The following is a 72,089-nucleotide window of genomic DNA, read 5'->3' on the forward strand; positions in this document are numbered from 1 at the left end:
AGCCGGCTCCTGCTGCCTGCACATTTAGTTGTTGCTGTCTCGCTGTCACACACAGCGATGTGCGCTTCACAGCGGGACAGCAACAACTAAAAAATGGCCCAGGACATTCAGCAACGACCTCACAGCAGGGGCCAGGTTGTTGCTGGATGTCACACACAGCAACATCGCTAGCAACGTCACAAAAGTTGTTCGTTAGCAGCGATGTTGCTAGCGATGTTGCTTAGTGTGACGGGGCCTTAACGCTATGTGCGCACGTTGCGTAATTACATGCAGTTACGCTGCGCTTTGTAGCGCAGCGTAACTGCATGCGTCCTGCGTCCCCTGCATAATCTATGGAGATTGGGCAGGGGCCGTGCGCACGTGGCGTCTTAGAGCGCAGCGCTTCGGCTGCTGCCCGAAGCGCACGTTCTAAGAAGTGACATGTCACTTCTTCCGTGCGCTTTCCCGGCAGCCCCTGCTCTGTCTATGGCAGGAGCTGCATGCAGAGCGCACGTTCTCTGTCGGCACCAAGCGCTTCAGAACGGAGCTTTTCAGCTGCGCACCTTTTAGGTGCGGTGCAGAGCGCACACGTGCGCACATAGCTTAATAATAAATGGTTACTGCTCTGTTATCCAGTGATCCTACTCAGATGTGCTTTTCCCTAGTACCATAATATAAAGGATAACTGAAAAGACAAAAGATGCTAATAGGGTAATAGCGTAAGAACGATGGCAAGTAATGTCATATGTGCTCACCTGATGTAGTTGTGAAAATAGTCACAACTGCTATAGAAAGCGTGTAGGTAACGGCTGCAGCAGACACCACGAGGAGATCAGCGTCAAAAGTTCAAATAGAAGTGGACTCCCGCGCTGTCGTAAGAAGATGGTCAGCAGTAATGGTTAAATCATGATTATTACTACGCGTTTTGGAGAACACATCTCCGAAGCGTGTAATAATAAAATCATAATTTAACTATTTCTTGCGTTTCTGTCAACATTTGTCACCCATTGAACTCAATGATCAGTTGAAAAATGCATGGCAAAACACATTGTTACAAATTGTGTTTTGCATACGTTTTACCCGCAGTTTTGGCAACAAAAATGCAGCTCACCAACTTAGTTCCAGAATGACAAAATCAATGCTGGAGTGATTTTGGCATGACAGTGTCTCTCTGTCTCTTTCTCTCTCTCTCTCCAAGCACTACATACTCACCGATCCTCGGCGCACGTGGCTGTCACACTTCTCTCGCGGCCTCTTATTCTTCTTCCTGACCCGCTTCATTACATATTCACTGCACCCATTCTTCCCCCTGTCTGTGATTGGTTGCAGTCAGACATGCCCCCATGCTGAGTGACAGCTGTCTGACTGCAACCAATCACAGCCGCCGGTGGGCGTGACCACATCGTACAGTACAATAAATAATTTAAAAAACGGCTTGCAGTTCCCACAATTTTGTTACCCAGCCAAGATAAAGCCTTATAGCTGAGAGCTGGCATTTTTAGGCTGAGGGAACCCACGTGATTAGGAGACCCCAAGTCTAAAAATATCAGCCAGCAGTCACCTGTAATTGCCGCATTCATTAGATGCGACAGGCCCAGGACTTTACTGGCTATTCCCGATTACCTTGGTGCGGTGGCAATCGAGGTAATAAGGAGTTAATGGCAACCCATAGCTGCCACTAAGTCCTAGATTACTCATGGCAGGTGTATATGAGACACCCCCCATTACTAATCTGTAAGTGAAAGTAAATAAACACAAACATCCAAAAAATCCTTTATTTGAAATAAAAGACAAAAAGCACCCTTTTTCACCACTTTATTAACCCCCCAAACACCCCTCCAGGTCCGACGTAATCAACACAAGGTCCCATGACGCTTCCAGCACCGATCCATCTGACGCTTACAGCGAGTGCCATAGAAGAAGATTGCTTACTGTGAGCTCTACGCAGTAACTGAAGTGAGTCGCACTATTAGTGGTGACATCACTCAGGTTACCCGCGGCCACAGCTGGAGTCCTCCACCTATGACAGCAAGTTACTCGAGTGACTGAAGTGAGCAATGTGATCAGCGGTGCCGTTACTCAGGTGATTTGCTGTCACAGCTGGAGTTTTCCACCTGTGAGCGCATATCAGGCCACGAATGAAGTTAGCCGCAGCTGGAGGACTCAAGTGAGTGACTGCACCACTGATGGCAGGACTCACTTCAGTAGCGGCCTGAACCTCACAGTGGTGAACCCGTGATGTCACGGCTGCGACACGCCGTACTGCGGGACCCGTAGCTGTGACATGAGGGGTTCACCCCAGTTCATTCTAATTGCTGCGGCTCTCTCTACACTCACAGCTGGCAGTCATGTTCTATGATGCTCTCTTTGACGTAGCAGATCTGAATCGCCGTTGGACCTCGTGTTATTACGTTGGATCTGGAGGGGTGTTTGGGGGTTAATAAAGTGGTGAAAGAGGGGGCATTTTATTTCAAATAAAGGATTTTTTGGCTGTTTGTGGTTATTTACTTTCACTTACAGATTAGTGATACGGGGTGTCTAATAGATGCCTGACATCACAAACCTAGGGCTTAGTGGCAGCTATGGGCTGCTATTAACTCCTTATTACCCCGATTGCCACTGCACCAGGGCAATCGGGAAGAGCTGGGTGCAGTGCCAGAATTGGCGTATCTTATGGATGCGCTACCTCTGGGTTGGCTGTGGGATGCTAATGTTAGGCTGGAAAGGGCCAAATAACAATGGTCCTTCCCACTCTAATATCATCAGCCCCTATTTGTCTGCTGTTCCTTGGCTGGTATTAGAATAATGGGGGGACCACATGTCATATATTTTTTTATTTATTTATTTTTTAAATAAATCAATTAAAAAAAAAAAATCGTGGGATCCCCTCTATTTTTCATAACAAGCCAAGGTACAGCAGACAGCTGAGGGTTGCAACCTGCAGCTGCTGCTTTTCTTGTGCTGGATATGAAAAATGGGGGTGACCCCACATCCTTTTTTTTTGCCCCCAAAAACAGCTGTCTGTCGCTCTACCAAGCTATTCTGTAATTTCTTTATGTATTCTATCTGTTCTTTCTTATTATCTATTCTATATGTTCTATCGATCCATCTATTCTAGCTATCTATCCTTTATCCTATCCTATTTTGTTTCTCCTTTAAAAAACTCATTAACAAAACCACATCAAAAATGCACCAAAAAAGCAGAAAAAACGCACCTAGATTACAAGTGTTTTTTTTTACATTTCAAGGCTCTCTGTGACAAGGTGCAGTTTTGGTTGCAGTTTGTGTGGCCTAAAAACTGCAGCGTGTGCATGTAGCCTTATGCACCTGACACTGAGCCACTTTAGTGATTTTAGAACTCCACTGGTTGGACTGGGTTCTGTGATTCCACACTTAGTGAGTTTCCAACTCACAGACCACCTTCTAAACACCATGTCGCCCAGAACAGCCACATTACAAGCATCTAATAATGTGGTTTCTTACTCTGGTACATAAAGTAGCCAGGGTATATGACAAATATATGAGCAGTGATTGTTTTGATGGCATTGACCCTTTTAATTAAATCTTCTATAGAGGCGGAGATCAAACATATTTGGTCTACTTTCCAGAAACCACATCACTGGTGTCCTTGATCTGGCAATACATTGAATTAAAGGCTTTTCCATCTTCAACTTTTATTTTTTTATGTCGATCATCCCTGCTACTCCTAACTTCTCTGCTAGAACCAGCTTGTACCCAAGCTTAATTTGTCTTATTCACCAGTCTACAACGACCACTTAGCAAGCAAGTTTCCAACTTCTCACAACCGTTGTCAGTGCTGTTCACATCAAGGTAACACATCTCTTCAAGGGAGTCTCCAGATTGCCTATGCTTCACCTTCTGTCCTGTGGCTAACCATTTCCTCTCTACACATCCCAGTTTGCATGGATCACTCATATTAACTATTGGCCTTCTGAAATATAGACTGCATTTACTAATTGACATTCCTGTGATTAACTGCATCCCTGCTGGAATGTTCTAGTTTCCCATACTGTTACTGTTCTCATGTGTGTCTGCACATCTGACTCTGCTTCATCTGGTGATACCTGCTGCTCCGCATACCCTGCTGTCCTTGTCTATGCGGATCAGCATGCCATTGGGCAAGACGCACTCTTGCTGGACTATAGACTGCATTTACTAATTTATCATTCCTGTGATTAACAGTATCACTGCTGGAAAATCCCAGTTTCCCATAATGTTACTGTTCTCATGTATGTCTGCACATCTGGCTCCACTTCATCTGGTGATATCTGCTGCTCAGCATACCCTGTTGTCCTTGTCCTTTCTGATCAATGTGTCATTGGACAAGGCACACTCTTTGGGGCGGGTGAATAAAGCTGAATTGGTTTGTTAAAAACGAACTGTACCTGTGGAACAGGAGTATTTCCAAAGCTGGAAAACCCATATAATGAAACAACAAATAATCTTTTTTTTTTCTGCACAGCACCCCTTAGTGCAAAGTACAAAGGATATAACCCTCCCAGCTTTGTGTGCCAGTAGTGAGGGCAAAACCTATACTCTAGGAGTAAGATACTTTTTTGGAAGTTGTTGACAAATTGCTGTGATTCTGACTGTAATAATGATAAAGGAATATTAGTATAGCACTTCTTTCTGTCTGATATATTTTTTAGCCATTAATACTGTATGAATGAATTACTTATACCTCTAGTAAAGAGTAAATACTGCAGCTTCTTACAGCTTTGGCAATTGTGCAGCCGCTTTTACACCTTTCTTTAGGCTATATTGCAGGAATGAACACTCCTTTCCCTATTTTTTGATGGCGTTGGGTCATGTTAGTGCTAAATTCCTTAATGATGTGTCTTTTTTTTTTTCTTTCAGCGCTTTTTTCACTGTTCTTCTCAATACTGACATTGTTTTAGTTTTCAACGGTTGCAGATTCCAGACTTTATAGTCATTTCATCTTCACGTCCTGTGACTCCGTGTTTCCATTTTCAAATGTGCTATTACAAACATAGTTGGAAAAGAAGCAGAACGGCAGGATTTCACATTCCAGTGCCCATAAGATAACTAGATACTGTATTATACTGTGGAGATGTTACATATGGCTAACTACGAATAGCCAGGTAGGAGACCAATGGTTATAATGTAGAAGAGACTTTTCTTAAAATTAGTTGTGCCCTTTGGTGCATCAGGTTTAATTTATTGCCTTCTGGCTGTATAATCTGCCAACTGACATTTGCATAGTGAGAATTAGGCTGTTTTCACACAACCTTGCTTCACGGTACAATTACAGACCATAATGTATGGACTGGGCAGGGGTCGCCTATCCCGAACTCAACTTTCTCATCATCAAATATGAAACTGTTGCGTTTGGGTAAGGAGACCCATGCCCAGTCCGTACATTTAAAATAAGCTCTGGCGGCAGAGTTTCAAGATCAGTGTTTGGCCCATTGATCTTCACAGTTTGTTTGCATAGAAGAAAAACATCTATTTCTCAGGAATAAGATATCAGATCACAAATATAAAGGTATCATTTTATTCAGCTTCCTATGTTCTGCATGCCCTTATAGACGGCTTAGAAGTGTTATACCTACTGACAGATTCCCTTTAATAACATATAGTTTGTATTTTGAAATTTGGTGACAAATCCATTTTATGCCTAGGAATTGAAAAAACCCAGCATAAATAATTTGTATGAAAATGTTAAAAGTAGAAAACTGTGTTGGTTACACAAAAAGTAAGCCAGAAATATGCCAATAGTCCAACAAATAAAGTTATAGCGTTAAAAAGGCAAAATTGTGTTTGGTCATCAAGTTCAAAAATACTCTGAACCTGAACTGTTAAAATATATGTTAACACTAGAAGTCCCAGAGAGGGGTCATTTAACATTTCTACCATTGGAACCCTATGGAGCTTGAAATTCCTCGGACTTCTACTTAAAGGGGTTTTCCCATGAATAAAGTTATCTAATTTTAAAGTTGATTTTAGTCAATGTATCTTGGAATAATAAGATCCACAATTGGATGTTATATAACATGTTCCTGTGCTGAGATAATCTTATATACAAGTGCATCTCAATAAATTATAATATCATCAAAAAGTTAATTCATTTCAGTAAGTCAATACAAAAAGGGAGCTACATATATTATATAGAGTCATTACACACAGAGGGAACTATTTCAGGTGTTTATTTCTCTTAATGTTGATGATTATGGCTTACAGCCAATGAAAAACCAAAAGTTATCTCAGAAACTTAGAATACTTACCACAAAACACCTGCAAAGGCTTCCTAAGCATATGAAATGGTCCCTTAGTCTGGTTCAGTAGGCTACACAATCACAGGGAAGACTGCTGACTTGACAGATGTCCAGAATACAGTCATTGACAAACTCTACAAGGAAGGTAAGAAACAAAAGGTCATTGCTAAAGAAGCTGGCTGTTCACAGAGTGGTGTGTACAAGCATATTAATGGAAAGTTGAGTGGAAGGAAAAAGTATGGCCGGAAAAGGTGCACAAGCAACCGGGATAACCGCAGCCTTGATAGGATTGTTAAAAGGCCATTCAAAAATTTGTGCGAGATTCACAAGGAGTGGACTGCTGCTGGAGTCAGTGCTGCAAGAGCCACCACACATAGACGTATTCAGGACATGGGCTATAACTGTCGCTTTCCTTGTGTCAAGCCAATCATGACCAATAAACAACACTAGAAACAACTTACCTGGGCCAAGGAGAAAAAGAGCTGGACTGTTGCTCAGTGGTCCAAGGTGTTGTTTTGAGATGAAAGTATATTTTGCAATTCATTTGGAAATCGCGGTCCCAGAGTCTGGAGGAATAGTGGATAGGCCACAATCCAAGCTGCTTGAGGTCTAGTGTGACGTTTCCACAATCAGTGATGGTTTGGGGAGACATGTCATCTGCTGGTGTAGGTGCACTGTGTTTTATCAAGACCAAAGTCAGCGCAGCCGTCTACCAGGAAATTTTACAGCACTTCATGATTCCCTCTGCCAACAAGCTTCTTGGACATGGAAATTTCATTTTCCGGCAGGCCTTGGCACCTTTCCACACTGTCAAAAGTACCAATACCTGGATTAATAACCACAGTATCACTGTGCTTGATTGGTCAGCAAACTCGCCTGACCTAAATCTCAAAGAGAATCTATGGGGTATTGTCAAGAGGAAGATGAGAGACACCAGATCCAACAATGCAGATGAGCTGAAGACTGCTGTCAAAGCAACCTGGGCTTCCATAACACCTCAGCAGTGCCACAGGCTGATCGCCTTTATTCCACGCTGCATTGATGCAGTAATTCATGCAAAAGGAGCCCCGACCAAGTAATGAGGGCCTTTACTGTACATAACTTTCAGTAGGTGCTAACATTTCTGAGTGTAACATCATTTCTTCAGTTGGTCTTATATAATATTCTAATTTTCTGAGATAATGAATTTTGGGTTTTCATTGGCTGTAAGCCATAATCATCAACATTAACAGAAATAAAGACTTGAAATAGATCCCTCTGTGTGTAATGACTCTATATAATATATGTGTTTCCCTTTTTGTATTGAATTTCTGAAATAAATTAACTTTTTGATGATATTTTAATTTATTGAGATGTATGTGCCCCTACTATGCACTGTGTAATGGCCGAGTCTGACCATGAGGTAACATGGTTTGATCATACCACACCTCGTAGGCCAGGGAGGAAGCAAAAGAGAATAAAAATATTACAGCACTTGATCACAGCTGATTGGTTTTAAACAAATTCAGTTGTGGAACTTAATATTCCAAAATCTATTGATTAAAATTAAGTTTGTTCATGGGAAAACCCCTTTAAGTATTAAAAGCTACATACTTTTTGTTGCTTATTTATTTATTTTTTGCTCATTTGATTTCAAAATACAAATTAAGCTACTTTCTAAATAGTATTGAATCAATATTTCCCACTATGTTGCTGCATGATTGTCTTCGTCAATTCTTTAAGTTTTAAATGGGGCAGCAGTGTGCATTACCAAAGATCCATTTATATGAAAGTCACAGACCCCAGTTCTCATAATAAGTATGGCTCTTAACGATAAGTGATAACTTTTGATTTTGGCATCAGCCCGTAAACTATGCCTGTCATGGCTAATAAATAAAATGTGCTTATGCTGCAAGCTACAAAGGCTTTCATGCGTTCCCTTTTAGCTACTGATTTATTTTTATGACCTTTATTATATTGTGCTTCGGCACATGTGGCTGACTGCTGCAAAGCTCCTGAGCTTTTGTTGTGTATAGACAACACCATAGTGTTAGCACAAGTTGACCATAGAAGTCCTAGAAGGGAAAAAAAACAAGTTGATTTAAGGCCCCTTTAGACACTGAGACTTTCTAGCGATCCCACCAGCGATCTCGACCTGGCCAGGATTGCTGGAAAGTCTCTTACAGTCGCTGGTGAGCTGTCAAACAGGCAAATCTGGCCAACGACGCAGCAGCGATACGGACCTGCAGAACGACCTCGCTGGAAAGGGAACGCTAGCACGCCTACGGGCTGGGTCACTAACGATGTCGTTGTAACTGTGTCAAACACACCGACACATGCTGCGCAGCGGGAAACAAAGGACCAAAGAATGGTCCTGAACGACTTGTAGTAATCAGCAACCTCACAGCGGGGGCCAGGTCGCTGATGCGTGTCACACACTGCAATGTCGCTGGGGAGGTCACTATTACGTCACAAAACCAGTGACGTTACAGAGATATCGCTAGCGATGTTGCAATGTGTAAAGGGGCCTTTAGACTCTGCTTACATTGGATCCATTGAGACCTTTGAACCACTAACGCACATGTGTACGGAGCAAAAGGATCAAGTAGTAGTGAAGTCTTAAGTTGATGTGTTGTAAGCATTAAAAATGGGCAAGTGTAAACATCTGAGCAACTTCAACAAGGGCCAACTTGTGTGGGCTAGATTAGTAAATCAGAACATCTCCAAAATGGCAAGTCTTGTGCAGTGTTTCTGGCACCAGGATTCATTATAGGAAAAAAGCAAATTTGTTGCGGTAGTATTGTGCTCACAACAGTGGTCTGCTGGGATAACGTGAGTCCTGGTCTGTTTATAGCTATTACTATGACATACACTGCCTACTTAAATATTGTTTCACACCCCCTGGCAATGATATTTATTAATATGATAAAATGGACCCCATGATGTATTTTAAACTGCAGCCTATCCTAGTCGTGTCAGGACGGGTTGTAGTCTAAGGCTATGTGCGCACAGTGCGTTTTTCGCTGCGTTTTTGCGCGTTTTTCGGGTGCGTTTTTGGCCTCAAAACTGCATGACTTTGCTTCCCCAGCAAAGTCTATGAGTTTTCATTTTTGATGTCCGCACACAACTGTTTTTTTAAGCTGCGTTTTTGAGCTTGAAAAAAAAAATGGTCATGTCAATTCTTTCCTGCGTTTTTCTGCGTTTTCCGCCCATGCAATGCATTGGAAAAACGCAGCAAAACGCAGAGATCAAAAACGCAGCCAAAAACGCACCAAATCTCGGTAAAAACGCATGCGTTTTGACGCGTTTTTTCGACGCAGGTGCGTTTTTGTGCGCTTTTAGCGGCCAAAAACGCACAAAAACGCAGCGTCAAAAAGACGCAGTGTGCGAACCTAGCCTAAAGAAACATCTCGCTACCTTTGTCTCTACTGACAGAAGAGCAGTATTGTAGACACATACCTGAAGGGAGCAGGGCTATGACATGAGAAGAAATAAATCTCACTGACTGAGCACAAAGCATCTTGTTTTCCGGTCTCAGTCCTTCATGCTTAGTCATTCAGTGAGTTTTATTTCTTCTATCACACACTTTTTGCCATTACATTATTATGTGTGTTTATGATGCAGCTCCTCTGTCAGTTGAGACACAGGTCTCTGGAGCTGTGTTTCTTCAGACTGCAACCCTTCCTGATTTATGACTAGGGCAGTTTGAAATACATCACAGGGACCATTTTATCACATTCTTTAATGTCAGGATAATATGCCCTACCACACTACAAAAAATTATCTATAAGGGTGTGAAGAAGATTATAGGGTTCAAGTGTTGACTTGGTCTCCACATTCATTAAAACTTAAATCGACTGTGGAATATGCTGAAAAATATGTCTTATATTTGTAGATTTGGAAAGCCAATGTATACTGTCCCAGAGAATTAGAGAGCCTTGCCCCCATGTAGACTATTAAATGGCTGTGTGGACATGGCACGTTATTGCGTTTTTGAGGCAGTTTTGTCACAAAGCTGCAAGCAAAGCCGTATGCCAGCAAAGTCAATGAGAATCCTGAAGTGCAGTGCATACATTAAGTATTTTCTTCTTTTAGATTTATTGCAGAAAATAGTCTGCATGTCAGTTATTTCAGCGTTTTTGTCTGCGTTTTTCACCCATTTAATTAAATTAAAAAACTATAAACACATAAAAAGCGTGCATTTTTGTGCTGCGTCTTTTCTGCCAAGAGATGCAGAAATTATGCAGAAATTTCTGCTCCAAATACTCAACATGTGCACATACCGTTAATGTGTTCCTATGCTTTTTTGTGTTCTCATTTATGTCTGTATGAATAAACTCAAATTTTAACACCTCTGTTTGGATATACAGTATTGCACTATGGGGACTCATGAGTTGGCAGTTGAACAAACTAATAGTTGTCTAAAAATTGGAGGCTCATAGGACACTATTCTGGACATCCACCTTGACTACAATTTATAGTTTTGATTCGAAAAGGTTCACATTTTCTAAATATACACCGAAATACTGGTAGAGCACTCTTACTATTTTATTTGAGATACTAGTTACATCTATAGTTCCTGGACTACAAAATAATTGCAATTTGCCTTACAGGGTGAGACAAGCCAAACATTGCACAGGGCAGTTGGGTGAATTAAAGTTTCTATTAGTCCCTGTACAGACTATCACAGGTTATAGGATGATTTATAAACTATAGAGCCGATGATTATAGTAACTTTATAGTAACATTACCTTAGCAATATCGTATCACACAATAATACAATACCACAATCCAAATAATATATATTTATTTTTACTGTGAGACTTAACTTTGCTTTAAGGCATTTATGTCAAATCACAAATAAAACTCTTTAATACAAAGTTTACAAAAACTGTAAAGCAATAAAAAGAAATATCAAGCTCAGCATGTTCATTGTGCATTTTATTAAATTGCTGGCAAAATATAGAACTTGCACTGTGTCCTGCTCTCTTCCCGATCCCTGATTGTTGATTTAACCAATCAGCATTCCCAGATCTTCATCTGTTAGATCATTCACCTGCATAATTTTCTCCAGATATTCCATGTATCGACCTCTGTCTTGGAGGAACTGAGGAACTCTGGCATTTTGTAAAACAGCAAGGTCTTTGAAGCGCTCTATATCTTCATAGGAAACCTTAAAAGGAATTGAGAATGTGAAAAAAGTACCCAATACATTATACGTAATGCACTATATGGTCTTAATCACCTTAATTTTAGACTCTTACATGCTTCTACATTATCTCAAAGGTTAGAGGAAAGATTGATTTTAGTTTCAGTTCAACTGACTTCTTTTGGATACAGTCAACAAGTAGTAAGTATAATGCTTATAATAATGTACCTTTCCCATAGCTGTGAGGAGGCGGAAATCTATGGTCTCTCTATGCCTAAGGATTCGTAAAATTCCATCAAGATATACTTGGTCTTTATTGAAACAACCTGGGAATTAGGAGAAAAATCGCAATAAACATTCATAACATGATTCTGCTTTCAATAACTATTATTCACAGTATAAATGAATATCTATGATATCTGTGAAAGAGGAATGATAAGTCTCTTCAGCAATTCCTATTTTATTTGGTTTTGTATGAAAGGTAAAATGTCAGCTTTATAACAGAAAACTTTACATATTGCGCATACAGCTGAAATTGTTTCCACCCTTCAAATTGTTCCAGAAAATGAAGTGTTTCTCCCAGAAAATTATTTTAATTACATATGTTTTATTATACACATGTCTATTTACTTTGTGTGTTTTGGATCAACACAAATAAAAAAAAGGCACCTTTTAAAATAAATAATTGCAATCAATCACTTTCTTCAACCATCAGCAACCTTCTAACTCCTCTCAACTGTAATTTTGGACTCTTCTTTTGCAAACTGCTCCAGGTCTCTCATATATGAAGGTGCCTTCTCTCAACAGCAATTTTAAGATCTCTCCACAGGTGTTTATTAGGATTTAGATCCGGACTCATTGCTGCCACTTCAGAAATCTCCAGCGCTTTGTTTCCATCCTGTCAGTGTTCCGGGATTTCCAGTTTGCTTCTGAAGGATCTTGCCCTTTGTTAACATGGAGGTTTCTGTTCTGTTGCCCTACTTCCTGTTCATCTGTTTAAAAGCCCGCCCTTAAGCTTAGTCTAGTTGCTTGAGTATACTGCTTCCTGTGTACTCCTGCCCTGCTGCTCTCATCTCCTGGTTGCTGTTTTGGTTCCTGGTGAATCACCTGATACCGGTCCTGGACTTCACCTGGTCTTATCGAGCTGTGCCCTCGCTGGTCCCGGACTCTATCTGCTGTCTCTGGTATGTGTTTGTGCCCGGTCACTTCCGGTACATCTCTACCATAGGACCCGTGTTCCACATCCAGTACGAATATTTCTTGGACTAATCTGTTGCCCTTTCGTGTCCCAGCTGCTGCGCATTTAGGCCTTCTGGGGTGATTGCCAGACAGCCCCTGTATAGGGGTTCGCTCCTGGTGGTCTCCCTGGGGGAGTCCGGTGCGCGACCCCGGGAATTCCCCTTTGCTCCGAACCTGGCAGGTATTTACTGTGTTTATGTTCTACTGTGTATATGTTCTGTTCCTTGTACATATTGTGGTTACATATTATAAAACGTCTTTGCACCAAGAACCCGTCTCTGGTTGTCATTGCCCTAACGCAATCGAAATCCTCAGTTCATACAATAGTATTACACATTCATTTTGGGGTGGTTCTTGAAGTATGTTTTGGGTCACTGTCCTACTGGAAAGACCCATAATGTAGGACGCAAACCCAGCTTTCTACTGTAACACTGGGCACTACATTGCAACAAAAACTCCATTAGTAATCTGTCTTGCACACAGTCAAGGCAGCCAGTGCCAGAGGCAGTAAAACCCTAAAACATCTCTGAACCTTCACCATAGATACCACCTTCACTGCAGATACTGTGTTTTTTTCTTTGTAGGCCTTATTCTATTTTCGATAAACAATAGAATATTGTGGTTTAGACCCCCTTCACACATCCATTGTGTATCTACAAATTTGTATACTTACCTGTCTTCGGCACTGCTGTTGCTTCTGGGTCAGTACAGTGAATATTCATGAGCATAATGAGCAGGACCCAGAAGCAACAGCAGCACCGTAGAAAAGTAAGAATATTTTCTTTTTTTCTTTTTAAAAGTGACGTGTTTTCTCCGGTATGTGTCACACGGATCACATCAGTGTGTGGTCTGTGTGACACCCATGGTGCCGACAGAAAATGGAAATGTTGCCGTGTGGAGCACATGGCCACACATATGCTCCACATGGTCCGTGTGAAAACACAGATGTGTGCGCAAGCCCATTGAATTTAATGGATCTACATGTGTCCACGTCTCCGATACATGTGGACACCAGAGGTACAGGCTAAACGGAGGTGTGAAGGAGGCTTTACCAAAAAGCTCTATCTTGATCTCATCTGTCCACAATACGCTTTCCCAGAAGGACTTTGGCTTACTTGTATACATTTTGGCAAACTGCAGTCTATATTTTTATGTCTCCTTGTCAGAAGTGGGGTCCTCCTGAGTCTCCTGCCATAGCATTTCATTTAATTCAAATGAAGTATAGTTCACGTTTACACTGATGCACCTTGAGCCTGCTTGAATTTCTTTGGAAGTTGATTTGGGTGGCTTATCCACCATGGGGATTATGCTGTGTTGCAACCTTTCATCATTTTTTCTCAGCAGTCCACGTCCAGCAAGATTAGCTATAGTGCCATGGGTTGTAAGCTTCTTGATTTTTTTGGGCACCATGGACAAAGGAATATCAAGATCTCTGGAGATAGACTTGAAACCTTGAGATTGTTTATACACTGACGAACAAAAGGGTAAAAATGTTTTGAACTTTTGACTTTTAGGCTCTATATCTCACCATCCACTACAGCTTTGAACATAAGACTACGTTCAAAGACAATCATCTTGGCTATTGTATACATAAATTTGACTTGCAACTATTTAGCATATGATTAGTTATGCAGATTCTTGTCATGTCACTGCATTTCTGTTACTGGTAGTGGTTACATCTTTATCTTCCTCTATACTTCAAGCTACATCCTGTTCTCCCATTCCCTAATTGCTCAGTGTGTTATTAGGTTGATTCCCAAGTGAAAGGTCACTAGTTCGAATTGAGGAGCAGTCATGAAGCAGCTGAAATTCATAGGAGATCCTGATTTTAACTATACATAACAGTGCTGATGTACTCCCATGTGTAGTACAAGCGATCACAGTTTTGAGTCCCATAGTAAAATAAAAAATGTTTTTAAAAATTTTAAACAAAAAACACAAGTTCAAATCACCCCCTTTTGCTTCCAAAAGAAAACAATTTAAAAAATAAACATATTTGGTATTAAAATCTAAAATAAATTTAATCTGATCAGTAATCAGTGTAGAGAAAAAAAAATCTAATTTTTTTGGACACCAAAACATTGCAATAAAGACAATCAGAACATTATATTTATCCCAAAATGGTATCATTAAAAACATTAGCTCAGGGTGGAAAAATTGAAAGCATCATGGATCGTGGCGACACAAGCAAATTTATTTTTATCTTTTTACAAATTTTCAATTTTTTTCACTACTTAATAAAAAAAACCTGCACATGTTCGGTATCTACGTAATCGCACTGACCTGAAGAATTATGTTAGGTTAGTTTTACAGTATAGTAAATATGGTATAGCAGTAATCATGTGCATCCCATGATAAAATGAATGGTATCGTTCAAAAGTACTACTCATCCCACAAAAAAAAGCCCTCACACAGTTATGTGGTCAGAAAAATAAAAAAGTTATAGCTCTGGGAAGAAGGGGAAGAGAAACGGAAAATCACCCAGGGGTGAAGGGGTTAAGTGACAGATTTATTGTGCATTGATTTTCTCACAGCATTTCATAATGTGGCTAGGTTTTTGTATGACCCCATGTGTGCACTTCCGACAATGTCTGGTTATGCTTCTGAAGAGATAGGTTCTGCTGGACCTGCATCAGGGCAACAATGAATAAGTTCATGGACAGTCTGTAGCACTACTTGGGGGCATTGGGTGCATGGATATATTTTGTCCTAGAGATAGTAATGCCAATTAAGCTGCATGGCGCTAGACTGTGACCACAGGTTCTACTCCTGGACTTCAGCCAATCATACCATCAAAATGTGGTAGTCCTTTGTAGGACTCTGGCGGTGCTGCTCTGGTTCCTCCTTACAAAAAGCATTAGACATCGGTCCTGCTGTTAGGTTTATGCTCGTCTATGGCCCTGTCCGTCTCTCCTCCTGTCCAAGCGTGCTTCTGCTTCATGTTTTTGGGACCATGCTGTGAGATATAGAAAACCTGTTTTACACTGCACATATGGATATGTCATCCTGGTGGGGACTATGGGTGCCGCCTCATGCTACCAAAAGGGACAAAGACCAAATTGGGAGGATATGGAGAGCGTAATTGTCTGTGGCCAAGACCTGCAAAGCCATTCCCTTCATACGGGGGTCTTGCTGTTGCATTTCTTTCCGTGCACCTGTTGTCACCTACATTCACATCAAAGCAGGTAATATTGATTCACAATCTCTTAAGATTCCTAACTGGACATTGTTGTACCTGATGTAAATTGACAGGATTATATTGTGATGCCTAAGGGTATGTGCCCACGATCAGGACTCACTGCGTCCTGGATGCAGCGGGTCCTGACCTACGGGGCCACGAGTTTCCTCCGCAGGAGACCGCAGCTGCTTGTACCCACGATCAGGGTTCTGTGTGGTGCGGTCTCTCGCTTGTGTTCTACCTACAGAGGACACATGCGAATCTGCATCAAACAATTGACATGCTGCGGCTTGGAAAGCCGCACCGCAAGTTATTGTTTGCTGCGGAAAAAACAAGCACAGTGGGCACGGGATATCTAGAAATATCTTCCACTGTGCTTGTACTGTACAGCACAGCGTTTTGGACCTAGTTGAAAACACACTACATCCAAAACGCTGCAAACCCTGATCGTCGGCACGCACCCTAAGTGTTCCTTTGATTTTTTTTGTTTGTAAGTTTTAACCTTATTATTAGCCGTGTCAAATCCTCCCATGATGAAGTCTTTTGTGGACTACTATTGTATTTGTATTTGTAAAATTTTGATTTTGTATTTACCTGGTTGGGATGTATCCGTACTTCCCCTCTTTGCTCGCACACAGTAATCCCATCTTGTATTTGGGTCCTTAACAAATTGGCCTACATCTTGGAACAGTTCGCTGAAGGACATATGGCTAGCTTGGTAAACCGTATAGTATAGGAGTGCAGCTCTCCACAAAAAGGGATCTTTGCGAAACAAGACACTGTGAATGCTCGCAAGACCTTCCTCTGTCGGATTAACTGGTTTAAGTCCATATTTTTTTCGTCCAGTGATGTTATTCCAGGGTTGTTGATTATTGTTCATTCCACGAAAATAATGAGTTCCTGCATTAAACAAAAAGTAAAAATTTGAAAAATTCAAAAATGCATCTACATGCTATAACTGTGTTTCCCCGAAAATAAGCCCTACCCTGACAATAAGCTCTAGAAGGAGTTTTCAGCATTTTCGGCGTAAGGCTTAACTATAAGTCCTTCCCTAAAAATAAGCACTTGCCCTTGTCAATAATGAAGTGTCCATGAGCAAAAAAAGTTAAACAATACTGCAGGACACTTCATTATAGAAAGCAGACACCCCCAAAAGAAAGAAGACAGAAGGCTCCGCAATCATACTTACCAGACGCCGAACTAGAGGCCCTGCAGTGGAACGCAAACCCACACACATCAGATCGGCCACACATATACATTAGATCGCACACCCACACACATCAGATCGCCCACACACATACATTAGATCGCACACCCACACACATCAGATCACCCACACACATACATTAGATTGCACACCCACACACATCAGATCGCACATACACATCAGATCGCACACCCACACACATCAGATCGCACACCCACACACATCAGATTGCACACCCACACACATCAGATCACACACCCACACATCAGATTGCACATCCACACACAGATTGCACACACACACACATAAGATCGCACACACACACACTCACCACATCCGGTGATACCGATTGCATCTGGCTGGCATAATCACCTGGGACGCAGTGCAGTGGAGTGCGAGGACCTGCGGGTGGAACGCATGGAAGACCCAGCGGTGCAAAGTATCGATGCGTTCCACCCGCAGGTCCTCTATGTATTCCACCCGCACAGGTCCTCATGCTCTGCTGCACTGCGTCCCAGGATTCTCTGCCGGACGGCTGCGATCAGCATCACTGGCTGTGGCAACTGTGTGTGTGCGATTGTGTGTTCAATCTGCTGTGTATGAGTGTGTGTGTGCACGATCTGATCTATGTGAGTGTCGGCTATTACTGTGTTTCCCCGAAAATAAGCCCTATCCTGAAAATAAGCTCTAGCAGGAGTTTTCAGCATTTTCGGCGTAAGGCTTAACTATAAGTCCTTACCTAAAAATAAGCCCTTGCCCTTGTCAATAATGAAGTGTCCATGAGCTAAAAAAAGTTAAACAATACTGCAGGACACTTCGTTATAGAAAGCAGACACCCCCAAAAGAAAGAAGACAGAAGGCTCCGCAATCATACCTGACGCCGAACGGGAGGCCCTGCAGTGGAACGCAAACCCACACACATCAGATCGGCCACACATATACATTAGATTGCACACCTACACACATCAAATCGCCCACACACATACATTAGATCGCACACCCACACACATCAGATCGCCCACACACATACATTAGATCGCACACCCACACACATCAGATCGCCCACACACATACATTAGATCGCACACCCACACACATCAGATCGCCCACACACATACATTAGATTGCACCCCCACACACATCAGATCACACATACACATCAGATCGCACACCCACACATCAGATTGCACACACACATAAGATCGCACACACACTCACCACATTCGGCGATACTGATTACATCTGGCTGGCATAAGCACCTGGGAAGCAATGCAGTGGAGTGCGAGGACCTGCGGGTGGAACGCATGGAAGACCCAGCGGTGCAAAGTATCGATGCATTCCACCCGCAGGTCCTCTATGTATTCCACCCGCACAGGTCCTCATGCTCCACTGCCCTGTGTCCCAGGATTCTCTGCCGGATGGATGTGATCAGTATCGCTGGATGTGGCGACTGTGTGTGTGCGATTGTGTGTGTGTGCACGATCTAATGTATCTGAGTGTTGGCCGGAAGCAGGGGAGGACGGCATGTAGCATACGTCCTGGGAGCTCCCACTGGAGATCACAGGGAGGACCTGGGAGTGACGCAGACGCGCGGGGTCTGGTAAGCATGACGATCCTGGGAAGGGTGATCTGCATTTTTTGAGGGGTTTCCTGTTTCCTGAAGTGGAGGTGTTATCAGCAGGGACCTATTCCGAGAATCCCGGCAAGGGTAAAGCCCCCAAGGACCACCCTAAAATGCCCCCCTTGGAGCCGGTCTGCTGGAGCCAGTCGAAGAGGAATCAGGAAGAAGTCCTCCCACCCACACAAGGGAGTCAGCCAGCTGTCCAGACCCCAACCCCACCCTGCAGTCCACTGGAGCCAAAGAAGCTGTGGTCTCCTGCCCCATCTTCGGTTTCTCCCTGAAAATGGCTGAGACATTACATGTGGTGGAGGAGAAGATGAGAGCAGATGCCTTAGCCCAGGAATGGCTGGCAGGGCCGAAGAGAGCTGACTTTGAAAATGGCTGTACCCAAGGCAAGGTCATTGACTTTAATCAGACCCGAGGCTTTGGGTTTATAGCCAAAGATAAGACCATGTACCATACATATGTGAATCAGGTCGTGGTTAAATGGGATACACTCCCTGCTTTCCTACAGACCCTGTATGTAGGGGCTAGGGTGTCGTTCATTTGCCTGTGGTGCCGCTAGGGGTAGTATGTGGTGGGAGTAACCCGGCCCACCACTGGAGAGGTGGAAGGAAGAACAGTGAAGCTTGTGATGCGGGAGCACCCCGTCTGTCATTCACAGGGAGACCCCTTGCCAAGAGGAGCCTGTTGTCCCATCCCCAAGGGGTGCCTCATGTCCCTATGTGGCCGACGAACAGGAGTACTAGAAACCTGCCACCCTTATCAACACAATGGCCAGTACTACCATACATGTTACCAGGAATTAGACGGCAGAACTATTTATACCGGCAGCAATATTCTCTGAGAAAACTGTGGCTGGAGAATATACCCAGACCAGCTGTGGAAATGGACCAGACCCTGTCCCCTAGGTCCTGGGAGGCCTGGAGAAAGAAGGCGGCCTCAACTAGACTGATGACTCCTGTCTGTTGGCAATGGTTAAATTGAAAAAGAGGCTAGTTCCAGAGCCCTTTTGTAAAAGAAGGAACTGGGGTCAGTTGGGCTGCCATCAAAACTCTCAGTTGGGCAGGATGCCAAGTTATCCGGAGGAGGCTCTAAGGTGAAAATTTTAAAGCACAGGAGATATTGCATTTGTGGCCGGATAGGCTTGTTGTTTTTTTTTGTGTGTGCTATTTCCCCCCCACTCCAAGTTTTGAGCTTGTTAACCCCCCCTCTGCTGGATTTGGAGAACTTTGAGCCCTCTGGGCTGTAGAAAAATACCCCCCTCAGACAAGAACTTGCCCCTTCCAGCTCTCAAGAACTGTGCTCCAAACTGACATTTGAAGTTTGCCCCAATGGACTTCGCCAATTTATACCCTGCCCCTTGGATTTTGCCCTAACCAACCCCTAAGAGACTGCACAGTCCCGTGAATCATGAGTGGAGGGAGGGTGGACAGATGACCTGATGTACTGACCGTGTCAGGACGTGTTTTATTCTTTATGGATGAATAGGTTTAACTACTGCACCATCACCATTGCGGGAGGTGGGAGACATGGACAAAACCACATGGTGGTCTTATTTACGGCCTCCAGGATGCATCATGTCCCAAACGTGTGCACATACACTGAAAGGGATAGTCACTGCCAGAGTGCGGGGCACAGCTGCAACCGGCACTTTGGCAGCACTTTTACTCTGAAGCCGCTGCCGGATTGTTGGAATGCCGGTCATCTCCAAGCAGAAAAATGCATTCGTTTGGCCAGGAGATGCAGATGTGGTGCTGACATTTTTACACCAAATTCCTGCACCAAATCTGGATCTTCTGCCAAAAATACCGGATCACTACCGCATCGCATTTTTGCCCTAAGATGCAGATTTGGTGCAGAAATTGGCAGTATAAATTTAAGCATCAAATCTGCAACTTCTGGCAAAAAAATAAGTTTTTGTGCGGTTTTCTGCCAAGAGATGCAGATTTGGTGAAGAAGTATCTTTCTTCAGATGTACCAGCAGCTTTGAACTCAATAATGTTAAAGGCTCTCTTAAAGGCTCCTTTAAGGTTTCCGGGCGTCACAGCTGCTGGAAGACCCTGTGGCTGTGAGCTCTGGTCATAGCCGCTGGGTCTCCAAGTTGTATCTTGTCAGGGTTCTCAGAGCAACAGGCCTACTCCTGTAACACATCCACTATTTTTTATGTTAATAGTGTTGGAAGTTAATGGCTGTGCCACAACAGTATGGCTTCACTGTAAAACTGTTTGAGCTGTTTTGGCAGATTTGGAGGCCCCATAAAGGTTTTGTCTATGCTTTTGTTTTTGCCTCCCATTGAATTCAATGGGTTAGGATATGTTCATCGAAACGTTCGATGAACTCAGGTAAGTCGGTGAACATGAACTGAATCAAACCTCGGGCAGTTCACTCATCTCTACCCCCAGTGAGAGCCATTCAGAGACTGCAAGCGACTACAATGGAGTCAAGAACTGAGAGTACCCAAGCACCCTGATGCTTGATTAAGTAGTTAGCATACGTGCAGCACCCAAACTCAGACACTGATTTTTTTTCAAAGTCCATGTTCTAGTTCACTCATCTCTAGTAGTGAGCGATCTAGTACTGATTACTCAGTGCACATTCTTTACTTTGGCCTGTTTGTATAAACCTGCTATGAAAGGGAATCTGTCTGCAGGTTTTTGCTACCTAATTTGACAGCAACATGTACGCAAGGAGATTCTGAATCCAACAGTGTATCATCACATAGTTTACTGTTGAAGGCATTTTCACATAATCTTAGGCTATGTGCACACAGTGCGTTTTTCTCGGCGTTTTTGCGCGTTTTTCGGGTGCGTTTTTGGCCTCAAAACAGCATGACTTTGCTTCCCCAGCAAAGTCTATGAGTTTTCATTTTTGCTGTCCCCACACAGCGTTTTTTTTCAGCTGCGTTTTTGTGGTGACCACAAAAGCGCAGCATGTCAATTATTCCCGCGTTTTTCACTGCGCTTTTCATCCATTGAGTTCAATGGGATGTTGAAAGACGCAATGAGAAACGCAAATAGCTGCGTTTTGGCGCGTTTCTAAGACCAAAAACGCAGCTATAAACGCAGGAGGTGGGTAGTAAAGTGACGTGTACAGGAAGAGGATTCCTTCTGTCAGTATATACAGAAGCGTGAATCCTCCCGGTACCGTCACCGTCGCTTCCATCTCCCGTCCTGTGCATGTATGCTGCCGTGCGGCGCCATGTCTGGGCGGGAGGTGGAAGCGGCTGCGAAAACAAAAGTTAACAGTAGAAAAAAAAAAAAGTTATACTCACCTGTCTGCAGGGTCCCGGTGCCATGCCCGCTCCCATCTCCTCTCACGGTATCGCCACCCCTGCTCCGGCTGTGTGCAGACGGCCGGGAAAGCAGGACCTGGCGATGGATCACCTGATGCAATCACCTGACGCATCAGGTGATCGTAAGTATCGCGGTGACGCGGGCGCCCGGCCGGTATCAGCGGATGCGTCAGGAGACTTCATCCCTGATTACCGGCAGCTGCTGCAGCGATCGGACAGGATCAGACTCCCGCCCCATCGCTCCAGGAGCTGCCGGTAATCAGCACATAAGTGAGTATTATTTTTTTTTTGCACCGATGCATCTGCTGATTGTATAAACGGCTTTTATACAATCAGCTGATGTGTGATGGGATTCAGGCACTTGATCCTGACACATCATCTGATCGCTTTGCCTTCCAGCAAACAGATCAGATGATATTGGATCCGGATTGGACGGCGCGGGACCCTGACCCAGGATTACTGCGGAGGGGGGGTTCTTTATTTCAATAAAGATGGAGTCACTAATTGTGTTGTGTTTTATTTCTAATAAAAATATTTTTCTGTGTGTTGTGTTTTTTTTTTATCTTTACTAGAAATTCATGGTGGCCATGTCTAATATTGGCGTGACACCATGAATTTCGGGCTTAGGGCCAGCTATACAGCTAGCCCTAACCCCATTATTACCCGGCGAGCCACCCGGCATCAGGGCAGCTGGAAGAGTTGGATACAGCGCCAGAAGATGGCGCTTCTATGAAAGCGCCATTTTCTGGGGTGGCTGCGGGACTGCAATTCACAGCGGGGCTGCCCAGAAAGCATGGGTACCCTGCACTGTGGATTCCAATCCCCAGCTGCCTAGTTGTACCCGGCTGGACTTAAAAATTGGGCGAAGCTCACGTCATTTTTTTTTTTAAATTATTTCATGAAATTCATGAAATAATTTTAAAAAAAGGGCTTCCCTATATTTTTGGTTCCCAGCCGGGTACAAATAGGCAGCTGGGGGTTGGGGGCAGCCCGTACCTGCCTGCTGTACCCGGCTAGCATACAAAAATATGGCGAAGCCCACGTCATTTTTTTTGTTTGGGGGGGCAAAGAAATCCTGCATACAGTCCTGGAAGGAGGATGCTGAGACTTGTAGTTCGACAGTTGCTGTCTGCTCTCCTGCATACACTATTGGATGGAGGATGCTGAGCCTTGTAGTCCTGCAGCTGTCTGCTCTTCTGCATACACTAGTGGAGAATGAAGAACACATTGAAGAAGGAAATGACATCAGACCTTTTTTTTTTGTTCACTGATAAAAAACGCATAAGGACGCAGTGAGCAAAAACGCAGCAAAACGCAGCAAAAAAACGCACCAAATCGCGGCAAAACGCGTGCGTTTTTTGCCGCGTTTTTTCGACGCAGGTGCGTTTTTGTGCGTTTTTAGCGGACAAAAACGCACAAAAACGCAGCGTCAAAAAAACGCAGTGTGTGCACGTACCCTTAGTGTTAGAAAAAAATAAACAAAAAACAACTGTGCTTCTCTTATCAGTGTGTGTGTGCAATTGTTTACGTAAGCTAAAGGGTTTATTACCCTGTGATTACCATTACAGGACTAAAGCTGGTGTCACACATAACGACAACGACAACGACGTCGCTGCTACGTCACCATTTTCTGTGACGTTGCAGCGACGTCCCGTCGCTGTCGCTGTGTGTGACATCCAGCAACGACCTGGCCCCTGCTGTGAGGTCGCCGGTCGTTGCTGAATGTCCAGCTTCATTTTTTGGTCGTCACTCTCCCGCTGTGACACACACATCGCTGTGTGTGACAGCGAGAGAGCGACGAAATGAAGCGATCAGGAGCCGGCACTGGCAGCTGCGGTAAGCTGTAACCAGCGTAAACATCGGGTAACCAAGGGAAGACCTTTCCCTGGTTACCCGATGTTTACGCTGGTTACCAGCCTCCGCTCTTGCTGCCAGTGCCGGCTCCTGCACTGTGACATGTGGCTGCAGTACGCATCGGGTAATTAACCCGATGTATACTGTAGCAAGGAGAGCAAGGAGCCAGCGCTAAGCAGTGCGCGCGGCTCCCTGCTCTCTGCACTGTGACATGTAGCTGCAGCACACATCGGGTTAATTAACCCGATGTGTGCTGCAGGAGAGCAAGGAGCCAGCGCTAAGCGCGGCTCCCTGCTCTCTGGACTGTGACATGTAGCTGCAGCACACATCGGGTTAATTAACCCGATGTGTGCTGCAGGAGAGCAAGGAGCCAGCGCTAAGCGCGGCTCCCTGCTCTCTGAACATGTAGCACAGCGACCTTATGATCGCTGCTTCTGCTGTGTTTGACAGCTAAGCAGCAATCATAACAGCGACTTACAAGGTCGCTGTTACGTCACCGAAAATGGTGACGTAACAGCGACGTCGTTGTCGCTGTCGTTTAGTGTGACACCAGCTTTAGGGTACCTTCACACTTAGCGATGCAGCAGCGATCCGACCAGCGATCTGACCTGGTCAGGATCGCTGCTGCATCGCTACATGGTCGCTGGTGAGCTGTCAAACAGGCAGATCTCACCAGCGACCAGTGACCAGCCCCCAGCCAGCAGCGACGTGCAAGCGACGCTGCTCTTGCACGGAGCCGCCGTCTGGAAGCTGCGGAGACTGGTAACTAAGGTAAACATCGGGTATGGTTACCCGATGTTTACATTAGTTACCAGAACACACCGCTTAGCTGTGTGTGCAGGGAGCAGGGAGCCGCGCACACTGAGCGCTGGCTCCTTGCTCTCCTAGCTGCTGTACACATCGGGTTAATTAACCCGATGTGTACAGCAGCTACATGTGCAGAGAGCCGGAGCCGGCAGCACAGGCAGCGTGAGAGCTGCAGAGGCTGGTAACTAAGGTAAATATCGGGTAACTACCTTGGTTACCCGATGTTTATCTTGGTTACAAGCTTACCTCAGCTGTCAGACGCCGGCTCCTGCTCCCTGCTCGCTTCATTTGTCGCTCTTTCGCTGTCACACACAGCGATCTGTGTGTCACAGTGGGAGAGCGCCTTTGAAGAAAACGAACCAGGGCTGTGTGTAACGAGCAGCGATCTCGCAGCAGGGGCCAGATCGCTGCTCATTGTCACACACAGCGAGATCGCTAATGAGGTCACTGCTGCGTCACAAAAAGCGTGACTCAGCAGCGATCTCGGCAGTGAGCTCGCTGTGTGTGAAGCACCTCTAACATGGAGGGAAACTAGGCAACCCAAAAGAAACCAATACACATGGAGGGAAACTAGGCAACCCAAAAGAAACCAATACAAAAAATACAGGCTCCATGCAGATGTTACCTGCTCCAAATTAAGCCAATGGCAGTAATGTAGGTTGCAATGCTACACACAGATCAATTATGATATACTAATTTAAAACAAAATGTGCGGCTAGGAAATCTTTTACCTATTTCATGTCTAAGCATTCCCTCCAGCCACTGTTCTCTTGCAGTGGACATGTTGATAGTCAGAGTTGGTCGACCATTTACGACAGTCATAGAAGCCCGAGAAAGCAAATCATCTGTAAGGTGCACAACAATCTGGAACATATAGATCAACATGGTTGTGTTAGGGACTAATCTCATCAGAATTACATTTTATTGTAATATATACGTTTCTTTGACAAATCTGGTACACTTGTTGCTTACTTGGAACTTGTGATTGTAAGAGTAAAGATAGTTGTGCCTAGAGAGGAGAGATTCACAGAGAGGTCACCTGCTCTTTTCTCTTACTGAGAAGTAAAACTATTGTTCCAGGAGATGCAAAGCTACAGTTGATCCATCAAAACTGACTTCAAGGTGAATGTCTTGCAATGGAGCTACTATAAAGGGGATTCTTGAATTGACAAGTGTGATAATCACTCACCTCACCAAGGCAACCTTCTTTTTCCATGTATTTTCTAACTTGATGCCATATTCGACTCTTTGGAAGAAGACATCCTCCAGTGGCCTGCTCAAATTTTTCATAGCTGCCATACTTCTCAAGTGCCTTTAGCATGATATTAACTGCCTATAAAGAACAAAAAATTGAGAACAAAGGAACTGATTTACTTTTATTTTTTTATCATGTAAACCTTACACAATCCCTTTAGGTGTGTCCCACTAAGTACCACGCGAACATGACCCCTGACCAAACCTACTGCTAGTCCCTGGGGTCCCTCAGCACCCTAGATAGGTTCTGCACCTCTGCGCCAAGCGGGATACCCGACCCTAGGTATCCCTAGTGCTAGGACTTAAATAGGGAACAGGTAGGATGCGCTCTTTGTCAACTCCACTAAACACTAGAGAAGACACAAGCAGGATACACAAGGGGAAAAGCATGAACTACTTATCTACCGATGACTCAGATAGGAGTTCGGCAAAGTTTCAGCAACAATTTTACAGATGAGTACAAGCTGCCTGCTTGCATCCAGAGCTTGAATGAACTGAATAATATCACCAGTCCAGAAAAGAAGGCAGTATTTTAGCACAAGGGGAATACTGATAATCAGCAGCTGGACAGAAGGAGACCTCCCCTGGGTCCTAAAGGGGGAAGAGATGAAATCCCAGCAGGAAAACTACCCAGTACAATGAATGATAACAGCAGGAACAACAGAAAGTCAGGGAGCATTTTGGGAAGCCTAATTCTGTGACCTTCTATTGCCAGAAACCACATGACTGTCTGTCACCTGCAAAACACCCATGACAGGGTGTTCATTAACCACCTAATCCATGATAAAGTATTGGCCCTGAATGCATTACTGTTACTATACTAGTTCTTTGTTCATAGTATATAAATTGTCTCTCTCAAAGAAAAAAGGAACAATCTTGTAAGTACCACATATAGTATGAGAGATGGAAAAAAATTGCAGCCTCTACTAGTCTCCCATTTGTGATGAGACTCGTCTGTTCAGGTTTATGGATGCACAACCGTATAGCACCTGAGTTTTTATGGATGCACTGCCATTATTAGATAGGGAACTGTCTGTAGTTTTGGAAATGTTATTCCTTGCTGATGTATAAAACAAATGCAATACAAATGACAAATTCTGATTGAAAATCTGACATTTTCTATATGCTTGTATGAACCTGGCCTAAGGAGAACCAGTACTTTATCCATGTTTCCTCAAAGACGTTGCATTGAGTCAGCAAGGCTACACATTGATGAGGGGAGACCACCCCAAAAGAGGATGTCGTCATGTTGTAAAGCTTGTTAAAGGGTCGGACATTAGCATATGAAGGTTCTGTATTTCCTCCTGGAAGTCTGAAATCATTGACAACTAGGCATTACCATTCCCTTTGTCAATGAAGTGTGGCGCTACACAACCATAGTCAAACCATGCATGGACACCTTATTAACCAGAGGAATGAAAAGGCCTAGGTCCAGATAAGTCTCCAGAGAGCAATGCAGACTTCTTTACAAGAATCTGAGGAATATTTTTGCAAAATAGAAACAGATGTTTCGTGACTAGTATTACAGTATGGTCAGGTAAATCACAGATGTGAACAATTAACCCCTTCGCAACATTTAACGTACATATAAGTCATGGTGGGGAAGGGGTTCCCAACTCATCACTCATGTCCAAGACTATAGACAGTTTTCTATGTTAATAATGGCAATGTATCCGTGAAAAAATGTCAACACCAGTGATCAGACCAGTCACATATAGGGGCTAAGTAAAAAGTGAAAAAAATTGTAAAAATATTTTTAAAAAAATCACAAAATAACCCCTTAGTGGCTGAGCCAGTCTTGGGTTTAATCTGAACCGGCCAAACTTTTTAAATCTGTGCAGTGTCCCTTTATGTGGTAATAAATCTGGAACGCTTCAATGTATCCCAGTGATTCTGAGAGGTTTTTTGTGACATATTGTGCTTTGTTAGAGTTAAATATTATGTCAATTTTTTTTGCATTTATTTGTGCAAATATCAACATTTTGTGACGTTTTGAACATTTCACAATTATCAAATATACTTTTTTACATTCTTAGACCAGTGAGTCATACTGTGCAAAATAAGGAATAAATAACATTTTCCACACGTCTACTTTACATCGCCATCATTTTTCAAATGTAATTTTATTTTATTTTGTTAGGATGTTAAAAGGTTAATAGTTTAGCAGCAATTTCTCTTTTTTTTCCAAGAAGTTTACAGAACGTGTTTCTTTAGGGACCTGTTCAGATTTAAATGGACTTCGAGGGGCCTATATGTTGGAAACTCCCCAAAAGTGATACCATTTTAAAAACCACATCCCTTAAATACTTCAAAACTGCTGTCAGGTAATGTTTTAACCCTTCAGGTGCTACACAGCAATAAATACAGTGTAATGAAAGAAAATATATTTCTTCGTCTGAAATGTTGCTTTAGCCCCATTTTTTCATTTTTACAAGGTAAAGCATGACAAAATGGACCCATCAATTTGTTACCTAGTTTCTTCTGAGTGCAATAATACCCCACATGTTGGCAGAAACCTCTGTTTGGGTAAATGGCAGGGGATGGAAGGGAATTATTTGAATTTTGGAACACAAATTTGGCTGAAATAGATTGTGGGCATCATGTTGTATTTGCCGGGCGACTAAGGAACCTAAAGAGCAGAAACCCCCACAAGTGACCCTGTTTTGGAAACTACACCCCTCAGGGATTTCATCCAAGGGCATAGTGAGCATTTTGAACCCACAGGTACTACACAGAGTTTGATCAAATTAGGTCATCATATTTTTTTCAGGAAAATGTTACCTTAGCCCCAAATTTGTAATTTTCATAATAGATAATAGGAGATAGCTAACCCCAGAGTTTGTTATGCAATTTCTCCCAAACTCAATGATATATGTGGTCAACAACTGCAATTTGGGCACATGGCAGGGCCCGGAAAGGAAAGAGCGCTAATTGATTTTTGGAATGTAAATTTGGCTGGAATAGATTGCGGACTCCGTGTTACATTTGCAGAGCCCCTGACATGGCAAATCAGCAGAAACCCCCACAATTGACCCCCATTTTTGAAAACTAGACCCCTCAAGGAATTAATTTAGTGGTGTACTGACAATTTTTAACCTACAAGTGATTCACAAAACTTTCTAACATTTTGATGTAAAAGCAAATATTTAATTTAAAACAAATCCTGTTTTTGCACCAAATTTATAATTTACGCAATTGGTAATAGCTGAAAATGGAAAGCACAATTTCTTGTGCAGTTTTTACAAAACATGGCAGTATCCCATATGTGGTTGTACACTACTGTTGTACACTACGGTTGTAAGCTACTTGGCTTTTAGAGCGAAGATTCCGATTGAATAGATTGTGGGCTCCATTAACTGAGCTTGTGAGGTGTCAGATGAGCAGAAACCCTACAAGTGATCCCATATTGTAAAAGTCACTGCGTAAGAAATTAATCTATGGTAGGAGTGTAGTGAGCATTTTTTTACTCCACAAATGTCTCCCAGAATTTTACAACAATGGAACTTTTTTTTAATAGCTGCAAATATGTCTGTTACACAAAGGTTAAAACGTGAAACTGGACCCCACAATTTATTGCGTAATTTTTTACAGAACATAGTAATGCCCTATATGTCTTCAGAAACTACTGTTTGGCTGCACGTCAGAGTTGAGAATGAAGGAGCGCTATTTGGCTATTAGAGCACAGATTTTGCTGGAATAGGGTGACATTTGTAGAGCCCCTAAGGTGCCAGATCAGCAGAAAAAAAGAAAAAAACAGTGGTCACATGTAGGATATTGGTGCACTCAGGAGAAATTGCAGAACGATGTGTTGTTCTGTTTTTTCCTATTAGCCCTTATAAATTAAAATCCAGGAGCTAAAACAAAATTTTACTGGTAAAAATGTAATTATTCTTACTTCACCACTCAATGGTATAAAATTCTGTGATGCACCTGTGGAGTCAACATGCTCCATGCACCCCAAATGAATTAATTGAGAGGTATAGTTTGTTAAGGGTGGTAAGTTGTGGGTGGCCTCTGCTGTTCTGGCACCTCAGGGGCTCTGCCAATGCAACATGGCACCCACAAACCATTTCAGCAATATCTGTACTCCAACTTGGCACTTCTTCCCTTCTGAACTTTACACTGTAATTTTTGACCACATATGGGGTATTGCGTACTCAGGAGAAATTGCCTAACAAATTGTACCCTTCATTTTCTCCTATTACCCATTTTGAAACTAAAAACTTGCGGACAAAGAAACATTTTATTTGAAAACTAGCTGTAGTACCCGGGCGTTGCCCGGGATAGTAACTGTCTCTCTGTCTCTCTCCCAGTCTCTGTCTGTGTGTCGCTGTCTGTCTGTCTGTCTGTCTCTTTCCTTGTCTGTCTGGGTCTATGTCTCAGTCTGTCTGTTTCTATCTCTCTGTCTGTATTTGTATCAGTCTATCTGTCTCAATCTCTGTATTTGTCTGTCTCTCTTTATCTCTGTGTCTGTCTATATGTGTGTGTCTTTGTCTCTCTCTTTGCCCGTCTGTTTCTTTGCCCATCTGTCTCTTTGCCGGTCTGTCTCTTTGTCCGTCTGTCTTTTTGCCCGGCTGTCTCTTTGCACGGCTGTCTTTTTGACCGGCTGTCTCTTTCCAGGTCTGTCTCTTTCCAGGTCTGTCTCTTCCCAGGGCTGTCTCTTTCCTCATCTGTCTCTTTCCTCGTCTGTCTCTTTCCCGGTCTGTCTCTTTCCCCGTCTGTCTCTTTCCCAGTCTGTCTCTTTCCCAGTCTGTCTCTTTGCCCATCTGCCTCTTTGCCCATCTGTCTCTTTGCCCGTCTGTCTCTTTGCCCGTCTGTCTCTTTGCCCATCTGTCTCTTTGCCCATCTGTCTCTTTGCCCATCTGCCTCTTTGCCCGTCCGTCTCTTTGCCCGTCTGTCTCTTTGCCCGTCTGTCTCTTTCCCGGTCTGTCTCTTTGCCCGTGTCTCTGTCTGTGTCTCTGTCTGTGTCTCTGTCTGTGTCTCTGTCTCACCACCAACATCTTATTACCTCACACATAGAATTCTTATACTAACAGTTTATTTTGTTCTTATAGCAACCACTGACAGTTGCTATGAATAGCCTGCAGCTCCCAGCTCCATTCAGTTTAATGGATGCAGGATTTTTGGAGAGTAACTGTAAAGCGCGGGGTTAAATTTTCCCACCCAAACATAGTCTATGACGTTCCCTGAGTCACATGGGGTGTCTGTGCAAAATTTCGTGATTGTAAATGCGACGGTGCGGATTCCTTTAGCGGACATACATACACACATACATACATACACTCTGCTTTATATATTAGATGGGGAATTTTTCATTTACTTAGCCCAATGTTATACAGTTCTATAAATTGACTGTGGGTTAAAATGCTCACTGTACCCCTAGAAATATTCCTGGAGAGGTGTAGTTTCCAAAATAGGGTCAGGTGCGGGGCATAAGCTGGTTTGGCATATCAAGGGCTCTTGAAATGTGACATAGCATTTGCAATCTATTCAAGCCAAAATGTGTGGTTTATTTTTTCCTATTAGCCCTTATAGAAATTAAAATTGAAATTTTACTGGTAAAAATGTAATTATTCTTCACCACTCAATGATATAAAATTCTGTGACGCACCTGTGAGTTTAAGGTGCTCACCACTCCTCTCAATAAATTCTTTGAGAGGTATAGTTTCCAAAATGGGTCACTTGTGGCAGTTTCCACTGTTTAGGCAAATCGGTCTCTCCACAAATGCAACATGGCATCTGCTATTTATTAGACAATTTTGCGCTCCAAAAGACAAATGGTGCTGCTTCTTTTCTGAGCTCTGCCATTTGCCCAAAGAGTAGTTTTCCATCACATATCGCTAATTAAAAATTGCATAACAAATTGTATGGTGTATTTCCTCCTGTTATCCTTGTGAAAATGCAAAATTTGGGACTAAAGAAACATTTTTGTGAGAAAAATGTGATTTCTTATTTTCACTGCTTAATTTTATAAAATTTTGTGAAACACCTGTGGGTTGAAGGTGCTCTCCACCCCTCTAGATAAATTCCTTGACGGGCCTAGTTTTCAAAATGGGGTCAATTGTGGGGAAGCTCCACTATTTTGGCACATCAAGGGCTCTGTAAACGCGATATGGCGTCCACTAATGATTCCAGCCAATTTTGCGCTCCAAAAGTCAAATGCTGATCCTTCCTTCTGAGCCTTTCTATGTACACAAGAAGTAGTCCTCCACCACAAATGGGGAATCTACTTACTCAGGAGAAATTGCCCAACAAATTATATAGTCCATTTCTACTATTATCATTGTGAAAATGCAATATTTGTCGCTAAATCAATATTTTTTGTGGGTAAAAGTAAAATTTTCAATTTTTCCTTCAACACTGGTTTAATTTCTGTAACACATGTAAAGAGTTAATAAACTTCTTGATTGTGGTTGTGTTCACTTTGAGGGGGCAGTTTTTAAAACGTTTGGTATTTTCTGTCATAGAGGCCCCTCAAAGTCACTTCAAATGTGATGTGGTTCCTAAAAAAACTTGTTTTTGTAAATTGTGTTAGAAAAAAGAGACATTGCTTATACATTTTTAGCTCTTCTAACTGCCTAACAATCAAATGTTTAAAAAATGATACTGATGTAAAGTAGACATGTGGGAAATGTTATTTATTAACTATTTTGTATGGTATAACTATTTGTTTAAAGGCATAAAAATTCAAATTTTGAAAATTGAGATTTTTTTTTTCCTTCACATTTTCGATAGTTTCATAAATAAATGCAAATCATATTAACTACAATTTACCACTAACATGAAGTACAACATGTCAAACAAAAAAACATTTTCATAATAGAAAAATTTGGCCTGATCAAGAAGGAAGAAGATGCTTTGGGGGGAATGAGTTAAAGATATTGTCATGGCTGAAAGTATTGGCACCCTTGAAATTATTCCAGAAAGGTAAGTATTTCTGGCATAAAATTATTGCAATGACATGTTTTGTTATACACATGGTTATTTCCTTTGTCTGTATTGGAATAACACACAAAAAAACAGAGTAAAAAAGGCAAATTGGACATCTTTTCCCACAAACCCCCCCAAAATGGGACAAAATTGTTGGCACCTTTCCAAAATTGTGGGTAAACAACTCAAGACGCAAAAAAAATATGCCCTCACTGATCTCCAGATACCGAAAAATTAGAACTCTGTGGGTTTTAGAAAATGGCGACAAAAGCACTACTCTTTTTTGGACCAACTTCAGAATTTTTTTTAACCCCTTGCATAAAAGTAAATTATACATGTTTGTTATCTATGAACTTGTACCAACCTGAGGCATCACACTGACAACAATTTTATTATAAAGTGAACACTTTGAATAAAAGACCCCAAAAACTTTTACGCAATTGCACTTCTTTTTGCAATTTCACTGCACTTGGAATTTTTTTCCTGTTTTTCAGTATAGTAAAATTAATGATTTTATTAAAAAGTACAACTTGCTCTGCAAAAAATAAGCCCTCATATGGCTATATTGAAAAAAAAAAAATAAAAAAGTTATGGCTCTCGGAACAAGGGGAGCAAAAAACAATAATGAAAAACGGAAACTCACCCGGGGTGAACGGGTTAAAATATACTATGTGCACTTTAAATAGTCAATCCTAATTTCTTATAAAACCATGCAAAAGAACAGCTACACCATTCTTCCAAAGAGTTATCATAACCAGCGTCAGTATACTGCTCCCAATGAGCATTGCCAACAGACTGTCCCCCAGCAAAATGCCCCACATAAAGAACAGTGTCATCATAGACCCCTTTTTTATATAACTCCATTGAAAAGTCTCATTATTACCTGTTTAAGAAACTTGTCAGAGGCATGGCTGTGCTTCGCTAAGACGTTTGGCAGTGCAGGATTGGCATATTCAAACTGAGGATTGTATATAAATGCAGACTTAAAAAATTTAATTTTTTCTTTTTCAACATTAAATGGCTTTATGGCATTTAAAATACAAAATCTCTTCCCGGTGACGTCTTCCTTTGGCTTTGAAACTTCAGGCTCCTTTCCACTTGTTAGGCTGGAAAAGTAATGTTTTCTCCTGGTCTTGATTTTAGGCCTCAGTGAGAATCCTATGCTGTTTCCAGCCACAGAAATGCTTTGTGGATACTTAGCACTGGATCCTCTCGCTTTAGAGTTATAACTTGACATGTTCCTTCGGGCATACATCCAGGAGTTGTTTTGGGATGAAGGGCGTGTTTTATGATATTCTTTGCTGCGTAATGTACTGGACAGTTTCGTCCCTTTCCTACGTTTTTTGTTTTGTGCCCCAGATGATTCTTTTTGAGATTGTTGTTTCTTTTCCTCTTTGCTCTGAAGCAAAACGTTATAACTGCTGGTTCCAGTAGTAAATGTGTCTCGCAGCACGCTCATAGACAGCCCTTGCGTATTTTTTGTATTCTCCGCATTGCACACTTTTTCCACAATCAGAACAGATTTTCGAGACAGTTCCTTTTTAGGCCAATGAAGCGTTTCTACAGTAAATATAAAAACATAAATTATATTAGATCACAAGCTGGAAAGACGCTGTTAATCAGTAGCACAGAAATAGCTGTCTATTAAGTATCCTCCACCAATGGGAGGGCAAGATTCCTGTTTTCTAATAGCAACTACAGTGGAAAAAAAGTTTTTTATCTCTTCTTACATAAAAAGCCTCAGTTTGAAGCTATTATATTCCACACAAAGCAGTTGAGCAAATTATTGCTTCCATAGTATCTACTGTATATGTAATAAAATAAAATATAAACATAAAAAACATTAGGGTCTGTTCACATTATCATTGATGGATTTTGGTTTTCTCTTCTATCAGAGGAGAATAAAGTATGTGATATCCATACTGCCAACGAGAATCTGACCAGATGGGTGCATCCTCAATTAATGCCAGTGGGTAGCGAGGCCGTTCCCATGTATTCGGATACTGGCCGGGAGTTTGCATATCACATGCTCACGGACACGTGACCGGCGTTTCCTACTCCGACACCGGCAAATCCTCACAGCGTACAGCGTGTACAGTGTGAGGATTCATACGTCTGCAATCATATAGAGTGAGTGCACACATGTCATATTAGACTGGACAACCCCTTTAAGAACCATATGTGCATAGGCTGGCTAGCCTCAATAGGAGCAAAATAAAAATGTATTAATTGGTGGTGCTTAGATTCTTGGAGTAGAAATGTATTCAGTCCAATGCAAGATGAAAGAAATACCAATCAGCAGTAACATGAAAAGCTTTATCTTCAAGCAATAGCGCAAAAGCAGTCTGCCCCTTCTGCATTTGCACTATTCCTTAAAGATAATAATGTCCCGATTCATCAAGACCAGCAATGTCCACACTGGTTTTGATGAGGGGCATGTTGGAGTCAGACGTTCCAGATTCATTCGGAGATACATGCCTCTTAATGAATCAGGAGCATCTAGCACGTGGCGTGCTTGCCACAAATATTATTCTAGTCAGGGACTGGAGTAAGATTTCTAATGTAAGGAATGCTACCACTTGTCATGTATTGGAAAAGTTATTGCATCACCGCCTCATCCTGCCCCAACTCTGCCCATATGGTGTCAATACTCTAAAAATTACACATTTTTTATGCAACTCTGATTTGTGCAAGAAATGTATGTCTTTTAAAAGTGATTAACACCATAAATTGTGGCGTAATCACTATGGTGAAACGGACTGTTTGTTTTACCTATCAGTGCTGTAACTATCTTCTTGAATTTTATTGCCTACTTCGATGTATTATAATGGGAATTTTAATACAAAAATAAGTATTGAAAGGAAAACATGATTGCAAATTGTATAATCTCATTTACAGCATTGCATAATAAAGAAACATAACCAAGTAAATGTGCAGCTTCAGTACATTAGAAATAACTGAAGTTATATCCAAAATCTATGGCATGGAGAAACTGCTGCACAGGGCTCCATTACAGTGGAGATTGTCAGTGTGAATTGAACACATCTAAAGTTCTTCCAGTTGTAACACATCACAAGACTATGGTTTGGGCTTGGTCTACAGCGGGCTTTACATGCTACGATATCGTTAATGAATTTTCTTTGGGGTCACGTTGTTTGTGACGCACATCCGGCGTCATTAACGATATCGCAGTGTGTGACACTTATGTGCGACCTAAAACGATCGCAAAAGCGGCCAAAATCGTTTGCCGCGGAGAGGTCGTCCTGAAACAAAAAATAGTTTTCTTCTAATTAGCGATGTTGTTCCTCGTTCCTTTGGCAGCACACATCGCTGTGTGTCACACCGCAGGAGTGAGGAACATCTCCTTACCTGCCTCCACCGGCTATGCGGAAGGAAGGAGGTGGGCGGGACGTTTATGTCCCGCTCATCTCCGCCCCCCCACTTCTATTGGATGGCTGGCGTGTGATGCCGCACGACCCGCCCCCTTAGAGAGGATGTCGCAGGACAGGTAAGTGTGACGGGTGTAAGCGACAATGTGTGACGGGTGTAAGCGAGGTTGTGCGCGACGGGCAACGATTTGCCCATGTCGCACAACCGACGGGGGTGGGTACGATCACTTGCGATCTCGCTAGCGAGATCGCAGTGTGTAAAGCCCGCTTACAGGTTAGAGTGCAAGAAAGGATCAGTCAGTAATTGGTCCCCTAATCCCTGATGCTGGTATTGGCAGGAACTGTAAGGTTTTCTTGTAGATTAACCCAGGGGCGGACATATCATTGGTGTAGCCATAGGCCCAAGAGATAAGGGGGCCTATTTTTACCTCCAAACCAGGTGGAATTGTGCATTTTGATGAGTTATAGGATTGAAGAGGGCCCATATACTTTTCTTGCAAAGGGGCCTTCTGTCTGTGTCCACCAGTGGATTAACCTTAACACTATACCATTGAGACTGCCCCAAAGATCTTCACTCAACTGTTACTAGCTGTGCATATAATACATGATCTAAAATATATTTATTTACAATATAAATAACCCTATTTTGAGTGTTAAGGCCCATTTACACAGAATGATATTGCTAACGAGATATCGTCGGGGTCACGGTGTTGGTGACGCACATCCAGCCTTGTTAGCGATGTCATTGTGTGTGACACCTTTTTGCGATCAGTAACGATTGCAAAAAGGTGTCAAATCGTTCGTCGTGTACATGTCGTTCATTTTTAAAAAATCGTTCCTTATTTGGAATGCAGGTTGTTTGTCGTTCCTGCGGCAGCGCACATCGCTACGTGTGACACCGCAGGAACGAGGAACAACATTGTACCTGCGGCCGCCAGCAATGAGGAATGAAGGAGGTGGGTGGGATGTTCCGGCCGCTCATCTCCGTCCTTCCACTTCTATTGGGCAGCCGCTTAGTGACGCCGCTGTGACGCCGAACAAACCTCCCCCTTAAAGGAGAGATTGTTCGGCGGCCACAGCGACGTCGGTCAACAGGTAATTGCATTTGACGCTGCCATAGTGATATTGTTCGCTACGGCAGCGATCACCCCCTGACGCGCCACCAACGTGGGTGGGTGCTATCGCTCGCAACATTGCTAGCGATGTCGCAGCGTGTAAAGCCCGCTTTAGAGTTCTTGCACTCGAGTGTGTAAATCGGACTAGTGAAATGTGATTAAAAAAAAATTGCAATCCACTTGGACCATTGTTATTCTATGGGAAAGTTCCAATCTGCAATTTTTTTTCTCAGACTACGATTGTCAACAAGTCTCACCTCACGAATACCCATGCAAGTCTATTGGTGCATGTGAAACATCAGACTGCTGTACAATATACGCAGAGATAGGCAGTGGAGAAGATAGAGAGATTAATCTCCCCCTCTTCTCTGTACCGGTAATCCAATCACAGGATGGGATCACAGTCGCATGAACATCGGATCACGCTCGCAGCAGGGTATGGGGGTCATTAGTATATTGTGACGCCCTGGGCAAGCCAGGGGTCACAGGTAATAACACCACCACACCCTACACCCCAGATAGGTACACCAAAGCTACACAAAAATCCTTGTTGCCTTCCTCCAGGGGCTGATGTCCACACCAGGGGGTGGGCCAGGCGGTTGGCTCCGCCCACCGAGGAGTTCACAGCCATGGAGGCGGGAAAACCAGGCAGATAGAGTTTGGAGGAGGAAGTGAAAGGAGTTAGAAGTTAGAGTTCAGAGTAGTGAGAGCTGAAGTGGAAGTGAAGTGGTAAAGGAGCAAGAGAGAGGAGTAAAGTGGAAGAGACAGTGACAGTTGAGAAAGCCTGAAGTTGGTCCGGGTGTGTGCCCCGGACTGAGACAGCAAGGTCTGCAGACAGCGGTGACTGTCTGCAGGAGAGGCTGCTTGGAGGTTGCCGGAAGGACCGTGGACAGGTGGTAGCCCGGCGGTACCGGAGCGGTATACGAAGAGCAGTCAGCACCATTGGCAGGGGCCTTTCGGATCCCAGCAAGGCTAGGAGTCGCCGTGAATTTGCCAAATCCGTCAGTGAAGGGGACCTCTGGGTCTCCCAACAACCAAGTCCCGATTGAAGGCAACAGTCCGACCGTTAGGGAGAGACACCGCCACCGCCAGGGCACCAGTTTCTCAGGGCCAGCGCCTGCGGGCAAAGTAGGGCTCCTCCGGCCCATAACCAAGTCGGGGAGCGGGTTACCGGTGGGAACCCATCGCTACCATCATCATCTCAGGTGCAGGAAAAGGGACCGTCACCGTCAACTACTGGGGAACAGCAACTGCAGCCGTCCGTGGGAACCGTCTTTCCAGCCGTGTGTTTTACCGAGAACAGTGTCCCCGTGTCAGGCTGAGTGAGTACCACAGTGCCGTGAGGCAGAGCGCTGCCCCCGCGTCCCTGCACCCCACCAAGCCTTGCACCGGCCCCGCCATCCCTCATCACCCACCTCGCCCACTGGGCCCCGGGACAACTACCCCCCTACCCACGGAGGGGAGAACCAACAACTTTGCTGCTCCCTGTCATCGCTCCCGGGATCCCCATACAGAGCAGCGGTGGTGTCCACACAATCACCACAACCGTGGGTGGCGTCATGGACAATAAACCATCCCAAAACCCAATCCCCTTTCACTCACGGGCGAAGAGCGCTGCTCGAGTCCCCGGGATCCGGCCCATCGCTCGAGCCACCGAGCAGCAGCAGGCCGCAGCAGCAGCGGCAGCCGGACCCGAGCAGTGGGAGAGCGCGGCGTCCCCTCCTCCGCCCGCGACAACTTGGCGTCACGAACAGGATCTTACCACTCTGCCGTTGGGTAGAGGTGCGCCTTGTGACCGCCGGAGGTGTCCGGCCGGAAAATTTCAGAAGTCGCCATCTTTGTCGCGAAGAGTTCCCGCTCGAGCGTCTTCTCGAGTAGCGGAGGCGCGAAGGCCAAAACCCCGCCCCGATAGAGAAGGGGCCGAAAAGAGGCTAAGGGGGATGAAATGGCGACTGGTCGCATGTAGCTGCGGTTATAAAGGCAGGGACGCCAGGACTCTGCAGCCATCTTGTTCCTGGGAGAAGCCGCCAGCAACATGTGGATGCCGTCCCGCAGCACCGTAGCCCCCGCGCCAGGAACCGCGGCGTGGGTGGAGATCCGGACCGCGCAGCTCTACCAGAGGCTGCAGGTGAAAATGCAGCTCCTCATGGAGGCGTGGGAGACCGACATGGTGGATGTCATAGCGACCGTGCGGAGACGCGAGGAGGAAGCGGAGGAAGGGAGGGTGAGTGACCCACGCCCCGATGCCCTTGAAGGGCCGGTCATCGCGGCTGCGGGACCCGGTCTAAACCCTCTCGCCCTGCTGCCTCCCTCGCCACCCGTCCTGGAAGCCGTGACCCCGCCACTAGGCCCGCTACCACCGCAACCGGTAGCGATACCCAGCATGTCCGCCCAGGCGGACCGACCTGCAGCCGGAGCCCGTAGTCGATCGGAGGTGCTGCCATGGAAAGCCCCGAAAACCGAACCGGAGGCGTCCCCCAAGAAAGTCCCCGAGCCGGAGCCGATAGCCCGCTCCGTGCCGAAGGCCCAGCCGCGGAAAGCCCCTGTGCCCATCCCCCACACCTCGGCTGAGGTTGCGCCGGGTTGCCGATGCAAGGCAGCGTCTAAGGCCAAGTCACTGCGGGACCTGTCGTCCAGAGTACCAGCAGTGGGCAATGTCCAACAGGTCTCGCGGGGCCCGACCCGTGCGCCGGAGCTCGCAGCAGCGCCGTACTGGGACAGGGAGCCGGTACCGTTGGGCCTGGAAATCGGTGAACGAGAGAGAAAGAAGGTGGAGATGGTGGCCCGTACGATCCGGGAGAAGGAGAGCCTGAGACAAGCTACCTTCCGGGCCCGGGGCCCGCTGTATGAAGGGCAGGTGAGGCGGTTTGATGTCCGCCGGGGCTATTGATTTATTTATGAACCGGGCCTGGAGGCTGAAGTGTTTATAGCCCGGCGGGATGTGAATGCTCACCTAGCAGAGGAGCACCCCGGTCGTAACCTGATGCCGGGCGACATAGTCCAATACACCCGGCACTTTGGGGAGAGGGGGTGGTTCGCGCTGGATGCTAAGTTGAGGGGCAGCCAGGAGTCCCGTGTGAGCGCTGCGCCACCTCCCTCAGGTGATGTCGAGAACTCAGAATGATGCACCGTTGCACCGTCCCGGTAGGGACCACCAGTGGGAAGAAAGTATGTATGTTTAAAAGTTGAAAGTTTTGAAGAAAATGAAAAATGATTACCGAACAGTAACCTGATTATCTACCGTGATTGGAACCGGCCGTTGCCGGCATTGTTGTCCCCGTGGGGACCATCTAGCTGCATAGGGAACTCTCTATGGACAAGCCCGTGAACTTGCAGGGCAACCACAAACGTTAGTGGCTTGTAAATAAAATCTGTTGTTGCAGCTAACCGTTATCGCCTCCGGAGAGGCAGATTGGAGGGAGGGCCCGCAGTGGAGCAGGCTGGGGCCCAGCCACCACCGGAACCGGTAGCTACCCTCTGGAGGGGAAGGACAGATCCCACTCGGGTAACTGGTTCAGGAATGGGGTCAAGGGGTGCTGCCTGGGTTTTAGGGGCAGCATCAGGGCCAGGTTACTTGGGTGGGAGAGAGCGGCAGCCGCAACCGTTTGAAATGTTATGTAACGTTTAAGAAATGAACCTCCCGATGTGGGATGAAGTTATTTTATTTGTATGTCATGTTTTTATATCTTTTCAGAAAAATAAAACCGGTGTTGGACAGGCAGCCCGCGGACGGTCTGCATTTTGCTAAGGGGGAATGTGACGCCCTGGGCAAGCCAGGGGTCACAGGTCATAACACCACCACACCCTACACCTCAGATAGGTACACCAAAGCTACACAAAAATCCTTGTTGCCTTCCTCCAGGGGCTGATGTCCACACCAGGGGGTGGGCCAGGCGGTTGGCTCCGCCCACCGAGGAGTTCACAGCCCTGGAGGCGGGAAAACCAGGCAGATAGAGTTTGGAGGAGGAAGTAAAAGGAGTTAGAAGTTAGAGTTCAGAGTAGTGAGAGCTGAAGTGGAAGTGAAGTGGTAGAGGAGCAAGAGAGAGGAGTAAAGTGGAAGAGACAGTGACAGTTGAGAAAGCCTGAAGTTGGTCCGGGTGTGTGCCCCGGACTGAGACAGCAAGGTCAGCAGACGGCGGTGACTGTCTGCAGGAGAGGCTGCTTGGAGGTTGCCGGAAGGACCGTGGACAGGTGGTGGCCCGGCGGTACCGGAGCGGTATACGAAGAGCAGTCAGCACCATTGGCAGGGGCCTTTCGGATCCCGGCAAGGCTAGGAGTCGCCGTGAATTTGCCAAATCCGTCAGTGAAGGGGACCTCTGGGTCTCCCAACAACCAAGTCCCGATTGAAGGCAACAGTCCGACCGTTAGAGAGAGACACCGCCACCGCCAGGGCACCAGTTTCTCAGGGCCAGCGCCTGCGGGCAAAGTAGGGCTCCTCCGGCCCATAACCAAGTCGGGGAGCGGGTTACCGGTGGGAACCCATCGCTACCATCATCATCTCAGGTGCAGGAAAAGGGACCGTCACCATCAACTACTGGGGAACAGCAACTGCAGCCATCCGTGGGAACCGTCTTTCCAGCCGTGTGTTTTACCGAGAACTGTGTCCCCGTCTCAGGATGAGTGAGTACCACAGTGCCGTGAGGCACAGCGCTGCCCCCGCGTCCCTGCACCCCACCAAGCCCTGCACCGGCCCCGCCATCCCTCATCACCCACCTCGCCCACTGGGCCCCGGGACAACTACCCCCCTACCCACGGAGGGGAGTACCAACAACTTTGCTGCTCCCTGTCATCGCTCCCGGGATCCCCATACAGAGCAGCGGTGGTGTCCACACAATCACCACAACCGTGGGTGGCGTCACGGACAATAAACCATCCCAAAAACCAGTCCCCTTTCACTCACGGGCAAGGAGCGCCGCTCGAGTCCCCGGGATCCGGCTCATCGCTCGAGCACCGAGCAGCAGCAGGCCGCAGCAGCAGCGGCAGCCGGACCCGAGCAGTGGGAGAGCGCGGCGTCCCCTCCTCCGCCCGCGACAATATGGCATCCAATGCTCTCTCTCATCAGATGACATACGCTCATCTGACCCCGGCCTTAGAGGAAGAGTAAAGGAAACAACAGTATGGTCTGAAAAGTAAGAAGGAATGTGCTCTTTCAATATTTGTAGGCCATGTATCTACTACACATACATAACATTACAATATCCCTGTGATCAATATTGTGCTGTGGTATTGAAAGCAGAGAATAAGGATAGTGTAAACACCACATGGTGGGACCTCTAGGGTACATATACCACAAGTTAACAACCAAGGATCTTAAAGATAGGATACAAATGACATGACCACTGTAGCACCCCTGCGGTACCAGGTACCACAAAATGTAACTGGAAACCCAAGCCAGTCAACCGACCAGCATCTTCAGGCCACACACAACCCAAACACCAAACTGGGAGACTGCCACTAGTCGCCACCCAATCTGTAGGGAGAGACCCAGCAAGGGGAGGGGCCAGTGGTCATTTGGAAAGTTGGCGGGAGGAAGTGTTCAGTCAGTCAGAAAAGGAAGTGAAGGGGAGTAGGAGAGGAGTAGCAGTGAAAGAGTGAAAGTACAGAAAGAAAGGAAAAGACCTGAAGTAACAACAGAGTGGTGTAGCAGGAGTGAGGGACTGTGGTGTAAGGGACCAGGACTCCAGGGACTTTGATTTACCTGTGGAAGTGGAAAACTTCAGGGAGCACGGGGCACCAGTGGAAGTCTGGAACCTAGGCTCACAGGACTCAGCACGAGGCAGGGTGCAGACCCTAGGACAGTGGGACACTTTATGGTCAACTGTTATATCTGCGAGGCGAGAAGATCTCCAGGGTCCATCGCTAACCAAAGAGTCTGAAGCATCAGCAGCAAAGAGGGATTGAACCCCTTAAAGAGTCCAGGCTGCCTGCAATAGGACCAAGACAGAAACGGAGGGGTTCCCAAGTAGCTCTAGGCCATGGGAGCCCATCAACAATAAGTGTGCATGGAGGACAGCCAACTCAGGTGACAGCTGGCATGGAGAACAAGGGGAGTGGGAACACCTGGATCCGGCACCAGCTGGTCAAAACACTCAAGTAAAAACAAGGCAAGTTAAAACTGCAATACTGGTGTGGACTGTTTCCTTACCGCCTCTGTACACATACACTGACTGTTCCCTACTACAATCCCCATCATCCACTGCTGGGGTCCAGCCCTGTTTGCAGAGGGCCCAAAACACCTAAGCTGCACTACTCCATCAGCCCCAGCAGGACCCTGCAGCAGCGGCTTCAAATAACCTCGCCGCACACCACTAGTGGCGTAGTTGACAAACTTTTTTGTTTTATTTTCTTTTATTTTTATCCCTTTTTATTTGGACTGACCCCCAGGGTCACAAAACTGGGCATCGGCCGCGACCACGACTCCCCTGAGTGTCACACACGTCCGGGACCAAGTACCCTACAGCCCTGGGGCGTCATACCAACATTTGCATTAAATACAGTAGCAGTGTCTTCTCGGTGCTGGACGTTTTTCCCCCTATAGAGAATAACCATGTTTTTTTCAGACTATATTATGTATGTTACTATAGAACACCCTCCACATTTACACCATAAAAAACTAGAAAAAAATTCCTGATAATTAAAACTGGCCAGGTGATTTAAAGGGGTTGTTCAGCCTTGAAGTATAAAATCTACAGTCACTCTATGTGGACCTTCACAGCGTGCAGTGCGCATACTGCCAGGATTCTCTGGCGCTGGGTGCAGGTGGTCACATGACCATAAGTATGAGATTTTCATACATGCAGTCACATGCCGATTAAACGTGCGTGGGTGGGATCAAAACAAGTGAATTGAGTGAAGCCGTATATGTCTAGCTGGAATGTGGCTGGAAGTATGCAAATCGCATGCTTGTGGTCACATGACCTCCTGGCACTAACAAATCCTGACAGTGCACAGACTATGAGAATTCACAAGTCTGCAGTCACAAAAAGTGATTGCAGACTTGTAACCAAAGGCCAGACAACCCCTTCAACCACTTCCCGAAATATGACATACTGTATATTTATGTAATATGTCGCCTCCCTGACTTTGATACACACTCGAATGCTGAGCCCACATCTTTCCTAGCATTTGATGGCTGTGATATTCAGCCATCATCTGCCTCTAACAACCATGGGTGGAGCGGCGCTTAACTAGTGACTGTTAACCTGTTAAATATCACAGTCAATCTCTGACAGTGGATTTACAGCATGCTGGCACATCATTCTATGCACTCATCAGCACACATGTGGCTTGATCGCAAGGTGCCGATGGATTTCCATAATGGTCAGAGGTCTGTTCAAGACCCACGTGCCTATTATGACAGTACGTCTGTGAAAGCCAGCCTGTAGCTGACGTTCATAGGAGACCATGATTTTCACTATACACAGCGGTACTATAGCATTGCTGTATGTAGTACAAGCGATCAGATGATAGCAGGTTCAATTCTCCTAAGAAGACCAACAAATACAGTAAAAAGTGAAAAGAATGTTTTTTAAAAATATATATAAAAGTTCAAATCACCTCGCTTTCACTTATTAAAAAATAAATAAAAAATGCACATATGTAGTATCACTATGTCCGTAATAGTCCAGTCTAGTAAAATCTAAAAATAATTAACCCCACTGGTAAACGACATAATGAGAAAATTCTGAAATGTCAGAATTATAGTTTTGCAGCTGCCGCAACACTGTGATAAATGCAATAAGGGGTAATAAAAACATTGTATTTACTCCAAAATGGTACCAATAACAACATCACATTACGGCGCAAAAAAGAAGCTGTTACAAAGCAACATTGTCTAAAGGCCCCGTTACATGCAACAACATCGCTAACGAGATGTCGTTGTGGTCACGGAATTCGTGAAACACATCTGGCCTTGTTATCGACCTCGTTGCGTGTGACACGCACGAGCGACCGCTAACGATGCAAAGTACTTACCAAATCATTGATTGTTGACACGTCGTCCATTTCCAAAATATCGTTGCTGCTTTTGGAAGCAGGTTGTTCGTCATTCCTGAGGCAGCACACATCGCTATGTGTGACACCCCAGGAACGAGGAACAACACCTTTCCTGCGTCCTCCGGCAACGAGATGGGCGTGACTTTCATGCGGCTGCTCTCCACCCCTCGGCTTCTATTGGACGCCTGCCGTGTGACGTCGCTGTGACACCGCATGAACCGCCCTCTTAGAAAAGAGGAAGGTAAGTGCATGTGACGGGGCCTAGCGATATTGTGTGCCACGGACAGCGATTTGCCTGTGACGCACAAACGACGGCGGTGGGTGCTTTCACGAGCGACATCACTAGCGATGTCGCTGCGTGTAAAGCGCCCTTTAGAATTGAAAATAATACGGATCTCGTCAAAAAAACAAACCTGAATGTTTGGTATTTGTGTTATTATACTGACCTGGTCATTTGTACTGTAAAATGAAGAATGTAAATAAAGAAAAAACAATTAGAAATTCAACTTTTTTCACAATTTTGCCACTCTTGGAATTTTTTCCCTGATTTCCAGTACAACACATGATATAATGAATCTTTGTCATTCAAAAGTAAAAGTCGACACACAAAAAACAAGCCCTGATATGTCTATGTGGACAGAATTCAATATCATTAATTTTAGTGCTCCAGTATAGAGGGAGTAACATCCACATTATACTACATTCATATGAACATTCATTATACCACACAAAGCAGTGCAATGTTTATATTTTATTTTACTCACTTATATAGTGCCATTAATTCCACAGCACTTTACAGACGTCATCATCACTGTTCCCATTGGGGCTCACAATCTAAATTCTTTGTTAGTATGACGTTGGAATATGCAAGGAAACCAGAAAACCCAGAGGAAGCCCTCATAAACACAGGGAGAACATAAAATGTCCTTGCAGATGTTTTCCTTGATGGGATGCGAAACCAGGGCCCCAGCGCCACAAGACTGTTATGCACTTATGCTGCTCTAAAGTATGTGACATTGTACACACAAAAAAACGCACTGAACACAATAATACAATGTGTGTAGTTTTTTATTTATCTTGACACACTGTCCTTTTAGGCATGCGATGGATCACTAAACCTGATATAATGAAGAAACCTGCAGCTAAACCTGTTCTATTGTTTTGTGTTACATTGTTTCAGGACCTTCAGGAAACTAACAGTGGTGAGCAAGTCCCCTTGTAATACTATTGTATGTTTGAGGATTTCGATAGCGTTAGGGCAATGACAGCCAGAGACGAGTTTGTGGTACAAGATGTTTTTATGATATGTAACCACGGTAGATACACAACGGAAATACACAGTATAACAAACACAAAAAAATACCTTTCTGAAACGGAGCGAAGGGGATTCCCGGGGCCACGCACCGGACTCCCCCAGGGAGACCACCAGAGCGAACCCCTATACAGGGACTGTCCGATAATCAACCCCGGAAGGCCTAAATGCGGTGCAGCCGGGACACAAGGGGCAAGCGGTAAAGTCCAGAAGTGTCCGTACGGAATGAAAGTCCAGAATGGTTATGAACCGGAAGAAACCGGGCAGACGTGCTGACAAAAGACGGCAGACGGAGTCCGGGCACAGTTTGAAGAAACCGGGTATGGTCCAGAGTCGGTCGGTAGATTTCCAGGAGGATCCAAAGGTAATCAAGTAGCAGCAGCAGCAAAGCAGGAGCACACAGCAAGCAGTATACTCAGGCACTGGACTAAGCTTAGAGGCGGCCTTTTAAGCAGCTGGACAGGAAGTAGGGCAACAGAACACAAAACTCCATGTTAACTGAGGGCAAGCTTTTTCAAAAGAGGACTGGAAAACCCGGAAACCTGACACCCCTTCAGGTTCCTCCGATGTCATGAACTGATCAAATATTTCACTATGGGGCAGGAAGAGAAAGAACTGTGCAGCTGCACCATTTTCTCATTGATAGACATGGATGCATTCTGAGCACTTTATACCCTCATTAAACGGAACCTGTCACCAGATTTTTGAGGTATAAACAAAAACTAGAACCTTAAGCAGCACCTGTGCAGCATTCTATAAAGGTGCATGTTTTCCCCTGACTCCCCTTGTAGACCCCACAAATACCTTTCGAAAATCTCCCATGCTGTTAATCCCTGTGTCCGGTCTGGTTGTGGCTCCTGTCCCTCCTCTTCATGCTGATCGCCGTCCTCTTGTGATGATTGACGTGGATGACGCCTCCTGCACCATCCATGTCGTCGGGAAAAATCTTGCACCTGCGCAGAGACATTGCTGGCTCATACAGGCGCACTTCGCTTTTCCCTACCGCGGACAGAGCCAAATACATAGGTGTGCATGCACGAACCAGCAAGGTCTCTGCGCAGGCACCAGATTTTGCCTAGCAATGCCGATAACGTCTCCTACATCTTTCACATACCCGAGCTAAATCTAGCACCTGTGCAGAGACCTCGAAGCTTTGTGCATGCATGATGTTAAAAATTTGCAGTAAACCTATGTGTCTTATTAGCTTAGACCAATAGTCTTTCACTATCCTCCACTCATTCAGAGATTTAGAAGACGCAAACCCTCTAGTTGCACCATTTTTGCTTTACAGTAGCACTTTCCTGGCTTTGGGTACCTCCATACAGATTAATTTATTTGATATTGAGGACTCCATCTGCTGGTAATCCTGACTATTTTGCTAGATAGCACTCCATGCCTTAGCATGGATGTGCTACATAGATTTGCAGAGCGTTTGCCTTCTAAGCCCATAGTTGTACTGCTTAGAACCCACTGCTACTTTGCAAAAACCCTCCCTCTACATTTATTTTATCCCCCATGGGAGCCATTATTTTAGCCTTAGGCCGATGTGACATCAAGGTCATCCACTCCTTTTTGCACCCTTGGCATGGTGGAGACATCTAAATTTATGTCCTGCACATGGCCTATCACACAATCAATGCAATAGGTAAATGTATTCCAATATTACTGCCACCTAAACTGATAGCTACCAGATTTTCAAATAAGTCACATCATTAAAAACTTAAAAGGGGCTGTCCTGTCATAATACATTAATGACCTATCCATATGTCTGATGTAAAACATGGAATGGATTCAACAGAATAGGAGCTATTCCATAGTGTTCAGGTCTGCATGAAAATAATTGCAGTAAGCACATCTTTGGACTGTTTTACAGACCAGGATAATGCATGCAATGAATAGCAGCTCTATCACCTGTATGCAATGTGAATGAGCACACAGAGCTGCACACAATGCCAGTCATATCCTTAAAGGGCAGTCGCGGCTTGCCCAAATTTTGATATGACTGTTGGAACCCAGCCTTAGATACGTTTTTATCAGTATTGTCCCATTGTGTCCCCTCCATTTGTCCACTTTCCCTAAGCTCAGCCCCAGAGTGAGTGGAAACTACTGTAGCTATTATGATGACTACCATACCCTGCACAAATAGGACAGAGGAGATCTTGCTCCCCTATGTCTCTCTAGCACACCCACCAAAGCAGAGGGAGCATAAAGGATATTAAATAACAGTAATAGAAAGGTTTTCCAACTGTTTAATAATTCCAGGACAGTCCGTAAAAATTACGCATCTTTTTGTTCCGTCCGTTAAAATTTAAGGCTTCCGTGATTCTTTTCAAGCTGACGAAACTTACACAGATTATTCTGACCGTAATTATCATCAGTTTACAGTGAATGTAGCTGATGTCTTCATGTGATAACTATGGCCTGTAGGCATGTATTCACTCAATCACAATGATTTATTATGCTTTTTCAATGTATCAGCAAAAAATATTATCTATTCGTGATTTATTTCATAAGCTGTCAAGAAAAAAATAAGAAAATCAAGTTGGCAGCCATGGTACTGAAGTGGAGTGAAGGATGATACTCACTAAAAACTGCACCATGTCTTAGTATCTTTCCCTTGGTCTCTCCAGCAGCATCTTCCACCTCCTCCCAACGTCTCCATAAACTTCTATGGGCTGCAGCATGTAACCTGACCTTTTTTTTTATATAGTTACATTGGTTAAAAAAAACCTTCTTCCACCAATTATATATTTTTGTCACTAAATCATTTATAACCGACAATATGTGTACTGATGAAATCATCCAGCCCTTTATAAATGCTGTTATAGTGTTTGCCATTACTACCTCTTGTGGTAGGGCATTCCACAGTCTGACTGCTCTAACTGTAAAGAACCCTTTCCTAATAGAGAACCGTTTCCTTGATCTCTTTGTGTACAAACTACTGCTGATATTTAAACCCATGTTCAGAAAGAGTTATCAGTATATATGCTTGGTAGGAGGAAAAGTAGGGACTTGAAAATGAAGAAAGCTTTTTTTAATTTGTTAGTATATTGCGTTTTTTTAAAAAAAAAAACAATAAAAAATGTATCTTATCTCTATAAAATGTTTTACCAAGTGCTTTGTATGATACTGAAAAAGAACATCTATCATATTACGCAGAATTGAATTACCTCTTCATGAAAACTAATAGAAGGTAGTGACAGATGTGTAAGTGTGGGTCATTAATGCATCTTTCATCATCCACTCATTCATTGATAGGGATAGAATAAACCACAGTTAATCATGTAAATGAGAAGAGCACAGTAATTTAGTATCAGAACTGTAAACCACAGACTTTTTAAAGCATTTTAATTATTCAAGCCCATAAACAAGCTCCATAGATTTGTTAGCAGGTCTATAATATTAAGTAATATTATATTTATGCAATCATCTAATAAATTCTTCAAAGGAGGTTTTACATTATGAAAAAATTGTGTTCAAAGATCTGACATCAGGAAAAAGTGACATTTTTAATATACTCCCATGCAAATAATCTCAATGTGCTCCTGAAGATTGACAGCTCAGGCCAACAGCATGGTTGTGCCACTGGCTTAAATTGTTCACTCTTTGGTTCTGCAAGCTGAGGCAGCTATGACTGCAGTATAGAAGCCTCTGAGCCGGATTCATTAACCAACCAGCACTTGCAAACTCTATACCAAAGAGCTTGGAAGCACTGCGCTCCTTGCCTAGTAGACCTCCCATCCCTGATAAAATACAGTAGTGGCCGATAACCTAAACAATAAACAGTAATCAAAATAAATGAAAGTTTCTTTATTGTTGAGAACAGAAGGATTTTTAATAACAGGAAATTTGTGAAGTTTCTTGCTTTACAATTTAGCACTTTACAATTTTGCCAAATTAAAGGGAATCTGTCAGTAGGCTCAACCTTCCTAAGCCATTTATATAGGCATGTAGGTCATAGGAAGTTGAATAAAATGATACCTTGATATCTGCGATCCAATTTCATAGAACAGAGAAATCCATGTTTTCCTTAATATGTAAATGAGCTGTTAAGATCTATGAGCCAGACACAGATCTGCATGAGAGTCTGCCTCTAGAGCCTATTTTTAATGAACGGGGGTGTTACCATTATCAGACATGTAGATCAGTAGAGCGGACTGTCAGTCATTACATGTCTCACACTGGTAACACCCCCTTTCTTTCAAACTAAGTTCTGAAGGCAGATTCTCATGCAGATCTGTGTTTGGCCCATAGATCCTAACAGCTCATTTACACAACTTGCAGAGCTTCAGGCTACCCTAAAAAGATGTGCTTTTTAGGGAGCGTCTATCACCCTCCGTAATCAATGTCAATTCATATATATCCGCTCTGCTATTTTTCAGAACATAATTCTCTCTCAAACTCCACTGCACCCAAAATCATTACAAAGATTGGCTGATGACCGACTCATGCAACTTTCATCCATCCCTCATTTCTTCTAGATGGCTGGATCGTTATTGTAAATAAGCACTTCTATCTCGTATCACCCCCTACCTCACCCCATTGTAGATTGTAAGCTCTTAAGAGCAGGCTTGTTTTTATTTTTGCTTTAATTATTGTATCTTCTATAACGGTTACTTATGCTTGTATATGAACCCCTGAATTGTAAAGCGCTGTGGAATATGTTGGTGCAATAGAAATAAAGATTATTATTAAGTTAAAGTTCTCATTCCCCATGTTCACACAAATAAAAATAATAAAGCCTATGCTCACCTCTGGTGCCGGCGTGATTCTAGCAATGTTGGAACTCACATTCCCGTGGCCCACGTGACATTCTTATGACAGGTGAACCTCACTGCCAATCAACGCCAGCTTCCTTCTGTTCACCTTCAGACATTTCAGTAATTGGGCAGCATGGTGGCTCAGTGGTTAGCACTGCAGCCTTGCAGCGCTGGGGTCCTGGGTTCAATTCCCACCAAGGACACCATCTGCAAGTAGTTTGTATGTTCTCCCCGTGTTTGTGTGGGTTTCCTCCGGGTTCTCCGGTTTCCTCCCACACTCCAAAAACATACAGTTAGGGACCTTAGATTGTGAGCCCCAATGGGGACAGTGTTGCCAATGAATGTAAAGTGCTATGTAATTAATAGTGCTATATAAATGAATAAATTATTATTATTATTATTAATTAACATGAAGTGAGTACTGCGGCTGCCACTAACTTCCTATTAATTACTAGTGATGAGCGAGTACTAAAATGCTCGGGAGCTCGAGGCTCGGGCCGAGCATCTCAAAATACTCGTGTACTCGGCCCGAGCACCGAGCCCAATGTTATCCTATGGGAGACCCGAGTATTATTCTGAAATGACCCCCGGCAGCATGTAGAAACCATAAAACTGTAAATTAAAAAAAAAAACGTGCGTGTGTGTGTAAGCGTGCATATATATATACACGCGGAGTGGAGTGCGGGAGGGGCCGTAGCCGAGCGGGGAAGTGTCGGGCTAAAGGCACGGTCATGCTGTGCGGGCCGGCCAATCACTGCAATTCAACAAGTAACAGGGCTGTGGCATTGCAGTGGTCTGCCAGCCAATCCCTGCATAAGGGATGGCTGTAAAAAGAGCGCCAACATGAAGACCACGAGTACAGCACGAGTATCGCGAGATTACTCGGTCCCCGCCGAGTAGCCCGAGTACATTGATACTCGTGCGAGTACCGAGTAGTAACAAGCATACTCGCTCATCACTATTAATTACCTAACCATACAAAGGAGGGGGAGAGGGAAGCTGGCGCTGATTGGTTGCGGGGCTCACCAGTCATAAGAATATAAAAGTGTCCCATGGGGGATAAAAACTCGCCATTCAGCCAATCAGTGTGAATACAGCGCCGAAACCCCATCGATGTATAAGTTGTCACCTGTCCTGTGGGTAGGTGATTAATTATTTTCAATGGGGAACCCTATTAACTGCTAAAGTGCCCTATACAGAAGAAAAGAACCTCCCAGACTGTTGCCATATCAGCAATGTTGGCACTATATCTATCATCAGTCACATGACATTCTTGCTATTACATGATTATTTTTTTTCTTTTATATGGAGAACTTTAATACAGGTGCATCTCAGTAAATTAGACTATCACCAAAAAGTTAATTTATTTCAGTAATTCAATACAAAAAGGGAAACACATTATTATTATTATTATTATTGTTATTGCGACATTTATTCCATAGCGCTTTATATGTGAAAAGGGTGTACATAATAGGGACAAGTACAATAATCATAAACAAAACAAGGTACAGACCGGTACAGGAGGAGAGAGGACCCTGTCCGCGAGGGCTCACAGTCTACAAGGGATGGGTGAGGATACAGTATGTGAGGCTACAGATGATCGTGTGGCGCTATATCAGACTAAGGTGGGCTTTGCACGTTGCGACATCGCAAGCCGATGCTGCGATGTCGCACGCGATAGTCCCCGCCCCCATCGCAGGTACAATATCTTGTGAAAGCTGGCGTAGCGAAAATTATCGCTACGCCGGCTTCACATGCACTCACCTGCCCTGCGACCGTCGCTCTGGCCGGCGACCCGCCTCCTTATTAAGGGGGCGGGTCGTGCGGCGTCACTGCGACGTCACACGGCAGGCGGCCAATCGGAGCGGGGGGGCAGAGATGAGTGGGATGTAAACATCCCCCACCTCCTTCCTTCCGCATATTCTACGGAAGCCGCGGTGACGCCGGTAGGAGATGTTCCTCGCTCTTGCGGCTTCATACACAGTGATGTGTGCTGCCGCAGGAGCGAGGAACAACATCGGACTGGTAATTATGGATTACGCCGACGCTGCACCGATGATACGATTACGACGCTTTTGCGCTCGTTAATCGAATCATCTAGGCTTTACACACTGCGATGTTGCATGCGATGCGATGTCGTAGTGTGCAAAGCCCGCCTAAGGGTTACTGCAGGTTGTAGGCTTTTCGGAAGAGGTGGTTCTTCACGTTCCTTTTGAAGCTTGTCAAGGTAGGCGAGAGTCTGATATGATGTGGCAGAGCATTCCATAGCATGGGGGATGCACGGGAGAAATCTTTGATGTGATGATGGGAAGAGGAGATGAGAGGGGAATAGAAAGGAGATCTTGTGAGGATCGAAGGTTACGTGCAGGTAAGTACCGGGAAACTAGGTCACAGATGTAGACAGGAGACAGGCTGTGGATGGCTTTGTAAGTCATGGTTATGGTTTTGAACTTGAGTCATTGGGCAATGGGAAGCCAGTGAAAGGATTGGCAGAGAGGAAAGGTCGAGAAGTAGCGGGGGGACAGGTGGATTAGTCGGGCAGCATAGTTTAGAATAGATTGTAGGGGTGCAAGACTTTTAGAAAGGAGGCCAGAGAGCAGGAGGTTTGCAATAGTTTTTCAAGTGTTTATTTCTGTTAATGTTGATGATTATGGCTTACAGCCAATGAAAACGCAAGAGTCATTATGTCCAAAAATTAGAATATTATATAAGACCAACTGGAAAAATGATTTTAAACTCAGAAACTTTGGCACCTACTGAAAAGTCTGTACAGTAAATGCATCAATACTTGGTCAGGGCTCCTTTTGCATGAATTACTGCATCAATGCAGCATGGCATGGAGGCAATCAGCCTGTGGCACTGCTGAGGTGTTATGGAAGCCCAGGTTGCTTTGATAGTAGCCTTCAGCTCGTCTGCATTGTTAGGTCTGGTGTCTCTCATCTTCCTCTTGACAATAACCCAAATATTCTCTATGGGGTTTAGGTCAGGCCAGTTTGCTGGCCAATCAAGCACAGTGATACTGTGGTTATTAAACCAGGCATTGGTACATTTGGCAGTGTTGACAGGTGCCACGTCCTGCTGGAAAATTAAATTTCCATCTCTAAAAAGCTTGTCGGCAGAGGGAAGCTCTAAAATTTCCTGGTAGACGGTAGATTTTCTGTGCTGACTTTGGTCTTGATAAAACACAGTGGACCTACACCAGCAGATGATATGGCTCCCCAAACCATCACTGATTGTGGAAACTTCACACTAGACCTCAAGCAGCTTGGATTGTGGCCTCTCCACTCTTCCTCCAGTCTTTGGGACCTTGATTTCAAAATGAAATGCAAAATTTACTTTCATCTAAAAACAACACCTTGGACCATTAAGCAACAGTCAAGTTCTTTTTCTCCTTGGCCCAGGTAAGACGCTTCTGGTATTGTCTATTGGTCATGAGTGGCTTGACACAAGGAATGCGAAAGTTGTAGCCCATGTCCTGGACACATCTGTGTGTGGTGGCTCTTGAAGCACTGACTTCAGCAGCAGTCCACTCCTTGTGAATCTCCCACAAATTTTTTAATGGCTTTTTCTTAACAATCCTATCAAGGCTGTGGTTATCCTGGTTGCTTGTGCACGTTTTCCTACCACACTTTTTCCTTCCACTCAACTTTCCATTAATATGATTGGATACAGCACTCTGTGAACAGCCAGCTTCTTTAGCAATGACCTTTTGTGGCTTACTCTCCTTGTGGAGTATGTCAATGACTGCCTTCTGGACATCTGTCAAGTCAGCAGTCTTCTCCATGATTGTGTAGCCGACTAAACCAGACTAAAGCTGGTGTCACACATAACGACGACGACAACGACGTCGCTGCTACGTCACCATTTTCTGTGACGTTGCAGCGACGTCCCGTCGCTGTCGCTGTGTGTGACATCCAGCAACGACCTGGCCCCTGCTGTGAGGTCGCCGGTCGTTGCTGAATGTCCAGCTTCATTTTTTGGTCGTCACTCTCCCGCTGTGACACACACATCGCTGTGTGTGACAGCGAGAGAGCGACGAAATGAAGCGATCAGGAGCCGGCACTGGCAGCTGCGGTAAGCTGTAACCAGCGTAAACATCGGGTAACCAAGGGAAGACCTTTCCCTGGTTACCCGATGTTTACGCTGGTTACCAGCCTCCGCTCTTGCTGCCAGCGCCGGCTCCTGCACTGTGACATGTGGCTGCAGTATGCATCGGGTAATTAACCCGATGCATACTGTAGCAAGGAGAGCAAGGAGCCAGCGCTAAGCAGTGCGCGCGGCTCCCTGCTCTCTGCACTGTGACATGTAGCTGCAGCACACATCGGGTTAATTAACCCGATGTGTGCTGCAGGAGAGCAAGGAGCCAGCGCTAAGCGCGGCTCCCTGCTCTCTGAACTGTGACATGTAGCTGCAGCACACATCGGGTTAATTAACCCGATGTGTGCTGCAGGAGAGCAAGGAGCCAGCGCTAAGCGCGGCTCCCTGCTCTCTGCACATGTAGCACAGCGACCTTATGATCGCTGCTTCTGCTGTGTTTGACAGCTAAGCAGCGATCATAACAGCGACTTACAAGGTCGCTGTTACGTCACCGAAAATGGTGACGTAACAGCGACGTCGTTGTCGCTGTCGTTTAGTGTGACACCAGCTTAAGGGACCATTTTAAACACTTAGGTAGCCTTTGCAGGTGTTTTGTGGTAATTATTTTAATTTTCTGAGATAAGGACTTTTGGGTTCTCATTGGCTGTAAGCTTTAATCATCAACATTAACAGAAACAAACACTTGAAATAGATCACTCTGTGTGTAATGACTCTATATAATATTTGCATTTCCCTTTTTGTATTGAATTACTGAAATAAATTAACTTTTTGATGATATTCTAATTTATTGAGATGCACTTGTAGTTAAGAAGAGCTGGTCCAGTAGTGCACAACTCTTTTAATAAGAAAAAGAAAGCAGAGATCGCTTCAGCTGTAATATCCTAACAAATGAAAAAAAATGCATAGAAATAAAAAAATACACAAATAAAAAATACATAAATATGTTAAATCTAAATATATATAGTTTTAACAGAGAAAATAATCTCTGTGTGAACAAGATATGATGGTGGAAAACAGCATAGCGAATATATCCTACAGAAGCGAACAGAAATAACCAGGCAGAGTGATGGCTTCTGCTGCACTGCGTCAGATGAGAAAGCTCTGAGCATCACATAAACATTCTCAATACATAAAAAGGCAGGAAATGCACAGAAACAAGGCCTCGCCTGCGGACTGCTCTGCTGCAGCAGCGTTGGTACTCACCGGTTACGCAGATAGATTCCAGCATTTTGTCGCCGCTGCTCCCTGGTAGCTATACTGTATGTGATAGGGAGTTACGATGGAGCGAGGAGCATTAGGTTGAGTTTTGACAGTGGTCCAGCATTTTGCTGTATACAGGCATTATGGTTTGGTGCAGTGCATGAGAATTTCTGGTGTATTTCCAAGTGACAGACGGAGAGCTGGGCTCTCTCCTCACATTCAGCCTGTGGCTATTGTCCCTCTCCTGGTGACAGCAGTGGCAGCTTCATGCCGGCGTGCTGTAGAGCTCTACCTTGGTCTCCATGACAACAGCTGCACTACATCACGGATCAAATAAAAAGGAATTCATTCTAGAGCTGAACTTTTACAGGCGGCCAACTCCCACCAATCCCAGGCTCAGGTAGTATGAAGAATAGTTATACAACTAGTGGCCTACAGGGACATACGTCAGAATGCTAAATGCATCCTCTCCGCAGACCCATAATGTACAGACTTGCAGATACATCAGGTCTCCTTATTTTGTACAAAGAAAAGCAAAAATCAAATAATAATAATAATAATAAGCAGTCAAAATGCAGATGAAGAAAACTGCAGCTCCTGCAGGAGAGACGTGAAGATGATATTTTTCACTGATGATAACACCTCATTGTTGGGAGTTCCATACCAATGATCACTGCACTTATTTTTTAAACTCCTTCCCAAGAGATCCTTTAATAACTCTTAAAGCGCAGCAATCACCAGGATTTTCCTATATAACCTAAAGCCAGCGCTACCCTGGCACTATCAGGCTGATTCTATACATAAATGTAGTGATCCGCTCGGATGTTTAGGTTTTTGAAATTAAAGAAAGTAAAGTTTATCAAATCGTCAGCTTCTTGAGTGACAGCAGCCGAGGATCAGATCATATCTGGGGGGTATTCATAGTTATCCCCACCCCCTGTTAGAAATAGCATAAGTATTATACAAATGATCCACTTTTTCTCTTGCAGGACCTGTGTGCAGGGCCGTCATCAGGGCATTACTACTGAGACTAGTGTAGGGGGCCCGATGAAGAGGGGGAGCCTGGCTGAGCCAGGGACAATTACATAGCTTTATTAAGCCCCGGGACAGACGCCCCCCCCCCTTCACAGCCCCCAACCAGTCACAGCCGCAGCAGAGGACCCCGGCAGTGTCCTTTTGCAACTATACACGTGGCTAATTTGCATCGTATGCAAATTCGCCACGTGTTCTGGATACACCGGATATGCAGCTGCATACTTGGTGGGCTGGCGGTGCATCTGCCCTGGGCGCAACTGTGAGGGGGGCGCTGTCGGGCTGCCTGATGCGTCAGTGTGAAAGTCTGCCTGGGGGCTGCATTTGCGGCTCCGTAGTGGAAGCCGGTTATTCTCTATCACGCTGGGGCCCTTGCTCCCGGTCAGTAATGAGGGCAATCTGACCTGTTGTCCAGAGCTCCAGGCTTTGGGGGGCCCTGGTCAGATCGCCCTCATCACACGCTGCGTGCTGGGCAGGGAGTGATCTTGCAGCTCCGCACAGTCAGTGCAGGCAGCGGAACGCAGGAATCTCTCCTCTTTTCCCTGCCCGGCACTTTCTCTGTGACACACGCGGTGTGCCCTGATGACGTCAGCACTGCGCGCGCGTGTCATTTCAAAAGTTCCTGCCCGGCCGGCAGTAAAAGAAGCGGCACAGCGGGGACCTTCACGAAGAGAAGCAGCGGCGGGGCCCCCTAGGAGAACAGCATCGACACAGCCAGGGCCCATACAAGAGGAGAAGCAGCTCGGCGGGGGGGCCGTATGGAGGTGCCTGAGGAGGGAGAGGTGAGTGGTGACAAATAACCTGAGGAGGGGACAATGAGGTGGGGGGAAGTTACTGGTGACTAATACTGGGGGTGTAGCAGTAGCTTAGCTACCGTGCTGGCCGTTGCCCCGAGCTACTGCCTCCCAGGGTCATGTTAAAACAGTTTTTTTTTGTGTGCTGTTTTAAACTGTAATTTCCTTTTGCCATCTAGCAAATCAAGCGGTTTTTTTTCTAGGAGGAGGGGAGAGGGGATTTAATACCTGAGCGCTGCAGAGGCAGGGAAGCTCTAAAATTCCCCCGTGCAGGACCTGAGATGACGTCATGCCATGTCACCCCCATGTGGGAGGAGCCAGATGTTTCTCATTGCCTTTCGTCATGTGGCCTCATCTGCTACAGCTACTCAAGAGTAGAGATTAGCGATGTTCGAGGTTCGCGGTTTGCCAATATCATGTTCGAGTGATTTTTGGGGGTGCTCGAGATCGAACTCAAACTCGAGCTTTTTGCTAAAAACTCGACAGTTCGAGTTATCTTCGAGAATGGTTCGATGACCAAAAGCAGAGCTTTTTGCAGCTACAGGGTGCAGGGAGCCATCGTTGGCAGGCTGCGGTAAGCTGGTAACCAATGTAAATACGGGTATCCAAGCAAAGCACTTTGCTTGGTAACCCAATATTTACCCTGGTTACGTGTGCAGGGAGCCGACACTTCCCCGCTCGGCTCAGCCCCCTCCTGCACTAGGCATGTACACACACACTCACACTCACCTGTCCCCAGCCATGCAGTCCCCGGCACTGACGTCCTCAGCGCCACATGGCACTCCACCGCCTGCACACATCGCCCCGCTAGGCTCCACCCAGTTCGCACTCCGCCGTCTGCACACATGGCCCCGCTAGGCTCCACCCACCTCACACTCCGCACACATGGCCCCGCTCGGCTCCACCCATCTCGCACTCCGCACACATTACCCCACTTAGCTCCACCCACCTCGCACTCCACACACATTAGCCCACTTGGTCCACCCACCTCGCACTCCGCACACATGGCCCCGCTCAGCTCCACACACCTCGCACTCCGCACACATTACCTCGCTTGGCTCCACCCACCTCGCACTCCGCACACATTACCCCGCTTGGCTCTACCCACCTCGCACTCCGCACATATTACCCTGCTAGGCTCCACCCACTTCGCACTCCGCATACATGGCCTCACTCGGCTCCACCCACCTCGCACTCCGCACACATGGCCTCGCTTGGCTCCACCCACCTCGCACTCCGCACACATTACCCCACTTGGCTCCACCCACCTCGCACTCCGCACACAATACACCGCTTGGCTCCACCCACCTCGCACTCCGCACACATTACCCTGCTTGGCTCCACCCACCTCACACTCCGCACATATTACCCCGCTAGGCTCCACTCACCTCGCACTCCACACACATTACCCCGCTTGGCTCCACCCACCTCGCACTCCGCACACATGGCCCCGCTCGGCTCCACCCACCTCGCACTCCGCACACATTAATGCCGACCCGAGACTGTGACTAGCGGTGACGTCACAGGCTCCCGCGATACTTGGCTGTGAAGGAGGCAGTCATTGAAGTCAGTGACAGCTCTGCTATCAGCAGTGCAGGAGATTGTCCCCGCAGGTAATGTACCTCGCTCCTGACAGCAGCACTTGTCATGCCCTGCAGTGACCTGGGCTGACCTATTAATGTTAGCTCAGGTCACTGCATTGCTCTCCCAGCCAATGGGGAACATTCTTTTCTTCATTGACTGGGACATTGACTATGGTATGGATCATCATGGGAACCCCTTGGATTACAGCAGACCTGGATTTGTTTTCCTTTCTAATAAATTGGTGAAAAAGGGAATGTTTTGGGGAGTGTTTTTTTCAAATAAAAATGTGTTTGTCGTCTATTTTTTTTATTACTGACTGGGTTGGTGATGTCGGGTATCTGATAGACGCCTGACCTCACGAACCCCAGGGCTTGATGCCAGGTGACATTACCCATCTGGTATTAATCCCATATATTACCCCGTTTGCCACCGCACCAGGGCACGGGATGAGCTGGGGCAAAGCACCAGGATTGGCGCATCTAATGGTTGCGCCACTTCTAGGGCAGCTGCGGCCTGCTATTTTTAGGCTGGGGAGAGTCCAATAACCATGGACCTCCCTAGTCTGAGAATATCAGACCCCAGCTGTCCGCTTTACCTTGGCTGGTGATTGGGGGGACCCCCACGTGTTTTTTCTTTTTTTTAATTATTTATTTATTTAAAATAACAGCATGGGGTGCCCTCAGTTTTGGATTACCAGCCAAGGTAAAGCTGCCGGCTGTGGTCTGCAGGCTGCAGCCGTCTGCTTTACCCTAGTTGGCTATCAAAAATAGGGGGAACCCTACGTCGTTTTTTTTTAAATTTATTTTTTTTTTGGCTAAATACAAGGCTAAGCACCCCTTAGTGCCACATGAAAGGCACCAAAGAGTGCAAAATTACAAAATGCAGGAGAGTGGGACATGATGTGTCTTTCTGCCATTATAATGACAGAAAAAACTGATATGAAGTGTACAAGCACAGAAAAATCACCAGAGCGCTCTACGCTGTGAAAAACAGTAGAAAATGGCACTGGAGTGAACGTGTGACCGCCTCATGTAGGTTGAAGCTATGGATCCTGGATAAATTTATGTATTTTCCCTCCTTCAGTTTTTTTACAGTACGCAAAAAAAACGGAAGGCACACGGATGACAAACGGATGACATACGGACCGTATACGGAACGGAAACTGATGCCACACGGATGCACCCGTGAAAAAAACGGACCGTTTTTTGTGGACAGCAAAAACGGGTCAGTCGTGTGAATGTAGCCTTATTCTGATCTGCCGTTTATAAACAGCAGGCAGAAATAAGTGAATAGCGCCCCCCAGTGTCAGAAAATCTCCTCCCCGGTCTCCCCCGGTTCCCGATGTCGCCAAACTGCCCTCCCACCGACCCCCTCCCGGAAATCCAAGATGGTCGTACGCACAGCAGCGCGCCGGCCGCATTCACCCTACTCCTCTGATTTCTGTTGCATGTGCCATGACACATGTGACAGAAAACTCCTCCCCAGGCCCTGCCAGGTCACCCCCTATATCCCCACCGGTGTTTCCTGGTGCCCCACGGTACCTGTGCAGCGTTGATCCCCCCGGCCCTCTCCTTCACAATAGATGCTGCTGCATGCACAGAGCGGCTGTCAGCTCAGCTTCCTATGTTCAGACACAGTGAGTGGTGCTAACCATGCATCTGTAAGCTACTGCAATGCCCTGCTCATGAGGTAAGGAACATAGTTGATCAGGAGAGCTATACTACATTTCCAAATGGAGGTATTTGATTTTATAGTTGCCCTGCTGAACGACTACCAAACATGAGAGTCCGTTATATGCCACAAGAAAACACATCTAAATAGCGAGCTCTGTTGTTTTGTATTTATTCAGCTGGAAAACTGGACTTAAAGGGGTATTCCATCTCCAAGATCCTATCCCCAATATATAGTAGGTGGAATAGCAATAATATCAGCAAATACCAATATTTGGAAATGTAGAATAGTTCTCCTGATTAGGCATGCCCTTACCTCATGAGCAGGGCATTGCAGCTTTGGTAGCAACAGTTACGACATGGACTCTGCTGCTGTGGACCCGGGGAGAGTGGGTTCATTGCACCCACACTCCTCACATGGAGGGTCTGCACTCCTAGAAAATGGGGTTACATTCCATGAGCGTGTCCCCCCATATTCTAGACGGTCCAGATTTATCGTGGGACCCCTTATTTTTTTTCCTTATAATAAATTGGTGAAAGATGGAATGTTTTGGGGAGTGTTTTTTCAAATACATTTTTTTTATGTCTATTTTTTTGCTAGTACTGACAGTTTGTGACGTCGGGTATCTGATAGACGCCATGACATCACAAACTGCTGGGCTTGATGTCAGGTGACTTTACAGCTAGTATCAACCCCATTTATTACCCCGTTTGCCACCGCACCAGGGCACGGGATGAGCTGGGGTGAAGCGCCAGGATTGGCGCATCTAGTGGATGCGCCATTTCTGGGGCGCCTGCGGCCTGCTATTTTTAGGCTGTGAAGGGCCAATAACTATGGACCTTCCCACCCTGAGAATACCAGACCACAGCTGTCCACTTTACCTTGGCTGGTGATCCAATTTGGGGGGGACCCTACTTTTTTTTGTAATTATTAATATTTATAAAATAATTATAAAAAAAGAGCTTGGGGTGACCTCCACATTGGATCCCCAACCACGGTAAAGCTGCCAGCTGTGGTTTTCAGGCTACAGCCTTCTGCTTTACCCTAGCTGGCTATCAAAAATGGGGGGACCCAACGTCATTTTTTTTTTTAACTATTTTTTTAAATAAAACAAATTAATGGGCTTCCCTGTATTTTGATTGCCAGCCAAGGTAACGCCAGGCAGATGGGGGTGGCAACCCGTAGCTGTCTGCTTTATCTGTGCTGAGAATCAAAAATACCGCAGAGCGCTACGTCATTTTTTTTAAAGATTTATTTTTACAGCACTGTGATATCCAGCAATCAAAATACAGGGAAGCCCTTTTTGTTTTTAGTTATTTAAATAAATAATTAAAAAAAATATATATGGGCTCCCGCTGCATTTTTTATATTGCTAGCTAAGGGTAATCCAAGCAGCGACTGGCTGCTTACCCCCACTGCTTGGTGTTACCTTCACTGGCAATGGAAAATCCAGGGAAGCATTTTTTATTTTTTTTGCCAAAAAAACTACAAAAAAAATTACGTGAGCTTCGCCATATTTTTGTATGCTAGCCAGGTACAACAGACAGGTACGGGCTGCCCCCAACCCCCAGCTGCCTATTTGTACCCGGCTAGGTACATATATAGGGAAGCCCTTTTTTTAATTATTTCATGAATTTCATGAAATAATTTAAAAAAAAACGACGTGGGCGTCGCCCCATTTTTGTGTCCAGCCGGGTACAACTAGGCAGCTGGGGATTGGATCCGCAGCACAGGTTAGCCCGAGCTTTCTGGGCCCCTCTGCTGCGAATTGCAGTCCGCAGCTGCCCCAGAAAATGGCGCTCTCATAGAAGCGCCATCTTCTGGCGCTGTATCCAACTCTTCCAGCTGTTCTGATGCTGGTGGCTCTCTGGGTAATAATGAGTTAATACTAGCTTTGTTTTACTAGCTAGTATTAAGTCAGAGATTCTTAATGTCAGGCAAGTTTGACCCAGCCATTAAGAATCTCCAATAAAGGGTTAAAAAAAAGACACCACACAGAGAAAAAATACTTTAATAGAAATAAATACACAGACACACTTAGAGACTCCATGTTTATTACTCCCTCTTATCCCTCCACGATCCATGGTCTTCTGTCTTCTTTCTCCTTCAGCCCATGCAGCTCTGCTCCATCAGCAGCACTGCATGGGAGAAAGACGCTGCTGCTCCCCGTGCAGGCTTTTCACTCTGTGAGTGATCAGTGCTGCTGGCTGTTAGCAGTAACGTCACCGCTGACAGACGGGTTACCATAGCAACGGTGCTCCAATCACGTGATTCCCGGTGCCGCTGCGTGCTGTTAGCGGTGACGTCACCGCTAACAGGCGCGTTGCTATCGCAACGGTGATCTCCGTTATTGACCGGCTGTGTCAGCCGGTCAATAACGGAACGGGGAAGCAGAACGGGGAGTCGACCGTGTGCCAAAGCATATCGCCGGTACACGGCGATACACAAACGTGCACCGTGTACCGGAGAGATGCAATGACAGGACCTAGCATGACGTCAAAACCAAGTGACCAGTCTGTAGCCAATGAGATAATAGACACGTGACTGGTCACATGCTATTTTGACGTCACGATAGGTCCTGTCATCACTGCTGGTTACCAGGAGGACACAGCGATTACCGATGGAAAAGCTGCGGGAGACAGAGTGCAGGACGCATCGCGGGGACAGGTAAGTGTTATGGCAATGTTTATTAACTGTATGTGTACATTTATAATGTGTTTTTATGAGTTTGTGATTGCCTCCCATTGTTTTCAATGGGGTTCGAGAGGTTCGTCGAACGGTTCGTCGAACGGTTCGTCGAACGGTTCGTCGAACGGTTCGTCGAACGGGGCACCGTTAGACGAACCGAACCAAACTCGAACTCTAGGGGGGTGGCTCATCTCTTCTCAAGAGTAGCTGTAGCAGATGAGGGCCAGCCACTGCCTTTTTTGACCATTTCACCACCTGGCTACTACACTTCCTTTCCACCGACATCCCCACCATCATCATGGGTGATTTCAATATCCCCATTGACACTTCCCACTCATCTGTCTCCAAACTTCTAACACTCACTTCCTCCTTCAGCCTCACCCAATGGTCTTCTGCAGCTACTCACAAAGATGGCCACACGCTGGACCTCATCTTCACTCGCCTCTGTTCCCTATCTAACCTCTCTAACTTGCCTCTCCCCCTGTCTGACCACAACCTACTCACATTCTCTTCCCTCTCTTCTCCAAGTATGCAACCCCCCCTCCACAAATTTTCACACCCTCGCAGAAATATCAAACACATTGATTTACACGCCCTTTCTCAGTCCCTTCTCCCCCTCACAGACATTGCATTTCTACATGATGCAGATGCCGCTGCAACTTTATACAACACTACAATCTCTGCAGCTCTCGAATCAGCTGCCCCCCTCACACACACCAAAACCCGCACAATCAACAGGCAACCCTGGCACACGAGGCAGACTAAAGAACTTAGACGGGCTTCCAGAATTGCTGAGCGCAGATGGAAGAGGTCTCATTCCACTGAGCACTTCATTGCATATAAAGAGTCCCTCACCACTTTCCAGTCCACACTCACTGCTGCAAAACAAACCTACTTCTCATCCCTCATATCTTCTTTCTCTCACAACCCTAAACAGCTATTCAACACTTTCAATTCTCTCCTCCGTCCTCCGGCACCACCTCCCTCTCCTCTCATCTCAGCTGAAGACTTTGCCTCTTTCTTCAAGCGGAAGATTGACAACATCAGAGCAAGCTTTGGCCCACAATCACCACAGCCCCTCATCATAGCTACTCATCCCTCTTCCTCCAAATCCAGCTTCTCCACCATGACAGAAAACAATCTCTCCACTCTACTCTCAAGATCACATCTAACCACCTGTGCCCTGGACCCGCTCCCATCGCACCTCATCCCCAACATCACCGCAGTCCTCATCCCAGCCCTAACCCATCTCTTCAACCTATCACTAGCAAGTGGTGTATTCCCTTCATGCTTTAAACATGCCTCTATTACACCCATCCTCAAAAAGCCCTCCCTTGACCCATCCTCTGTGTCAAACTATCGCCCCATATCCCTTCTCCCCTACGCCTCAAAACTACTGGAACAGCATGTCCATCTTGAATTGTCCTCATACCTCTCCTCCTGCTCCCTCTTTGACCGGCTTCAATCTGGCTTCCGACCACATCATTCTACCGAAACTGCCCTAACCAAAGTCACCAATGATCTACTAACCGCCAAAGCCAAGCGACACTACTCTATCCTCCTCCTCCTGGACCTATCCTCTGCCTTCGACACAGGAGACCATTCCCTCCTACTACAGATTCTCTCATCTCTGGGCATCACAGACTTGGCCCTATCTTGGATCTCCTCATACCTAACCGACCGAACTTTCAGCGTCTCCCATTCTCACACCACTTCCTCATCTCGCCCCCTATCTGTTGGTGTCCCGCAAGGCTCAGTTATTGGACCCCTGCTGTTCTCCATCTATACCTTCGGCTTGGGACAGCTCATAGAGTCCCACGGCTTCCAGTACCATCTCTATGCCGATGACACACAGATCTACCTCTCTGGACCTGACATTACCTCTCTACTAACGAAAATACCACAATGTTTGTCTGCTATTTCATCCTTCTTCTCTGCACGATTCCTAAAACTTAACATGGACAAAACAGAGTTTATTGTCTTTCCTCCTCCTCACTCATCTCCTCCAACAAGCCTTTCCATCAAACTTGATGGTTGCTCACTCACCCCAGTCTCACAAGCTCGTTGCCTTGGAGTGACCCTCGACTCTGCTCTATCCTTCAAGCCACACATCCAAGCCCTCTTAACCTCATCCAGACTACAACTCAAAAATATCTCCCGGATCCGTGCTTTTCTTAACCAAGAATCTGCAAAAACATTAGTGCATTCCCTCATCATCTCCCGCCTCGACTACTGCAACCTCCTGCTCTCTGGCCTCCCTTCCAACACTCTTGCACCCCTCCAATCTATCCTAAACTCTGCGGCCCGCTTAATCCACCTCTCCCCTCGCTACTCCCCAGCCTCGCCACTCTGCCAATCCCTTCACTGGCTTCCCATCGCCCAACGACTCCAGTTCAAAACATTAACCATGACATACAAAGCCATGCACAACCTGTCTCCTCCCTACATCTGTGACCTAGTCTCCCAGTACCTACCTGCACGCAACCTTAGATCCTCACAAGATCTCCTTCTCTGCTCCTCTCTTATCTCCTCTTCCCACAATCGTGTACAAGATTTCTCCCGTGCATCCCCCATACTCTGGAACGCTCTACCTCAGCACATCAGACTCTCCACTACCGTGGAAAGCTTTAAGAGGAACCTCAAGACCCACCTCTTCCAACAAGCCTACAACCTACAATAGCCCTCAGCCCAGTAGACCACTGCGCAACCAGCTCTGTCCTCACCTATTGTACCATCACCCATTCCCTGTAGACTGTGAGCCCTCGCGGGCAGGGTCCTCTCTCCTCCTATACCAGTCTGTCTTGTACTGTTAATGATTGTTGTACGTATACCCTCTTTCACTTGTAAAGCGCCATGGAATAAATGGCGCTATAATAATAAATAATAATAATAATAATAATGATGACAGGTAATGAGTGAAGAGGAGGACATGGGGGGTGCTGAGTGTGACAAGAGAAGGGCAGAGTGTGATGGGCTCAGTATGACAAGAGAGGGGCAGACTGAGGGGCTCAGTGTGACAAGAGAGTTGCTGAGTGTGACGAGAGGTGCTGAGTGTGAGAGGCAGAGTGTGACGGAGGGGGGCAGTGTAGAGGGTGTTTTACGGAAAGAGGTGTAGAGCGTGTATTATGGAAAGAGGTTGTGTAGGTGGTGTGTTATGGTGTTATGTAGAGGGGCAGTGTAGAAGGTGCATTATGGAGAGGGGCGGTGTAGAGGGTGTATTACGGAGAGGGGCGGTGTAGAGCATGTATTATGGAGCAGGGAGGTGTAGAGCGTGTATTATGGAGCATGTAGGAGTAGAGCGTGTATTATGAAGAGGGGTGATGTAGAAGGTGCATTATGGAGAGGGATAGGCGGTGTAGAGGGTGTATTATTACTTTTCTGAGGCAAATACTTAATTTTATGGAACAACCTCAAGGGTACTAAGACTTTTGGCCATGACTCTGTGTGTGTGTGTATATATATATATATATATATATATATATATACAGTGGCGTAACTAGAGTTTCATGGGCCCTGGTGCAAAATTTGGACCGGGGGCCTCCCTCCACGTACACCGACACTTAGGGTACAGGATAATGACACTGGCACTCGGGGTACAGTTTAATGATGCTGACACATGGCTCTTACCCTCAGCACCCAGGTTTCCCATGATCTGAAATCCCTCTATCAGCACACAGCTTTCCTATGTTCTGATATCCATCTTGTCCTCGGCACCCAGCTTTGCCATGCTCTGCTATACATCATTCCCTCAGCACCCAGCTTTCCCATATCAGAGCATGGGAAAGCTGGGTTCTGAGAGATGTACAGCAGAGCATGGGAAAGCTGGGTGCTGAGGGAAAGAGCCTTTTTCACTCAGCACAAAACATTCCCATCCCATGCTTGTATCTTTGTCCCCCCTCGTATATAGTTCTACAAATACTATAATGGCCCCCACATATCCTTTCATATAGTATAAAGGGTCCCACATAACCCTTCACATATTAGAATGCACCTCCATAGTCCTCCATGTATTATAATGCATTTGCCATAGTCCTCCATGTATTATAATTCACCCCATAGTACTCAATATATAATACTGCACCACAGTCCTCCATGTTTTATAATGCACCCCCATAGTCCTCCATGTATAAAGTAGCCTCCCTCCATATATTATAATGTACCCCTCATAGTACTATATGTATTACAATGCAGCCCCATAAACCTTCATATCGTATTATGCAGCCCCATACTCCATGTATAATGCACCCATATAGTCCATGTATTAGGTGTCCTTCATGTTTATTATGCAGCCCCATAGACCTCCATGTATAATGCATCCCCATAGACCTCCATGTATAATGCAGCCCCATAGACCTCCATGTATAATGCAGCCCCATAGACCTCCATGTGTCATGCAGCCAGCCCCCCCAGGGCCTCCATGTGTCATGCAGACAGCCCCCCCAGGGCCTCCATGTGTCATGCAGCCAGCCCCCCCAGGGCCTCCATGTGTCATGCAGCCAGCCCCCCCAGGGCCTCCATGTGTCATGCAGCCAGCCCCCCCAGGGCCTCCATGTGTCATGCAGCAAGCCCCCCCAGGGTCTCCATGTGTCATGCAGCCAGCCTCCCCCCACTAAGGCCTCCATGAGTCATGCAGCCAGCCCCACTCCAAGGCCTCCATGTGTCATGAAGCCAGCCCCCCCAAGGACTCCATGTGTCCTGCAGCAAGCCCCTCCCCCAAGGACTCCATGTGTCCTGCAGCCAGGCCCCCCCAAGGACTCCATATGTCCTGCAGCCAGGCCCCCCCAAGGACTCCATGTGTCCTGCAGCAAGCCCCCCCAGGACTTTGTGTGTCCTGCAGCCAGCCTCCCCGTGTACTCACTGATTTATAAAAAAAAAAAAAATAACAAGTACTCACCTCTGTCCTCACATCTACTTGTTTCAGTGCTGCTTGTCCTCACTTCTGTTCTCATTCCCCTGGCATGACAGGTTCAGGCAGGTACTAAAACACAGGTACAGGTTAGCAGGATGCAGGGAATGGGAAATGGGACCTGACAACTGCATATCTTAGCAGAAAGACCACGTTGCTCAGACACCTCTTTTAGGGGAGGATGCCTTAACTATCTATTGCATCACAGCCGTAGGCTATGAGGCATTTCCTGGTTAGGACACACTAGCCCTTTAAGAGCAGGGAGGCATGCGCGCTCCCAGGAGACCTGTGCGGCGTGCACAGGCCCCGAGACCAGACAGCAGGGACAGAAGCAGATGCTGCCACTGAGCAGCTGGGAGGGTGTCCCTGCCAGGAGGAGGAAGTGGGACAGTGGGAGGATGCTGGTAATGGCTTTACTAAGCATGAAAGGAATCTTTTCAGGAGAAGAGGGATATTAAAATTTTCCTTGGCCTCTCCTCAGGACCAAAACCCTTCCAATTTACTAGAATGAGTTTTGCTTTTCAAATTTTTCATGGCCAGCATATTTTTTTTACCTCAAAGACGTCCTCTGAGCTGAATGGTGAAGGCAGGGTACCAGGATTCTTGAAGTAGCAGCTCAGGATGACCGGCTTGAGGAGAGACAGAGTAAGCAGCTTGCAGGTGGTCCTCCAGATGTGAAGGCGTAGACCATGCAGACGGAAGACATACTGGATTCACTGCTAGGCGAGCACAGGAGCAGAAGGAAAATCGAATCAAGGACTGAATTGGGCCATTTTGGAGAATCTGTCCACTACTGCCCATATGACAGAGCAAACAGCGGACACTGGGAGGTCAGTGATGAAGTCTATAGAGATGCACTGCCAGTGGGTGGAAGGCACAAGTAAAGCTAGTAGTCACCCAGAGGGAAGCTTCTTTGGAGTCTTATTGCAGGCACAAGGACAGGCTGAAACAAAGTCCACAATGTCCTTCCACACGGTTGGCCACCAGTAATGACTCTAGATATGAAGAGTCATCTTCTTCTGCTCGGCATGACCTGCAAGCTTAGAAGAGTGACCCCACTGCAGCACTCCTGCTTCAGCGACAAAGTCGTTCTGGGAGCTACCCATGACAAGTTTACCAAAACTTCGTGACCATATAGGAGGGCACAATTATGTATTAAGGCTCCTCTTGATCAGCATATAAAAAGGATATGGAGAGTGTATCTGGCATTCTTTTTGTCCAGAAATGGAGAACAAAGTCAAAGAGTGCGAAGAACAGCGACCATCGGGCTTGGCGAGGATTTAGCCTCTGACCTGACTGCAGGTAGGCCAAGTTCTTATGGTTGGTGTAGATAACAACAAGATGTGCAGCTTCCTCAGGCAGGTAACGCCACTCCTCCATTGCCATCTTAATCGGCAACAATTCTTGGTTGTCAATCGAGTAGTTATGCTCAGGAGCAGAAAAGGCCTTGGAAAATAATTTATCCGACTGCTAGAAAATTTCCACGTGAGAACCGCACGAGCCCCAGAGGAAGAAGCATCCACTGCCAAGAAAACTGTTTGTTGATCTCCTGTCTATGCAGTGCCAGAGCTAATGAGAAGGCCTGCTTTAGGGAGATAAACACACTCTGAACCTCAGGAGTCCACATCTAAGGATTATCAATAAGGAATAACGTTTGGAACACCATTCTAAGTCTGAACTGGGTGCAAAAACCTAAAAAAAACCCATCACTATGGGGAGATAAGGTATGCACACCAGTGACTATGTAAGGGGAATACATGAAATAGCAGAAACTGCTGTGTGAATACTGACTTGAAAAATCCAATAGCTATATGTAAGAGTGAAAATGTGAAAAATGGAATCTGCATTACTGCCATGAACATATGAATCAAGAGAAATTTAGCTACTGAATTGATCAATGCAATAGAGCCCCAACACTACGCCAAAGTATTTCTCTACGTTGGGGTCCCTAGCTTGTGTGTGTCCTCTCATGCAGTTAAAAAACTTACCGTGTATGGGAAGCTGAGACCCAGGCTATTTATGCGTATGATATGGATTGGCAATAGGTGTGGTTGGGGAGGGTTCACAAACGAAAAACTACTAACAAATAAGGAATAACGTTTGGAACACCATTCTAAGTCTGAACTGGGTGCAAAAACCTAAAAAACATCACTATGGGGAGATAAGGTATGCACACCAGTGACTATGTAAGGGGAATACATGAAATAGCAGAAACTGCTGTGTGAATACTGACTTGAAAAATCCCCAACCACACCTATTGCCAATCCATATCATACGCATAAATAGCCTGGGTCTCAGCTTCCCATACACGGTAAGTTTTTTAACTGCATGAGAGGACACACACAAGCTAGGGACCCCAACGTAGAGAAATACTTTGGCGTAGTGTTGGGGCTCTATTGCATTGATCAATTCAGTAGCTAAATTTCTCTTGATTCATATGTTCATGGCAGTAATGCAGATTCCATTTTTCACATTTTCACTCTTACATATAGCTATTGGATTTTTCAAGTCAGTATTCACACAGCAGTTTCTGCTATTTCATGTATTCCCCTTACATAGTCACTGTATGCATACCTTATCTCCCCATATACACATCTAAGGATTCGCCCCCTTGTGGGTCAAGGCAGTTAAAAGGACGATTCAGGTAGGGAAACACAGAATAAATTGAATTGGTGGTAGTAATTTTCTGAATCCTAAAAATGTTGCATTGCCTTCACATCGTCAGGACGAGGCCACTTCAAAACTGCTGACACCTTCTTTTAATCCATCTTCCGTCCAGTGTCAGAGACTATGTAG

The 72,089-nt window shown here is 45.4% G+C and overlaps 1 protein-coding gene across 1 annotated transcript; it reads right to left on the minus strand.

The window, feature by feature from the left end:
* Positions 1–10,745: 10,745 nt before the first annotated feature.
* Positions 10,746–57,007, minus strand: MATCAP2 (microtubule associated tyrosine carboxypeptidase 2). Its single transcript, XM_075315130.1, has 7 exons — positions 56,622–57,007; positions 33,633–34,309; positions 25,755–25,898; positions 25,297–25,429; positions 16,376–16,681; positions 11,593–11,690; positions 10,746–11,388 (listed from the first exon to the last, which is right to left on the minus strand). Exons 1-7 carry the CDS (start codon positions 56,644–56,646, stop codon positions 11,227–11,229), a joined length of 1,545 nt encoding a protein of 514 aa, XP_075171245.1. The 5' UTR covers positions 56,647–57,007; the 3' UTR covers positions 10,746–11,226.
* Between the last annotated feature and the right edge of the window lie 15,082 nt (positions 57,008–72,089).

Source organism: Anomaloglossus baeobatrachus, chromosome 6, assembly GCF_048569485.1.
Source record: "Anomaloglossus baeobatrachus isolate aAnoBae1 chromosome 6, aAnoBae1.hap1, whole genome shotgun sequence".
Taxonomy (NCBI): domain Eukaryota; kingdom Metazoa; phylum Chordata; class Amphibia; order Anura; family Aromobatidae; genus Anomaloglossus; species Anomaloglossus baeobatrachus.

What these genes read in the sequence shown, in the direction of transcription:
- MATCAP2 (XM_075315130.1), bottom strand. Translation starts at nt 56,646, where the DNA reads ATGCTGGAATCTATCTGCGTAACCG. An exon ending in AAGAAGGTTGCCTTGGTGAG is followed by an intron (nt 25,430 to 25,754) that starts GTGAGTGATTAT and finishes TATATGTTCCAG; the next exon opens with ATTGTTGTGCACCTTACAGA. An exon ending in AATGCTTAGACATGAAATAG is followed by an intron (nt 16,682 to 25,296) that starts GTAAAAGATTTC and finishes TGTTTAATGCAG; the next exon opens with GAACTCATTATTTTCGTGGA.